Here is a 69210-nt window from a genome sequence, read left to right as displayed (position 1 = left end):
CTGTCCGGGGTAAGCGCTGGGTCTGTCTCAAGGCTTCCTGGTTTCCACAGCCAGTTACTACCTTTAGTGAGGTCAGTCCAGTGGTGTGTTTGCCATGTGTGTGTGTGTATGTGTGTGTTTGTGTGCAGTAGAATAGAAAAGTGCTCCCTGCCCTGTAAGACAACACTGGGGACAGTTCTATGAGGCTCAGGGTCCAGGGAGACAGCCTGCTTCTGAGGGTCGGAGTCTGTCTCCTTCCTGTCTCCACTTTGTCTCTGGGGCAGGTGATGTTTTGTGTCAGGCCTGCTGCTGATGGATCAGAGGTGCAGGTCGTGAGGGTCGAATGCAGAGCAGCTGAGCACTCCTTGGGGAGCAAACAGACTGTGAGAGCAGGAGAAGGAGACTCTGAGTCAGGAGCTGTGTGTCCTGCTCTCTGCTGAGTTCTAGGATAGAAAACTTGCATCTCGGGCTGTTGGTCTGGGAAAACAGAAGCCAGCAAGCACATTTACAGTGACTTGAAATCAGCTGTATTTCCACCAGGAAACATCCAGTGAAAGGTGGGGGATGGGGGATGCTATGTAGGTGCCTGGACAGGGCCGACAGCCCACATCTCATAGCAGGGAGCACCTCATAGCAGGGAACGTGGAGCACAGGGATGGAAGCATTTCGGATCACCAGATTCAGACAGAGGGCCCCCCAGATGTGTGCTGGGGCTGACAAGGTTTTGAAACTAGGAGAGCTGGTTGCACACCATGGTGAATACACTAAACACCAGTGTGCACGCTGTCAAATGGTAGGCAGACTTCCCTGCCAGTCCACAGGTCAGACCCCACACTTCTACTGCGGAGGCCTTAGGTATGATCCCTGGTCAGGGAAATAAGTCCTGTGTGTCACACAGGGCTACCGAAACTAATTAGTTTAAAAAAAGAGGGAACTTACTTCAAAAAAAAAAAAAAATAGAATAAAAAGGATAAATGAAACAGTAAAGTGTATGTTGTAAGAATTTAAACTCCATTAAAAATTGACTGAGATGCAGATAGGACACCAGAGGCAGTTTGGGGCACGGTGGCAGAGGGTTTGGGGGCCTGCTCGGGGAGCTCATTTATTGCCCCCAGACCCAGTGTCCCCACCAGCTGTGGGCACTGACCCAGTGGACACCCCTGCTCTCTGGCCTTTGTGGTCATAAATTCGATGCTGGTTTGGGAGGCCTTTGCTGAGAGATCTGGAGGTAGCCAAGCCTAGGAAAGTAGGCCAGGTGAAGACAGAGGGGGGATGGAGAGCTGTCTCTATGAGCCGAAGATCCCCACAGGGCAGGGAGAGGTGGGAGGGGCTCCCGCTGAGCCTGGGAGGGAGTGTGGCCCTGCTGACGTCTTGACTTAGGTCTCTGGCCTCCAGAACCGGGAGCAAGGATATTTCTGTTGCCTTACACCCCCAGTGTGTGGGGCTTTGTGCCAGCTGCTCCAGGAGACCCATCAGCAGTGGAGCTGGTGTGCTGGGTGGGGGGCATCTTCCCCTCACCCGACTCATCCTCTCTCATCAGCCCTCAGGGGGTTCTTCCTCTCCTGTGGGTTCCTCTGTTAAGTTGATGATTAATCTCTGTGTCTGAAACTTTATTCGTTTTGGTGTTCTGTACCTGTTCCTCCTCAGACTGAGGAGTATCAGAGAAAATAGGAGTCGGGATGGAGCAGAACCTTGGAGCACAGCCCCACACCCACCATCCAAGTACGAAAGCAAGCAGTTAACGATCAGGTGGAGTCACAGACTCAGTGCCTGGTTCACATTCCTGATTTGTTTCACTGATGCCACGTTGTTGTTGTTCAGTTGTTCAATCCTGTCCGACTCTTTGCAACCCCATGGACTGCTGTATGCCAGGCTTCCCTGCCCCTCACCATCTCCCGAAGTATGCCCAAGTTCATGTCTATTACATGAGTGATAACCATCCAACCATCTCATCTTCTGATGCCCCCTTCTCCTTCTGCCCTCATTCTTTCCCAGCATCAGAGACTTTTCCAGTGAGTCCACTGTTTGCAGCATGTGACCAAGTAGTAGAGCTTCAGCTTCAGCAGCAGTCCTTCCGATGAGTATTCAGGGTTGATTTCCCTTAAGATTGCCTGGTTTTGATCTCTTTACTGTCCAAGGAAGTCTTCTACAGTGCCACAGTTTGAAGGCATCAATTCTATGGCTCTCTGCCTTCTTTATGGTCCAGTTCTCAAAACCATGTGTGATCACTGGGAAGGCCATAACCTTGGCCTATATGGACCATTGTTGGCAGAGTAATGTCTCTGCTATTCAACACACTGTCTAGGTTTGTCATAGCTTTCCTACCAGGAAACAATCGTCTTGTGATTTCATGGCTGCCATCACTGTCCACATTTTGGAGCCCAAGAAGAGGACATCTGTCACTACTTCCACCTTTTGACCCTCTTATTTGCTATGAAATGATGGGGCCAGATGCCATGATCTTAGTTTTTTTAATATTTTGTTTGAAGCTGGCTCTTTCACTCTCCTCCTTAACCCTCATCAAGACATTCTTTAGTTCCTCTTTGCTCTCTGCCATTATAGTGGTATCATCCCCATTTCTGAGGTTGTTGATGTTTCTCCCGTCCATCTTGATTTAGCTTGTAACTCATCCAGCTTAACATTTCTCATGATGGGCTCCATCTCTTCTTGATCTCTTCAGTGTCTAAGTCTCTACTGTTTCTGTCCTTTATAATGTCCATCTTTGAGCAAAATATTCCCTTGATATTTCCAGTTCTCCTGAAGAGATTTCTAGTGTTTCCTCTCCTGTTGTTTTGCTCTATTTACATGCAGTGTTCATTGAAAAAGACCTTCCTGTTTCTCCCTGCTTTCCTTAGAGTTCTGCATTTCTCCCTTGATTTTTGCTTCTCTTCTTTCTTCAGCTATTTATAAAGCCTCTTCAGATCACCACTTTGCCTTCTTGCATTTTGTCAGGCGAGTGTAGTCTCCTCGGTTCTGTCTTGTCCCAACAAATATTTGAAGCAACGGGCATTAAAGCCCTCGGTGCGTCACAGCTCTTGGATTGACCATGTTATAGCTCTTGGGTCTCAAACAGACCGTGTTATAGCTCTTAGACAGATGAGTGTTACAGCTCCGAGTTACATCTCAGTTTTATTTAGAAAATAGCAGGAAAATACATCCTCAAGGCGTGAGGGCATGCCGACCCAAAGACGCAAAGAGAGAGAGAGAGAGACAGAGAGTGTGCACTCGGGAAAAAGAGAGAGACCTGGCCCTTTGGCTCTCTTTTTATATGTTTTTTCCTCCCACGCCCCCTCCTACCCCCTCCACCAACCCCAGGCCTGCCCTATGTAAATTGGGTAGCCAGGAGTGCTGTTTGTTCTACCTGAGGTCCTCACTCCAGTCCTTGGACTTTCCTTTGACCTTCCTTTGTTCTATTTTCATGGGCTTTTCCCTTCCTTGTCTTTTAGCCACCACCATTCTGGACTCCTGTTTCCTATTCAAACTACCTAACACGTTTCTTTTTCTCTGGGATGGTTTTGTTCGCTTCCTCCTGTACAATATTATGGACCTCTGTACATAGTTCTTCAGTCACAAGCTTTACTAGATCTAATCCCTCGAATCCATTTGTCACCTCCACTACATATTCATAGGGAGTTTGATTTAGTCATACCTGGCTGGCCTAGAGGTTTTCTCCATTTCCCCGGTATTCCCCACTCCCCACTTATTCCTGAGAGAGTAACAGGCAAGAAGCCCAGGGGTCTCCAAATGGAGGAAATAGGCTGCAAGTGTCAGACATTTTTTTCTCCTCTCTCTTAAGCAGCAGGAGGAAACAAACTAGTGATATATTTTTTCCCCTTCTCTATACAAATTTAAAAAGAGATATTTCTTAAAACACTGTTGCCATAATGACACCTGGTTCCACCTGAACTTAACTTTTCTCAAATCTTGAGCTAACCAACACATTTTTCTTATGGAAATGTTTGTCTTAAGCTATGTTAATATACTATACATTGACCCTAGACTCTATCTTCAAGTCGGTTCCCCCTCAGAGCTCAGATTTAGGCTCAGAACTGACTTGACAAACCAGTATGTTATACTCAAATATTGTTCTCCTAATCTATGTAAATGCAACTATTTATATAGTAATCTGCCTTTCTTCAAGATTCAAGTCAATCGTTTTATGGCCCGAGATGACTCGCTTGGTGCCAAGATTATCTCAAAATGCCTCTTGTGGGTGAGGGACCTGGTGCCATTCTCTGAGTTATGAGACATTCCTTTCTTTCATTAACAGACTGCTAGTAGCTATACAACATCCAGCTAAAGACTAGCAGGCAGGTACTCTTTCTGCCCCCTTCTGATGTCTATGTCAGAAGCTTTCTCTATCCCTTTTATACTTTAATAAAACTGTTACACTAAAGCTCTGAGCAATCAAGCCTCCTCTCTGGCCCCAGATTGAATTCTTCTCTTCCGGAGGCCAAGAATCCTGGCGTCTTTCGTGGTTCAGCAACAACCTTTCATTCCCCTTAGTATAAGCATGAATTTTCCTATGAGAAGCTGATGGTCTGAGCCACAGACAGTTTCAGGTCATGTTTTTATTGACTGTGTATAGGTTCTCCATCTTTGGCTACGAAGTATGTAATCAACCTGATTTCAGTATTGACCACTTGGTGATGTCCATGTGAAAGTCATCTCTTGTGCTGTTGAAAAAGGGGATTTGCTATGATCAAATACCTTCTCTTGGCAGAACTCAGTTAGCCTTTGCCCTGCCTCATTTTGTTCTCCAAGGTCAAACTTGCCTGTTACTCCAGGTATCTCTTGACTTTCCACTTTTGCATTCCAGTCCCTAAAGATGAATAAAGTATCTCTTTTAGGTGTTAGTTCTAAGAGGTCTTCTAAGTCTTCACAGACCCCATCAACTTCAGCTTCTTTGGCATTGGTGGGAGGGGCATAGACTTGGACTACTGTGATGTTGAATGGTTTGCCTTGGAAATGAACTGAGATGATTCTGTCAATGTTGGGGCTGCACTCAAGAACTGCATTTCAGACTCTTTTGTTGACTATGAGGGCTACTCTGTTTCTTTTCTATGGGATTCTTGCCCACAGTAGCAGATGTAATGGTCGTCTGAAATAAATTCACCCATTGCAGTCCATTTTAGCTCACCGATTCCTAAGATGTTGATGTTTATTCTTCCCATCTCCTGCTTGAACATGTCCGATTTACCTTGACTCGTAGTACTAACATTCCAGGTTCCTATGCAATACTGTTCTATGCAGAACCAGATTTTACTTTCATGACCAGAAAATCTGCAACTGAGTGTCATTTCTGCTGTGGCCTGGCTACTTCATTCTTTCTGGGGCTATTGATGGTCCTCCTCTGCTCTTCCCCAGTAGCTGATGGGACACCTTGATCAGTTCTATGAAGACCTAGAAGACCTCCTAGAACCAACACATAAGATAGATGTTCTATTCATCTTTGGGGATTGGAATGCAAAAGTGGAAAGTCAAGAGATACCTGGGCTAACAGGTAACTTTGGCCTTGGAGAACAAAATGAGGCATGGCAAAGACTAACTGAATGCTGCCAAGAGAATGAAATGAGACCTGGGGGACTCGTGTTTCGGTCTCATATCTGTTCATCTTTTTGTATAGTTTATGAGGTTCTCATGGCAGATTTGTTGGGGTGCTTTGTCATTCTCTCCTCCAGTGGCAACTAACCGAGCAGTCAGTGTTCAGATGGAGCCACAGACTCAGTGCCTGGTGCACATTCCTGAGTTGTTCCCAGATGCCATAACTACCCCCGCAAGGGAAAAAAAGCTAATAGTGTGAGGCCAGGCTGTAGCCATGACATCAGCTGTTCCAGCTTGGGCAGTACTGAGCTCAAGGTTAGCACAATTCCAAGAGCTGGCCTCAAGAGATGGGACTAACACTCTTGCCCATCGCAATGTATATTTCTGTGGGCATCAAAGTGAGTGTACCTTGTTGTGCCCGGACTTGTGAGCAGGCCACTCAATTGTCAGCAAAGGGTGCTACAGACCCAAGTCAACATCGTCTCTGAATATACAGCGCCATATGTCAGCATGAAGAAGTTTCACAGAAAGAGATTCCATCCCTATACAGTTCAGTTCAGATCAGTTCAGTCACTCAGTCATGTCTGACTCTTTGCAACCCCATGGTCTGTAGGACACCAGGCATCACTGTCCATCACCAACTCCCAGAGTTTGCTCAAACTCATGTCCATCGAGTCGGTGATGCCATCCAACCATCTCATCCTCTGTCATCCCCTTCTCCTCCTGCTGTCCATCTTTCCCAGTATCAGGGTCTTTTCCAGTGAGTCAGTACTTCGCATCAGGTGGCCAAAGGATTGGAGTATCAGCTTCAGCATTAGTCTTTCCGATGTATGTTCAGAACTGATATCCTTTAGGATTAACTGGTTTGATCTCCTTGCAGTCCAAGGGACTCTCAAGAGTCTTCTCCAACACCACAGTTCAAAAGCATCAATTCTTTGGTGCTATTCTTTCTTTAAGGTCTAACTCTCTCATCCATATATGACTACTAGAAAAACCATAGCTTTGACTAGGTGGACCTTTATTGGCAAGGTAATGCCTATGCTCTTTAATATGCTGTCTGAGTCGGTCACAGCTTTTCTTCCAAGAGAAGAAGATTTAATTTAATTTCATTTAATTTCATGGCTGCGATCACCATCTGCAGTGATCTTGGAGCCCAAGGAAAGAAAGTCTCTCACTGTTTCCATTGTTTCCCCATCTATTTGGCATGAAGTGATGGAACCGGATGTCATGTTCTTTGTTTTCTGAATGCTGACTTTTAAGGCAGCTTTTTCACTCTCCTCTTTGATTTTCATCAAGAGGCTCTTTAGTTCCTCTTCATTTTCTGCCATAAGGGTGGTGCCATTATCATATCTGAGGTTATTGGTATTTCTCCCAGCAATCTTGATTCCAGCTTGTGCTTCATCCACCCCAGCTTTTCTCATGATGTACTCTGCATAGAAGTTAAATCAGCAGGGTGACAATATACACCCTTGATGTAGTCCTTTCGCAATTTGGAACCAGTCTATTGTTCCATGTCTGGTTTAAGCTCTTGCTTCTTGACCTGCATACAGAGTTCCCAGGAGGCAGGTAAGGTGGTGTGGTTTTCCCATCTCTTGAGGAATTTTCCAGTTTGTTCAGTTTGAGACTTCAGTGCAGTCAATGATGCAGAAGTAGATGTTTTTCTGGAATTCTCTTGCTTTTTCGATGATCCAATGGATGTTGACAATTTGATCTCTGGTTCTTCTGCCTTTCTAAATCCAGCATGAACGTCTGGGTGTTCTCAGTTCATGTATTGCTGAAGCCTGGCTTGGAGAATTTTGAGCATTACTTTGCTAGCATGTGAGATGAGTGCATCTCTGCAGTAGTTTGATCATTCTTTCGCTTTCCTTTCTTTGGAATTAGAATGAAACCTGTCCTTTTCCAATTCTGTGGCCAATGCTGAGTTTTCCAAATTTGCTGGCATATTGAGTGCAGCACTTTCACAGCATCATCTTTTAAGATTTGAAATATATCATGGAATTCCATCACGTCCACTCGCTTTATTTGTAGTGATGCTTCCTGAGGCCCACTTGACTTCACAATCTAGGATGTCTGGCTCTAGGTGAACATGTCATTGTGGTTATCTGGGTCATTGGGATCTTTTATGTCTAGTGATTCTGTGGTATTCTTGCCACCTCTTCTTTATATCTTCTGCTTCTGTATGGTCCATACCATTTCTGTCCTTTATTGGGCCCATCTTTGCATGAAACGTTCCCTTGGTATCTCTGATTTTCTTGAAGAGATCTCTAGTCTTCCTCATTCTCTTGTTTTCCTCTATTTCTTTGCTCTGGTCACTTAGGAACACTTTCTTATCTGTCCCTGCTATTCTTTGGAACTCTGCGTTCAGATGGATATATCTTTCTTTTCTCCTTTGTCGTTCACATCTCTTCTTTTCTCAGCTATTTGTAAGGCCTCCTCAGACAACCATTTGCCTTTTTGCATTTCTTTTTCTTGGGGATGGTGTTGATCACAGCATCCTGTAAAATGTTACGAACCTCATCCCTAGTTCTTCAGGAACTTTGTCTATCAGATCTAATCCCTTGAATCTATTTGTCTCTTCTACTGTATAATTATAAGGGATTTGATTTAGGTCATACCAGAATGGTCTAGTGGTTGTCCCTCCTTTTTTCAATTAAAGTCCTAATTTTGCAATAAGGAGTTCATGATGTGTTTCACAGTCAGCTCCCAGAATTGTTTTTGCTGACTCTATAGGGATTCACATCTTTGGCTGCAAAGACGATAAGCTATCTGATTTCCACTCTGATCATGCAAGAATTATCTCGAGTCTGAGCTATCTCAGGGCGGGAGGAGGGAACAGGAATTTTAGGGAACCATTGCCTGGAACCTCCACCCTCCCCCACCACCCCCGGGGAAAAACACAATAACAAGCCCTTGCCTGAGTTGTCTCAAAATAGGTGTTCCCTGTAAGGTGTGCGTTACTGAGAGGCTGCCGCCAAAATCTAACTGGAGACTTCTGGGGGGCCAGAAGGAGGTGGGTGAGGCCAGGCTGCGCTATGTCCTGCCAACCTCCCAGAAACACTCCCGCTGGAAAGCCTCTTGCCTGAGAGATGTGTGCGCCACCAGGAAGGGCCTCAGACCACACCTGGGCACGGGAAAGATGACTGACCGAAGACGACCTGGAAAGCCAACCCCCCCCTCCAATAGCCAGCCCGGAACTGGGCTGACCACAGGGCCGAGCACTTCTCCTGGGTCCCCCTGACTCTGCCGCCCGCCTCCCAGGCGCCCCTTCCCCACCAAGACCTCGGCCTTGTCTCTCACTCCATGTGTCTGCTCAGATAATTGGTTTCCCAGTGTTCCCCAAGAGCCCAGGCCTGGACCGTAGTAGGGTGCCCCCGCCCCAGCCTGGGTAATAGTTGAACCGACTCTAAATCCTATCCCACACCCATCAGAACCAAGCCCTAGTAAGCAGCACCATCCACCTGACCCCCATGCCGTCTGAGGCCCTGGAGTCACCCCCTCCCTGCCCCTGGACCCCTCTGTGGCTCTCCCTCCTCCCACGCCAGCCCTGCCTGTGTCATCGGTCACACGTCCATGATGTGCATAGCAGCCCACAGGACAGGCCAGGACGGGTAGGGCTCTGAGGCTGGCTGGGGGATGAGGGGCTCCAGGCGGGCACAGGCAGGTCCCACTGAGGCCCAGGTGGCCCCGGCCTCTCTCCTCCAGGTGCTGAGCTGGTGGGGGCTTCTCTTCTCTCCGCCCTTGGCAACTCTCAGGTCCTGCTGGTCCCGTGTCTCCTGACCTATATGGAACCCGAAGGGTCGGTGACCCCCCTCAACCTCCCATGTGAGTGGATCCGTCTGTATCTGGCGATTCTGTCGTTGCCTCCCCCCACTCCCACCCCCATCCAGCAGGGAGCTCCCATGCCTGCCTGTGATTTAGCCACCCACAGGAAGATGCCGATGTCCTGCCCCCCGCCCCCATCCCGTGTCACAGCATGTTCCTGAATGGGACCAGGACTTCCCCTCCTTGTTCCCTGTCCGTCAACCCATGCTCCGCCCATGCATCACAGGACCATCCCTCCAAGTGTGGGAGTTTCCCATTAGCTCGCTAGTCCTGAGAGTGTCAGCAGCTCCTACAGGTCATCTGCCCAGCCTGCCGACAGCCAAGATGTTGGGGCCAAAGGTTGGTGGGTTCTCAGAGACTCAGGCTGCCACAGCCAAGACCCAGGCCATCGCTGACCAGGTAGGGCTGCTGCGGGCAGATGGGGTCCTGGGACCACGGTGGTCGGCAGTCATGACCTCTGGGACAGAGGCACTGCACCCTAGCACATCCCATTCTCTCTTGAGAAGAGAGAGGGGCAGAGGAGTTGGAGGGGGAGGCAAGGTGACATTTGGGGAAAAGCACATGGAGAGGAAAGGACACAGCAGGGGGTGAGGTCATCATGAGTGAGTCAGGGGCCCAGGCCTCCTAGACTCAGGCTGTTATTTTAGCCTCTCGTGTAGGTTTGAGATGCTCTCCAGTGACACGTTTACAGACTGAAAGTTGCTGGGCCAAGTAGGCAGAGTCTGGATCAGACCCTGGGCAGCTGTCCAGCCCCCTTTCCAGGAAAACTCTTGTGCCCGAGGGTCATGGGGGGTTGGAGTCTGTCCCTGTGACCTCATAAGGGAGAGAAGTTCAGGGCCTGGGGTGGGGTATTCGAGTTCTGTTGAGAAGAGGAAACTTGAGACAGACGGCTGGGTCCCTTATCTTTCCTGCCCACCTCTGCCCTGCTCCCCGCTCCACTGCTGCCTCCTACATCCCAGGGCATGTGCTCTGCCGAGTCAACAATCCTACCAGGGCATGCACTCTGCTGTGTCCTCGATCCTACCGCTGGGACCATCTGATATCAGTCATGGAAGGGCTGAGTCAGTCTTGGGAGACCTTAGCGACTGAAGGATCTGGGGGACAGCCAGTGAGAGCCAGGCAGAGGGGTGTTCCCTGTTCTCCCCCTCCACGGCCACTCAGCCCAGCCCTCCCCGCCTCTTCCTGGCTCTCCAGGCCTGAGAATCCCTGCTGGCCATGTGAGCCTTGCGAGAGGGTGAGTCCCTTCGGGAGACAAGGCTTTCTGTCTCCAGGGGCTGCACTTGGGGTCTATCCCATGAGAGTCACATGTCAGGGCACCATCCTCACTGCCCCTGGGAGCCAGGTGGTGACCTGTGTGCTGGGCGGGCTCTGTGAGGGGCAGGGGCACCGTCTGCGGCCTTTTGTACTGAAGCTTTCATGAACAGATAAGGGGAAGTGAGGCCAGAGATGGACCTGTACCCACCACATCCAGCCAGGCTTGCACAGAGCAGGGCTCTCCTGCTTCCACTCCTGAGACAGACAGACAGGATGATTCCATCCCAGGCCCCCAGGAGGGTCTGTGGGTGTCACTCACCCCAGGGTTGGGTAAACAGTCAGAGGGTCAGTTCCCTACAGCTCCGTGAAGAGGGAATGAACGGGTGAGTGTTGAGACAAGGGTGGGCCCTGGCCCAGGGGGACACACCCACACTGACCACCCTGAGAGCCGTGGCAGCCTCCTGGAAGAGCAGGTGGCCCACCTTCTCACCACCTGACCCTCCCTGCTCCTGTCCTTTCTCCCACCTAATCACCAGAGTGCGGCTCCCTGCAGGCCCTTGCCAGGTGACTCACTGGCATGCATAATGGTGATGCCCTTGGCTCCCCAAGCAGCAGGTGCTTGGGGTTCAAAACTCCTCCGACCCCCAGAACTGGTCTGGGGACTTCAGCGCAGTGAGCTCCTGTGGCTGCTGAGCACTCAGAAACCAGATTAGATCTTAAAGTCAAGACAAAGCAACCTGCTCTTCCTTCCTCCATAACAAGCTCACTTCCCCAAAGGCCAAGACCCTAGAAAACCTGACTGATCCAAGAGTATTATTACCATCTGACACCAAAGACCAGAAACAGCCTCTGCCGAACGGCCCTGCATCCTAGGGGGACCACCTAAGAAGGCAGCAAAGGACCACCCTGGTGACCCAGGGGAGAAGAATCTACATGCAGGGGACCTGGGATCCATCCCTGGTCCTGGAAGACACCACATAGTGCTGAGGAAGTAAGCCCAAGTGCCACAACTCCTGGGCCTGAGCTCCAGAGTCAGGGAGCCGAGACTCCTGAAGCCCCCGTGCCTACAGCCTGTGATCTCAACGGAAGCCCCCACTCTTTGAACCTGGAGAAAGCTCGCATGCAGCCTCCAAGACCCAAGACAGCCAGAAAAAAACAATAAGTAAGTAAAAGTTAACAACGGAAAACCCAGAGTTACGGCACGTTTAAAAAATGAAAACTAAAAATAAATAAAAGTTTAAAAGTAGAAAAGCATTTTTTTAACTGTAATAGTGCTTTATGTGTCGCAGAAGAAACTGGGATTCTTAAGAGAACCCTGGAAAAGGAAATGACAACCCTTTCCAGTATTCTTGCCTGGAGAATTCCATGAACACAGGAGCCAGGCAGGCTACCGTTCATGGGGTCGCAAGGAGTCAGACACCACTGAGCAACTAACATTTTCACTTTCACTTTTTTCCCCAAGAGAATTAACGCACCTCTATAAGATCAAACCAGTCAATCCTAACGGAAATCAACCCTGAATATTCACTGGAAGGACTGATGGTGAAGCTGAAGCGCCAGTCCTTTGGTCGCCTGCTGGGAAGAACTGACTCATCAGAAAAGACCCTGACTGGGAAAAATGGAGGGCTGGAGGAGAAGGCATCAGCAGCTGAGATGGTTAGATAGCATCAGCCACTCAATGGAGAAGAATGTGAGTAAACTCTGGGAGACTGGAGGACAGAGGAGCCTGGCATGCCACAGTCCATGAGGTCACAGAGTCAGACATGACAGCAGCTGAACAGTAACAACAGAAGACGGAAGACTGGATTTGTAATAAATATTTATTTATTTTGGCTGTGCCACTTAGTTACTTGAGGCATGTGGACCTTCCTTGCGGCATGTAAGATATAGTTCACTGACCAGGAATAGAACCCGGGCCCCTTGCATTGTCGTCATTGAGTCTTACAAACTAGACCACTGAGGAAGTCCCTGGAAAATTATATTTAATGTTCCATTTAGTTTAACTCTTTAAAATATTTCAATTTTCACTTTTAAAAGATTAACTAAAAAAGGGTATGTACTCTTTCAAAAGAACTAAGTAAAAAGAAAAACAGGGTGTGAACTTATACACATGGTCTTGATGCTGAAAATGTAAAATTCCCATCCTTGAAAAAGGAAAGAGAAATGATACAAAGAATATTTTTCTGTCCTTTCTCATCAGAGTCAACAGTTGAGTGTGTCTGCTCAGCTGTGAAGAACAGACGTGCTCCAGAAAGAGTGTAGAATGTGGGCACTAGAGTTCAGCTGTAACATCTAATACAGGTGAGCTCACCTGTCTCTCCCTTCTCCCCTTCCCCAGGTGAAGTCCCAGCTAGAGGAGAAGGTGCAGAAGAAGTTCCCAATGTTCAAGGCTGTGGAATTCAGGAGCCAGGTGGTCGCTGGAGTGAACTACTTGATCAAGGTGGGGTGTCAGCCTCTTGGGAGAGTCTGGCTGACGTGGGAGCTCACAGGTGCCCAGGGCAGGGGTGCTCAGCAGGGTGCTGTGGCAGCCCTCAGCTTCAGGGGTTTGGTGGCTGTCTAAAATGAGCATGTGTGTGCAAGCATGTGTGTGTGCACATATGTGCACATGTGCATGTGTGTGCATATGTGTGCACGTGTGTGCTGTGGCCTCCTTGGAGAAGAGCACCTAGCCTCTCGGGTGACTGAGGGCTCTGATGGAGTGCCTGTGGGTGAGGGGTGCTGGCTGGGCACCGAGGGCATCCCTTGCACTTGAAGGAGGAAGGTGGCAATGTCCTCAAGTCCAGTCTCTGGGGACATGAAGAGACGCAGCCTCCGGGCATCCAGGGCCTTCCTGCCCGGCCAGCCAAAGCCAGCGAATCAGGGGGCTGTGGGATGAGAGGCCCCACCTGCCCCTCACTGGACTCTCCTTTCAGGTTCAAGTGGACGAGGATGACTTCCTGCACATCCGAGTGTCTGAAAGCCTCCCGCACGAGAGCAAGCCCGTGGCCTTGACCAGCTACCAGACCAACAAAGGCAGGCACGACGAGCTGGCGGACTTCTAGGCCCGATTTTACAGAGTCCATTGCCCATGTGGGTCTCTCCTCTGCAGACCTGTCTGGGACCAGACGTGGTGCCCCTTGGGGTGGGGTGGTGTCTCTGTTCTCTGCTTTTGCTGTGTTCATTTTTTTCTCCCAATCCTCAATTTTAACTAAATTTCTTTCAAGGAGGGCTTGTGTTATCTTTAAATAAATATGTGTTTTCTGTTTTCACAAATTGTCTCTGTTGGGGTTTGTTTCTTCATCTGAAGCTCCGATCACAGTAGAGAAGTGTCAGCAGGTGAGAGGTGGCCTGGGTGGAGCCCCCACTGGGCCTCCTGCAGCCTGAGCCCCCTTCCCTGAGGAGCCGAGGAGGGGGAGAGGGTGGCCCAGGTGACGGTGGGCGGGTGGCACACCCAGGGTCCCGGGAGCCTCTGCTCTAACCACAGCTCCACACGCCGGCATGGTGACGCTGTGTCGTGGCTCCAGGTCTCAGAACCCCCCACCCCACCCAGTACAGTAAGAGGGGCTGAGAAAATCCGACCCTAGAGCATTAGTTCTGGATGGACTCAGATACATTCTAGATGGACTCAGATACATTCACGCATTTCTGCTCAGGTAGAGACGCACAGATGTGTGCAGGGGGGCGGTGACCCGCAGGGCCCGCTGAGAGTCACGTCCTGCGAGCCCAGCTCCAACTACCCACTGACTGCCCGGGGTAAGCGCTGGGTCTGTCTCAAGGCTTCCTGGTTTCCGCAGCCGGTTACTGCCTTTAGTGAGGTCAGTCCAGTGGTATGTTTGCCATGTGTGTGTGTGTATGTGTGTGTTTGTGTGCAGTAGAATAGAAAAGTGCTCCCTGCCCTGTAAGACAACACTGGGGACAGCTCTATGAGGTTCAGGGTCCAGGGAGACAGCCTGCTCCTGAGGGTCCGAGTCTGTCTCCTTCCTGTCTCCACTTTGTCTCCGGGGCAGGTGGTGGTTTGTGCCAGGCCTGTCACTGGAGGCTGGGAGGTGCAGGTTGTGAGGGTCGAATGCAGAGCAGCTGAGCACTCCTTGGGGAGCAAACAGACTGTGAGAGCAGGAGAAGGAGACTCTGAGTCAGGAGCTGTGTGTCCTGCTCTCTGCTGAGCTCTAGGATAGAAAACTTGCATCTCGGGCTGTTGGTCTGGGAAAACAGAAGCCAGCAAGCACATTTACAGTGACTTGAAATCAGCTGTATTTCCACCAGGAAACATCCAGTGGAGGGCGGGGGAGGATGGGGGATGCTATGTAGGTGCCTGGACAGGGCCGACAGCCCACATCTCATAGCAGGGAGCACCTCATAGCAGGGAACATGGAGCACAGGGATGGAAGCATTTCTGATCACCAGGTTCAGACAGAGGGTCCCCCAGATGTGTGCTGGGGCTGACAAGGTTTCCACACTGGAAGAGGTGGTTGCACACCATGCTGAATACACTAAACACCAGTGAAGTGCACACTGTCAAATGGTTGGCAGACTTCCCTGCCAGTCCACAGGTCAGACCCCAACTTCTGCTGCAGAGGCCTTAGGTTTGATCCCTGGTCAGGGAAATAAGTTCCGCGTGTCACACAGGGCTACAGAAACTAATTTCTTTTTAAAAAAGAGGGAACTTACTTCAAAAAAAAAAAAATAGAATAAAAAGGATAAATGAAACAGTAAAGTGTATGTTGTAAGAATTTAACCTCCATTAAAAATTGACTGAGATGCAGACAGGACACCAGAGGCAGTTTGGGGCACGGTGGCAGAGGGTTTGGGGGCCTGCTCGGGGAGCTCTTTCATTGCCCCCAGACCCAGTGTCCCCACCAGCTGTGGGCACTGACCCAGTGGACACCCCTGCTCTCTGGCCTTTGTGGTCATAAATTCGATGCTGGTTTGGGAGGCCTTTGCTGAGAGATCTGGAGGTAGCCAAGCCTAGGAAAGTAGGCCAGGTGAAGACAGAGGGGGGATGGAGAGCTGTCTCTATGAGCCGAAGATCCCCACAGGGCAGGGAGAGGTGGGAGGGGCTCCCGCTGAGCCTGGGAGGGAGTGTGGCCCTGCTGACGTCTTGACTTAGGTCTCTGGCCTCCAGAACCGGGAGCAAGGATATTTCTGTTGCCTTACACCCCCAGTGTGTGGGGCTTTGTGCCAGCTGCTCCAGGAGACCCATCAGCAGTGGAGCTGGTGTGCTGGGTGGGGGACATCTTCCCCCTCTCCCGACTCATCCTCTCTCATCAGCCCTCAGGGGGTTCTTCCTTTCCTGTGGGTTCCTCTGTTAAGTTGATGATGAATGTCTGTGTCTGAAACTTTATTCCTTTTCGTGTTCTGTACCTGTTCCTCCTCAGACTGAGGAGTATCAGAAAAATGGGAGTCGGGATGGAGCAGAACCTTGGAGCACAGCCCCACACCCACCATCCAAGTACGAAAGCAAGCAGTTAACGATCAGGTGGAGTCACAGACTCAGTGCCTGGTTCACATTCCTGATTTGTTTCACTGTTACCAGGTTGTTGTTCAGTTCTTCAGTCCTGTCCGACTCTGCAACCCTGTGGACTGCTGTATGCCAGGCTTCCCTGTCCCTTACCATCTCCTGAAGTTTGCCCAAGTTCATGTCTATTACATGAGTGATAACCATCCAACTATCTCATCTTCTGATGCCCCCTTCTCCTTCTGCCCTCATTCTTTCCCAGCATCAGAGACTTTTCCAGTGAGTCCACTGTTTGCAGCATGTGACCAAGTAGTAGAGCTTCAGCTTCAGCTCCAGTCCTTCCGATGATTATTCAGGGTTGATTTCCCTTAAGATTGCCTGGTTTTGATCTCTTCACTGTCCAAGGAAGTCTTCTACAGCGCCACAGTTTGAAGGCATCAATTCTATGGCTCTCTGCCTTCTTTATGGTCCAGTTCTCAAAACCATGTGTGATCACTGGGAAGGCCATAACCTTGGCCTATATGGACCATTGTTGGCAGAGTAATGTCTCTGCTATTCAACACACTGTCTAGGTTTGTCATAGCTTTCCTACCAGGAAACAATCGTCTTGTGATTTCATGGCTGCCATCACTGTCCACATTTTGGAGCCCAAGAAGAGGACATCTGTCACTACTTCCACCTTTTGACCCTCTTATTTGCTATGAAGTGATGGGGCCAGATGCCATGATCTTAGTTTTCTTAATATTTTGTTTGAAGCTGGCTCTTTCACGCTCCTCCTTAACCCTCATCAAGACATTCTTTAGTTCCTCTTTGCTCTCTGCCATTCACGTGGTATCATCCCCATTTCTGAGGCTGTTGATGCTTCTCCCGCCCATCTGGATTTAGCTTGTAACTCATCCAGCTCAACAGTTCTCATGATGGGCTCCATCTCTTCTTGATCTCTTCAGTGTCTAAGTCTCTACTGTTTCTGTCCTTTATAATGTCCATCTTTGAGCAAAATATTCCCTTGATATTTCCAGTTTTCCTGACGAGATTTCTAGTCTTTCCCCTCCTGTTGTTTTGCTCTATTTACATGCAGTGTTCATTGAAAAAGACCTTCTTGTTTCTCCCTGCTATTCTTTAGAGTTCTGCATTTCTCCCTTGATTTTTGCTTCTCTTCTTTCTTCAGCTATTTATAAAGCCTCTTCAGATCACCACTTTGCCTTCTTGCATTTTGTCAGGCGAGTGTAGTCTCCTCGGTTCTGTCTTGTCCCAACAAATATTTGAAGCAACGGATATTAAAGCCCTCGTTGCGTCACAGCTCTTGGATTGACCATGTTATAGCTCTTGGGTCTCAAACAGACCGTGTTATAGCTCTTAGACAGATGAGTGTTACAGCTCCGAGTTACATCTCAATTTTATTTAGAAAATAGCAGGGAAATACATCCTCAAGGCGTGAGGGCATGCCGACCCAAAGACGCAAAGAGAGAGAGAGAGAGACAGAGAGTGTGCACTCGGGAAAAAGAGAGAGACCTGGCCCTTTGGCTCTCTTTTTATATGTTTTTTCCTCCCACGCCCCCTCCTACCCCCTCCGCCAACCCCAGGCCTGCCCTATGTAAATTGGGTAGCCAGGAGTGTTGTTTGTTCTACCTGAGGTCCTCACTCCAGTCCTTGGACTTTCCTTTGACCTTCCTTTGTTCTATTTTCATGGGCTTTTCCCTTCCTTGTCTTTTAGCCACCACCATTCTGGACTCCTGTTTCCTATTCAAACTACCTAACACATTTCTTTTTCTCTGGGAGGGTTTTGTTCGCTTCCTCCTGTACAATATTATGGACCTCTGTACATAGTTCTTCAGTCACAAACTTTACTAGATCTAATCCCTCGAATCCATTTGTCACCTCCACTACATATTCATAGGGAGTTTGATTTAGTCATACCTGGCTGGCCTAGAGGTTTTCTCCATTTCCCCGGTATTCCCCACTCCCCACTTATTCCTGAGAGAGTAACAGGCAAGAAGCCCAGGGGTCTCCAAATGGAGGAAATAGGCTGTAAGTGTCAGACATTTTTTTCTCCTCTCTCTTAAGCAGCAGGAGGAAACAAACTAGTGATATATTTTTCCCCCTTCTCTATACAAATTTAAAAAGAGATATTTCTTAAAAGACTGTTGCCATAATGACACCTGGTTCCACCTGAACTTAACTTTTCTCAAATCTTGAGCTAACCAACACATTTTTCTTATGGAAATGTTTGTCTTAAGCTACGTTAATGTACTATACATTGACCCTAGACTCTATCTTCAAGTCGGTTCCCCCTCAGAGCTCAGATTTAGGCTCAGAACTGACTTGACAAACCAGTATGTTATACTCAAATATTGTTCTCCTAATCTATGTAAATGCAACTATTTATATAGTAATCTGCCTTTCTTCAAGATTCAAGTCAATCGTTTTATGGCCCGAGATGACTCGCTTGGTGCCAAGATTATCTCAAAATGCATCTTGTGGGTGAGGGACCTGGTGCCATTCTCTGAGTTATGAGACATTCCTTTCTTTCGTTAACAGACTGCTAGTAGCTATATAGCATCCAGCTAAAGACTAGCAGGCAGGTACTCTTTCTGCCCCCTTCTGATGTCTATGTCAGAAGCTTTCTCTATCCCTTTTATACTTTAATAAAACTGTTACACTTAAGCTCTGAGCAATCAAGCCTCCTCTCTGGCCCCAGATTGAATTCTTCTCTTCCGGAGGCCAAGAATCCTGGCGTCTTTCGTGGTTCAGCAACAACCTTTCATTCCCCTTAGTATAAGCATGAATTTTCCTATGAGAAGCTGATGGTCTGAGCCACAGACAGTTTCAGGTCTTGTTTTTATTGACTGTGTATAGGTTCTCCATCTTCGGCTACGAAGTATGTAATCAACCTGATTTCAGTATTGACCACTTGGTGATGTCCATGTGAAAGTCATCTCTTGTGCTGTTGAAAAAGGGGATTTGCTATGATCAAATACCTTCTCTTGGCAGAATTCTGTTAGCCTTTGCCCTGCCTCATTTTGTTCTCCAAGGTCAAACTTGCCTGTTTCTCCTGGTATCTCTTGACTTTCCACTTTTGCATTCCAGTCCCTAAAGATGAATAAAGTATCTCTTTTAGGTGTTAGTTCTAAGAGGTCTTCTAAGTCTTCACAGACCCCATCAACTTCAGCTTCTTTGGCATTGGTGGGAGGGGCATAGACTTGGACTACTGTGATGTTGAATGGTTTGCCTTGGAAATGAACTGAGATGATTCTGTCAATGTTGGGGCTGCACTCAAGAACTGCATTTCAGACTCTTTTGTTGACTATGAGGGCTACTCTGTTTCTTTTCTATGGGATTCTTGCCCACAGTAGCAGATGTAATGGTCGTCTGAAATAAATTCACCCATTGCAGTCCATTTTAGCTCACCGATTCCTAAGATGTTGATGTTTATTCTTCCCATCTCCTGCTTGAACATGTCCGATTTACCTTGACTCGTAGTACTAACATTCCAGGTTCCTATGCAATACTGTTCTATGCAGAACCAGATTTTACTTTCATGACCAGAAAATCTGCAACTGAGTGTCATTTCTGCTGTGGCCTGGCTACTTCATTCTTTCTGGGGCTATTGATGGTCCTCCTCTGCTCTTCCCCAGTAGCTGATGGGACACCTTGATCAGTTCTATGAAGACCTAGAAGACCTCCTAGAACCAACACATAAGATAGATGTTCTATTCATCTTTGGGGATTGGAATGCAAAAGTGGAAAGTCAAGAGATACCTGGGCTAACAGGTAACTTTGGCCTTGGAGAACAAAATGAGGCATGGCAAAGACTAACTGAATGCTGCCAAGAGAATGAAATGAGACCTGGGGGACTCGTGTTTCGGTCTCATATCTGTTCATCTTTTTGTATAGTTTATGAGGTTCTCATGGCAGATTTGTTGGGGTGCTTTGTCATTCTCTCCTCCAGTGGCAACTAACCGAGCAGTCAGTGTTCAGATGGAGCCACAGACTCAGTGCCTGGTGCACATTCCTGAGTTGTTCCCAGATGCCATAACTACCCCCGCAAGGGAAAAAAAGCTAATAGTGTGAGGCCAGGCTGTAGCCATGACATCAGCTGTTCCAGCTTGGGCAGTACTGAGCTCAAGGTTAGCACAATTCCAAGAGCTGGCCTCAAGAGATGGGACTAACACTCTTGCCCATCGCAATGTATATTTCTGTGGGCATCAAAGTGAGTGTACCTTGTTGTGCCTGGACTTGTGAGCAGGCCACTCAATTGTCAGCAAAGGGTGCTACAGACCCAAGTCAACATCGTCTCTGAATATACAGTGCCATATGTCAGCATGAAGAAGTTTCACAGAAAGAGATTCCATCCCGATACAGTTCAGTTCAGATCAGTTCAGTCACTCAGTCATGTCTGACTCTTTGCAACCCCATGGACTGTAGGACACCAGGCATCACTGTCCATCACCAACTCCCAGAGTTTGCTCAAACTCAGGTCCATCGAATCGGTGATGCCATCCAACCATCTCATCCTCTGTCATCCCCTTCTCCTCCTGCTGTCCATCTTTCCCAGTATCAGGGTCTTTTCCAGTGAGTCAGTACTTCGCATCAGGTGGCCAAAGGATTGGAGCTTCGGCTTCAGCATTAGTCTTTCCAATGTATATTCAGAACTGATATCCTTTAGGATTAACTGGTTTGATCTCCTTGCAGTCCAAGGGACTCTCAAGAGTCTTCTCCAACACCACAGTTCAAAAGCATCAATTCTTTGGTGCTATTCTTTCTTTAAGGTCCAACTCTCTCATCCATATATGACTACTAGAAAAACCATAGCTTTGACTAGGTGGACCTTTATTGGCAAGGTAATGTCTATGCTCTTTAATATGCTGTCTGGGTTGGTCACAGCTTTTCTTCCAAGAGAAGAAGATTTAATTTAATTTCATTTAATTTCATGGCTGCGATCACCATCTGCAGTGATCTTGGAGCCCAAGGAAAGAAAGTCTCTCACTGTTTCCATTGTTTCCCCATCTATTTGGCATGAAGTGATGGAACCGGATGTCATGATCTTTGTTTTCTGAATGCTGACTTTTAAGGCAGCTTTTTCACTCTCCTCTTTGATTTTCATCAAGAGGTTCTTTAGTTCCTCTTCATTTTCTGCCATAAGGGTGGTGCCATTATCATATCTGAGGTTATTGGTATTTCTCCCAGCAATCTTGATTCCAGCTTGTGCTTCATCCACCCCAGCTTTTCTCATGATGTACTCTGCATTCAAGTTAAATCAGCAGGGTGACAATATACAGCCTTGATGTAGTCCTTTCCCAATTTGGAACCAGTTTATTGTTCCATGTCTGGTTTAAGCTCTTGCTTCTTGACCTGCATACAGAGTTCCCAGGAGGCAGGTAAGGTGGTGTGGTTTTCCCATCTCTTGAGGAATTTTCCAGTTTGTTCATTTTGAGACTTCAGTGCAGTCAATGATGCAGAAGTAGATGTTTTTCTGGAATTCTCTTGCTTTTTCGATGATCCAATGGATGTTGACAATTTGATCTCTGGTTCTTCTGCCTTTCTAAATCCAGCATGAACGTCTGGAAGTTCTCAGTTCATGTATTGCTGAAGCCTGGCTTGGAGAATTTTGAGCATTACTTTGCTAGCATGTGAGATGAGTGCATCTCTGCAGTAGTTTGATCATTCTTTCGCTTTCCTTTCTTTGGAATTAGAATGAAACCTGCCAATTCTGTGGCCACTGCTGAGTTTTCCAAATTTGCTGGCATATTGAGTGCAGCACTTTCACAGCATCATCTTTTAAGATTTGAAATATATCATGGAATTCCATCACGTCCACTTGCTTTATTTGTAGTGATGCTTCCTGAGGCCCACTTGACTTCACACTCTAGGATGTCTGGCTCTAGGTGAACATGTCATTGTGGTTATCTGGGTCATTGGGATCTTTTATGTCTAGTGATTCTGTGGTATTCTTGCCACCTCTTCTTTATATCTTCTGCTTCTGTATGGTCCATACCATTTCTGTCCTTTATTGGGCCCATCTTTGCATGAAACGTTCCCTTGGTATCTCTGATTTTCTTGAAGAGATCTCTAGTCTTCCTCATTCTCTTGTTTTCCTCTATTTCTTTGCTCTGGTCACTTAGGAACACTTTCTTATCTGTCCCTGCTATTCTTTGGAACTCTGCGTTCAGATGGATATATCTTTCTTTTCTCCTTTGTCGTTCACATCTCTTCTTTTCTCAGCTATTTGTAAGGCCTCCTCAGACAACCATTTGCCTTTTTGCATTTCTTTTTCTTGGGGATGGTGTTGATCACAGCATCCTGTAAAATGTTACGAACCTCATCCCTAGTTCTTCAGGAACTTTGTCTATCAGATCTAATCCCTTGAATCTATTTGTCTCTTCTACTGTGTAATTATAAGGGATTTGATTTAGGTCATACCAGAATGGTCTAGTGGTTGTCCCTCCTTTTTTCAATTAAAGTCCTAATTTTGCAATAAGGAGTTCATGATGTGAGTCACAGTCAGCTCCCAGAATTGTTTTTGCTGACTCTATAGGGATTCACATCTTTGGCTGCAAAGACGATAAGCTATCTGATTTCCACTCTGATCATGCAAGAATTATCTCGAGTCTGAGCTATCTCAGGGCGGGAGGAGGGAACAGGAATTTTAGGGAACCATTGCCTGGAACCTCCACCCTCCCCCCACACACCCCCGGGAAAAACACAATAACAAGCCCTTGCCTGAGTTGTCTCAAAATAGGTGTTCCCTGTAAGGTGTGCGTTACTGAGAGGCTGCCGCCAAAATCTAACTGGAGACTTCTGGGGGGCCAGAAGGAGGTGGGTGAGGCCAGGCTGCGCTATGTCCTGCCAACCTCCCAGAAACACTCCCGCTGGAAAGCCTCTTGCCTGAGAGATGTGTGCGCCACCAGGAAGGGCCTCAGACCACACCTGGGCACGAGAAAGATGACTGACCGAAGACGACCTGGAAAGCCAACCCCCCCCCCCCAATATCCAGCCCGGGTCTGGGCTGACCACAGGGCCGAGCACTTCTCCTGAGTCCCCCTGACTCTGCCGCCCACCTCCCAGGTGCCACTTCCCCACCAAGACCTCGGCCTTGTCTCTTACTCCATGTGTCTGCTCAGATAATTGGTTTCCCAGTGTTCCCCAAGAGCCCAGGCCTGGACCGTAGTAGGGTGCCCCCGCCCCAGCCTGGGTAATAGTTGAACCGACTCTAAATCCTATCCCACACCCATCAGAACCAAGCCCTAGTAAGCAGCACCATCCACCTGACCCCCATGCTGTCTGAGGCCCTGGAGTCACCCCCTCCCTGCCCCTGGACCCTCTGTGGCTCTCCCTCCTCCCACGTCAGCCCTGCCTGTGTCACCGGTCACACGTCCATGATGTGCATAGCAGCCCACAGGACAGGCCAGGACGGGTAGGGCTCTGAGGCTGGCTGGGGGATGAGGGGCTCCAGGTGGGCACAGGCAGGTCCCACTGAGGCCCAGGTGGCCCCGGCCTCTCTCCTCCAGGTGCTGAGCTGGTGGGGGCTTCTCTTCTCTCCGCCCTTGGCAACTCTCAGGTCCTGCTGGTCCCGTGTCTCCTGACCTATATGGAACCCGAAGGGTCGGTGACCCCCCTCAACCTCCCATGTGAGTGGATCCGTCTGTATCTGGCGATTCTGTCGTTGCCTCCCCCCACTTCCACCCCCATCCAGCAGGGAGCTCCCATGCCTGCCTGTGACTTAGCCACCCACAGGAAGATGCCGATGTCCTGCCCCCCGCCCCCATCCCGTGTCACAGCATGTTCCTGAATGGGACCAGGACTTCCCCTCCTTGTTCCCTGTCCGTCAACCCATGCTCCGCCCATGCATCACAGGACCATCCCTCCAAGTGTGGGAGTTTCCCATTAGCTCGCTAGTCCTGAGAGTGTCAGCAGCTCCTACAGGTCATCTGCCCAGCCTGCCGACAGCCAAGATGTTGGGGCCAAAGGTTGGTGGGTTCTCAGAGACTCAGGCTGCCACAGCCAAGACCCAGGCCATCGCTGACCAGGTAGGGCTGCTGCGGGCAGATGGGGTCCTGGGACCACGGTGGTCAGCAGTCATGACCTCTGGGACAGAGGCACTGCACCCTAGCACATCCCATTCTCTCTTGAGAAGAGAGAGGGGCAGAGGAGTTGGAGGGGGAGGCAGGGTGACATTTGGGGAAAAGCACATGGAGAGGAAAGGACACAGCAGGGGGTGAGGTCATCATGAGTGAGTCAGGGGCCCAGGCCTCCTAGACTCAGGCTGTTATTTTAGCCTCTCGTGTAGGTTTGAGATGCTCTCCAGTGACACGTTTACAGACTGAAAGTTGCTGGGCCAAGTAGGCAGAGTCTGGATCAGACCCTGGGCAGCTGTCCAGCCCCTTTTCCAGGAAAACTCTTGCACCCGAGGGTCATGTGGGATTGGGGTCTGTCCCCCTGTCCTCATAAGGAAGAGAAGTTCAGGGCCTGGGGTGGGGTATTCGAGTTCTGTTGAGAAGAGGAAACTTGAGACAGACGGCTGGGTCCCTTATCTTTCCCGCCCACCCCTGCCCTGCTCCCTGCTCCACTGCTGCCTCCTACATCCCAGGGCATGTGCTCTGCCGAGTCCTCAATCCTACCAGGGCATGCGCTCGGCCAAGTCCTCAATCCTACCAGGGCATGCACTCTGCCGCGACCTAGATCCTACCACTGGGACCATCTAATATCAGTCAGGGAAGGGCTGAGTCAGTCTTGGGAGACCTTAGCGACTGAAGGATCTGGGGGACAGCCAGTGAGAGCCAGGCAGAGGGGTGTTCCCTGTTCTCCCCCTCCACGGCCACTCAGCCCAGCCCTCCCCGCCTCTTCCTGGCTCTCCAGGCCTGAGAATCCCTGCTGGCCATGTGAGCCTTGCGAGAGGGTAAGCCCCCTCGGGAGACAAGGGTTTCCGTCTCCAGGGGCTGCACTTGGGGTCTATCCCATGAGAGTCACATGTCAGGGCACCATCCTCACTGCCCCTGGGAGCCATGTGGCCACCTGTGTGCTGGGTGGGCTCTGTGAGGGGCAGGGGCACCGTCTGGAGGCCTTTTGTACTGAAGCTTTCATGAACAGATAAGGGGAAGTGAGGCCAGAGATGGACCTGTGCCCACCACATCCAGCCAGGCTTGCACAGAGCAGGGCTCTCCTGCTTCCACTCCTGAGACAGACAGAGAGGACGATTCCATCCCAGGCCCCCAGGAGGGTCTGTGGGTGTCACTCACCCCCGGGTTGGATAAATGATCACAGGGTCAGTTCCCTACAGCTCCGTGAAGAAGGGTTGCATGGGTGAGAATTGAGACAAGGGTGGGCCCTGGCCCAGGGGGACACACCCACACTGACCACCCTGAGAGCCGTGGCAGCCTCCTGGAAGAGCAGGTGGCCCACCTTCTCACCACCTGACCCTCCCTGCTCCTGTCCTTTCTCCCACCTAATCACCAGAGTGCGGCTCCCTGCAGGCCCTTGCCAGGTGACTCACTGGCATGCATAATGGTGATGCCCTTGGCTCCCCAAGCAGCAGGTGCTTGGGGTTCAAAACTCCTCCGACCCCCAGAACTGGTCTGGGGACTTCAGCGCAGTGAGCTCCTGTGGCTGCTGAGCACTCAGAAACCAGATTAGATCTTAAAGTCAAGACAAAGCAACCTGCTCTTCCTTCCTCCATAACAAGCTCACTTCCCCAAAGGCCAAGACCCTAGAAAACCTGACTGATCCAAGAGTATTATTACCATCTGACACCAAAGACCAGAAACAGCCTCTGCCGAACGGCCCTGCATCCTAGGGGGACCACCTAAGAAGGCAGCAAAGGACCACCCTGGTGACCCAGGGGAGAAGAATCCACATGCAGGGGACCTGGGATCCATCCCTGGTCCTGGAAGACACCACATAGTGCTGAGGAAGTAAGCCCAAGTGCCACAACTCCTGGGCCTGAGCTCCAGAGTCAGGGAGCCGAGACTCCTGAAGCCCCCGTGCCTACAGCCTGTGATCTCAACGGAAGCCCCCACTCTTTGAACCTGGAGAAAGCTCGCATGCAGCCTCCAAGACCCAAGACAGCCAGAAAAAAACAATAAGTAAGTAAAAGTTAACAACGGAAAACCCAGAGTTACGGCACGTTTAAAAAATGAAAACTAAAAATAAATAAAAGTTTAAAAGTAGAAAAGCATTTTTTTAACTGTAATAGTGCTTTATCTGTTGCAGAAGAAACTGGGATTCCTAAGAGAACCCTGGAAAAGGAAATGACAACCCTTTCCAGTATTCTTGCCTGGAGAATTCCAGGCAGGCTACCGTTCATGGGGTCGCAAGGAGTCAGACACCACTGAGCAACTAGCATTTTCACTTTCACTTTTTTGCCCAAGAGAATTAACGCACCTCTATAAGATCAAACCAGTCAATCCTAACGGAAATCAACCCTGAATATTCACTGGAAGGACTGATGGTGAAGCTGAAGCGCCAGTCCTTTGGTCACCTGCTGGGAAGAACTGACTCATCAGAAAAGACCCTGACTGGGAAAAATGGAGGGCTGGAGGAGAAGGCATCAGCAGCTGAGATGGTTAGATAGCATCAGCCACTCAATGGAGAAGAATGTGAGTAAACTCTGGGAGACTGGAGGACAGAGGAGCCTGGCATGCCACAGTCCATGAGGTCACAAGGAGTCAGACATGACAGCAGCTGAACAGTAACAACAGAAGACGGAAGACTGGATTTGTAATAAATATTTATTTATTTTGGCTGTGCCACTTAGTTACTTGAGGCATGTGGACCTTCCTTGCGGCATGTAGGATAGAGTTCACTGACCAGGAATAGAACCCGGGCCCCTTGCATTGTCGTCATTGAGTCTTACAAACTAGACCACTGAGGAAGTCCCTGGAAAATTATATTTAATGTTCCATTTAGTTTAACTCTTTAAAATATTTCAATTTTCACTTTTAAAAGATTAACTAAAAAAGGGTATGTACTCTTTCAAAAGAACTAAGTAAAAAGAAAAACAGGGTGTGAACTTATACACATGGTCTTGATGCTGAAAATGTAAAATTCCCATCCTTGAAAAAGGAAAGAGAAATGATACAAAGAATATTTTTCTGTCCTTTCTCATCAGAGTCAACAGTTGAGTGTGTCTGCTCAGCTGTGAAGAACAGACGTGCTCCAGAAAGAGTGTAGAATGTGGGCACTAGAGTTCAGCTGTAACATCTAATACAGGTGAGCTCACCTGTCTCTCCCTTCTCCCCTTCCCCAGGTGAAGTCCCAGCTAGAGGAGAAGGTGCAGAAGAAGTTCCCAATGTTCAAGGCTGTGGAATTCAGGAGCCAGGTGGTCGCCGGAATGAACTACTTGATCAAGGTGGGGTGTCAGCCTCTTGGGAGAGTCTGGCTGACGTGGGAGCTCACAGGTGCCCAGGGCAGGGGTGCTCAGCAGGGTTCTGTGGCAGCCCTCAGCTTCAGGGGTTTGGTGGCTGTCTAAAATGAGCATGTGTGTGCAAGCATGTGTGTGTGCACATATGTGCACATGTGCATGTGTGTGCATATGTGTGCACGTGTGTGCTGTGGCCTCCTTGGAGAAGAGCACCTAGCCTCTCGGGTGACTGAGGGCTCTGATGGAGTGCCTGTGGGTGAGGGGTGCTGGCTGGGCACCGAGGGCATCCCTTGCACTTGAAGGAGGAAGGTGGCAATGTCCTCAAGTCCAGTCTCTGGGGACATGAAGAGACGCAGCCTCCGGGCATCCAGGGCCTTCCTGCCCGGCCAGCCAAAGCCAGCAAATCAGGGGGATGTGGGATGAGAGGCCCCACCTGCCCCTCACTGGACTCTCCTTTCAGGTTCAAGTGGACGAGGATGACTTCGTGCACATCCGAGTGTTTGAAAGCCTCCCGCACGAGAGCAAGCCCGTGGCCTTGACGAGCTATCAGACCAACAAAGGCAGGCACGACGAGCTGGCGGACTTCTAGGCCCAATTTTACAGAGTCCATTGCCCATGTGGGTCTCTCCTCTGCAGGCCTGTCTGGGACCAGACGTGGTGCCCCTTGGGGTGGGGTGGTGTCTCTGTTCTCTGCTTTTGCTGTGTTCATTTTTTTCTCCCAATCCTCAATTTTAACTAAATTTCTTTCAAGGAGGGCTTGTGTTATCTTTAAATAAATATGTGTTTTCTGTTTTCACAAATTGTCTCTGTTGGGGTTTGTTTCTTCATCTGAAGCTCCGATCACAGTAGAGAAGGGTCAGCAGGTGAGAGGTGGCCTGGGTGGAGCCCCCACTGGGCCTCCTGCAGCCTGAGCCCCCTTCCCTGAGGAGCCGAGGAGGGGGAGAGGGTGGCCCAGGTGACGGTGGGCGGGTGGCACACCCAGGGTCCCGGGAGCCTCTGCTCTAACCACAGCTCCACACGCCGGCATGGTGACGCTGTGTCGTGGCTCCAGGTCTCAGAACCCCCCACCCCACCCAGTACAGTAAGAGGGGCTGAGAAAATCCGACCCTAGAGCATTAGTTCTGGATGGACTCAGATACATTCTAGATGGACTCAGATACGTTCACGCATTTCTGCTTGGGTAGAGACGCACAGATGTGTGCAGGGGGGCGGTGACCCGCAGGGCCCGCTGAGAGTCACGTCCTGCGAGCCCAGCTCCAACTACCCACTGACTGTCCGGGGTAAGCGCTGGGTCTGTCTCAAGGCTTCCTGGTTTCCGCAGCCAGTTACTACCTTTAGTGAGGTCAGTCCAGTGGTGTGTTTGCCATGTGTGTGTGTCTATGTGTGTGTTTGTGTGCAGTAGAACAGAAAAGTGCTCCCTGTCCTGTAAGACAACACTGGGGACAGCTCTATGAGGCTCAGGGTCCAGGTAGACAGCCTGTTCCTGAGGGTCCGAGTCTGTCTCCTTCCTGTCTCCACTTTGTCTCCGGGGCAGGTGGTGGTTTGTGCCAGGCCTGTCACTGGAGGCTGGGAGGTGCAGGTCGTGAGGGTCGAATGCAGAGCAGCTGAGCACTCCTTGGGGAGCAAACAGACTGTGAGAGCAGGAGAAGGAGACTCTGAGTCAGGAGCTGTGTGTGTCCTGCTCTCTGCTGAGCTCTAGGATAGAAAACTTGCATCTCGGGCTGTTGGTCTGGGAAATCAGAAGCCAGCGAGCCCTTTTGTGTCGACTTGAAGAGCAGCTGTATTTCCACCCGGAAACTTCCAGTGAAAGGCAGGGGATGGGGGATGCTATGTAGGTGCCTGGACAGGGCCGACAGCCCTCATCTCACAGCAGGGAGCATCTCATAGCTGGGAGCACGGAGCACAGGGATGGATGCAGGTGTGACCACCGGGTTCAGACAGAGGGTCCCCCAGGTGTGTCCTGGGGGTGACAAGGTTTTGACACCAGAAGAGCTGGTGGTTGCAAACCATTGTGAATGCACTAAACACTGAAGTGTACACTGTCACATGGTGAACAGACTTCCATGCCAGCCCACAGGTTCAGACCCCACACTTCTACTGCAGGGACCACAGGTTTGACCCCTGCTTGGGGAACTAAGTTCCCACATGTCACACAGGGCTGCCAAAACTAAGTCAATTAAATTATTTTAAAAGGAGGGAACCTACTTTAAAAAATAAATAAAATAAAAAGAATAAACACAGTGGTAAAGTGTATATTGTGTGAGACTAAATATAGTGGTAAGGTGTATGTTGTGTGAATCATACTTCGGTAAGAAATCGACTAAAATGCCAACAGGACACCAGAGGCAGTCTGGGGCAGGGTGGCAGAGGGTTTCAGGGACTTCTGGGGGGTGCTCTCTCATTGCCCCCAGACCCAGTGTCCCCACCAGCCATGGGTACTGACCTAGTGGACACCCCTGCTCTCTGGTCCCCAGCACCTGCTTCAGGGACCCCCAGGGGTACCTAGGCCCTACCTGCTCCAAGGCTATCCTCTCCAGCCAGTCTCTCACTCAGCCCCAGCCCTTAAAGGTCCCCCACTGGGAAGAGAATCTGCGCGGTCCCTCTCTGCACACTTGCACAGGGCACCTCAGGTCACCCACCCTGAATACCCTCTGTTTCCTGGACCAGACTGAGGTTTGTGCACTGGGGAGACACAGACACAGTGGCCCACCCCACTCCCACCAGGCCAGCACCCCAGTCCTCAAGCTCTCCAGACAGGGAGGAGCCCCTCTGGGTGGGCAGGCACCTTCCCCGTTCCCACCCCATCCTCTCTCAGCAGCCCTTGGGGGCTTCTTCCTCCCCTGTGCCCAGAATTTTGGGGCAATGCTTGGAGGTTCTGCCGCCCGGGTCCCCAGACTGCTGAGTGGCTGGCCCTGTGTGATGTGGAGGCCGTGTCCCTGCTGCGGGGCTGGGCTGAGGAGAGTGCGGGGCCCTCCAGGCTCAGATCAGAGAGAGTAGCCCGCGGGCACAAGCTCTCTGAGTGCCCTGGGAACACGGGGTCTCTGCCGACAGATGAGGTCTGGCAGGTGTGGCTGGTGAGGCTTGTGCCCTGCAGACACCTGTGGCCGTGACCATCTGTCTCATCCAGCTGGAGTGCCCAGGGGGCCCTAAGCGAGCTGCCCGAGGAGGCAGTAACTCCTGCTTCCCATCCTCTCCAGAGCCAGGGTGCAGGGGCTCCAGGGCTTCAGAGCTTCCTGCTTCTCAATCCCCTCCACAGCACAACCTGGTCAGGAGTCTTGCCTGGGCACAGCTGTGATGGACTCTGCCGAGCTGAGCGTTTGTGTGCCAGATCCCCCACTGGCAGGGGCAAGAGTGGACAGCAGGGCAGACCGGGCCTCTCTGTAAGGGAGCTTATGATGTCATGGGTGACCAAACACTGATGGCTTCCCACTCAGATCCAACCTCCCCACCTGCCCTGAGGAAAGGGGGACTGTATAATTGGGACACATGAAAACCCACACTTCCCAGACTTTGCAGCAGGTGTGGTCACACAAGCAGGTGGGACTCAGGCACAGCCTGATCAAGGGGCTGCCATAGGGCCAGAGTCTGCTGCAGCTGGCGTGCTTTCCCAGAACTCCTCTCCCAGGAAGCTCTGTGTGACCACAGGGACTGGCATGTAGGTCCACTGGGGCAGGGGGAGGTCCTGAGGGCCAGCTAGAGGACACGGCTCCTCAGGAGCCTGGTACCTGACCTGGCGTGGCGGGTGGGGAGGAGCGGAATTGCTGGGCCCCTTTGGTGGAACCTGACCACGTCTGCGCTCCTTCTCCTCACTCTTCCCCATGGGGATGCTCACCTTTGCCACCTTTAAGGATAAATCATCAAGGAGCACACACGGGAAGGGCTGCCTGGTGGCTGGCCTGCCCAGGCCCTCAGGCTGCATGTGGCCCTGAACACTCAGACTAGCAGGGAGAATTACAGCCTCACCCTGTACAAAGCTGTCTGTGGATATGGTGGCCTCCTGGCCATCGAGCAGGTATGCCTGGCAGGGTCTCTGGGATGAGGGCATGATGGGCTTTTCCCATTATGGGAAGCATGGGCTCTTCCCATCAGGGGAAGCAGACCAGGGGCTCAGACGCGACATACGCCCCCAGGAGCCCAGACCGGGCCCAGGCCAGGGCACTGCTGGGTGACCCACCAGCAGCCAGCTCAGCAGTCCTGGGCGGTGTTTGCCCCAGAAGGTCTTTGTTTGGACTGGGGGGTGAGGGGGCAGCCAGAGATGTAAGGGGGTGGAGCTTGGGGGATGAGCAGTCTGGCCACCTCCCTGGGTGGAGAGGCACAGCTTCCATCTGGACTGGAATGCTGAGGGAGGGGAGGGGGGCACTCGGCCGATTGTGCGGGTCGGGGTAGGCCTGAGACCTGCCCCACTAAAGTCCCCTGGGGATTCTGAAGGGCAGAGGGGTTGAGAGCTGGCAGGGCTAGCCCTGGGGCCCTGGAGAACGCGGTCAGGTTGGAGCCACATACCTGGCCGCGAGGCACGGAGGCTGGGCTGCAGCCCTGACTCCTTTGCTTTGGGCCAGTGGCCAATCTGTGTTCCAGGGAGCCTCTCAGCAGAGCTGGGACCTCGGCTTATAGAGATGGCTCTCCAGTCCCCAACTGTGTCTTCTCGTGGACTTCTTTTCTGAGGTCTTAGGGCCCCCAGCCCAGGGTGACCTCATTTAACTGAACTGTATCTGCAAAGACCCTATTTCCAAATAAGGCTGCACTCACAGGTTAGGATAGACACTCTGGGGACACAATTCAACCCACAACCGAAGTCACAGATGGCCCACATCAGCAGATGTTCTTCTGTTGTAGCTGACGCATGGCACCCAGCCCCGTCTCCCACCCCGAGACTCCCACCCACCTGGTGCTGCCCATGTCTGCTGGCAGCCAGGAGCTGGTCCTGTGCTCCCAGGGCATGTAGGGCCTTCCTAGCAGCCCAGGCTGTGCTTCCTTCTTCACTTGGCCGAAACCTGCCTGGTGACAGGCCTGGAGCAAAGGAGGCAGGGGAGGCCCATCTGAAAGGAACAAGCGTCAGTATGTCTCAGGGGTGTGACTGTTGCTTGGTCTCCAGATGAGGGAGCTGAGTTTCAGCAAAGGCAAGGGTGGTGGTCTGCTGCAGCATGGGGCATCTGGAAGAATTAGGGGTTGGGTTCAAGATCCTCAGGTGCGTCCTTCAAGCATCCCTATCTCAGGCTTGGGGCCCTCTCCTCCCCTATGAGGACCCTACTTTCAATGCACCGGGCTTCCCAGGTGGCCCAGTGGTAAAGAATCTGCCTGCCAATGCAGGATATGTGGGAGATGCAGATTCAGTTCCTGGCTCAGGAAGATGCCCTGGCAAAGGAAACAACAACCCACTCCAGTATTCTTGCGTGCAGAATCCTATGGACAGAGGAGCCTGGTGGGCTACAGTCGATGGGGTTGCAAAGAGTCAGACATGACTGAGCGACTTAACAACAATCAACTTTCCATGCTATCCAACAACAATCAACTTCCCATGCAATCCACAGTCTTGGTTTCCAGGGCTGCCAGACCCCAGGTGTCTGCATTACTCGTCTGTCTCCACACGTGTCTGCTTCCCTCAGCATCTCGTGAGGACACCAGGTACCAGATTGAGCCCCACCCTGCTGCAGTGTGACCACACCTTAACTAGTACATCTGCAAAGACCGTGTTTCCAAATGTCACACTCTGAGGTTCCGGCGGACCTTTTTGGAGGACACCATTGATCTGGGGGAGACATCTGTCAAAGCTAAACTTAAACATACTTTTCAAGGTTGCTACCTTCATAACAAGACCCTGAATTCTACACTCAAAGTGGGCAAACTGTGAAATGTGAATTGATCTCCATGAAACTTTAGTAAGGAAGCGGGGAGAGGGATGGATGGAGGGAGGGGAAAGTGCCTTGTCTCTTCTCCCCCCACTCCAAGGTCACACACAAGGGCCACACCCTGGGGAAAGCAAAGCAACGACGGAAGGGGCCAGGGCCAGCCTTGTGCTGGCTAAGACCCTGCTGCAGGGGCCAGCCTGAGTCTGCACCTCCTGGGGAATTTATTCAATGCTGTAATTTAGGCAGAATTTCAGACAGGATGAGACTATGTGGCTGTGATCCCAGAAGCCCTGGGAAAGCTCCCTGCAATGCACGTTCTAGTGTCTGAATCCTACGGATGTACCCTACACAGCAAAAGGGACTTTGCAGATGTGTCTTAAAATGAGGAGTTGGTCTTGGAGTAGCCAGGTGGGCCCAGCATCATCACAGGGTCTCCATGAGAGGGAGACAGGAGGGTGGGTGTGAGGGAGACTGAAGAGGTTATGCTGCTGGCTCTGAAGGTGGAGGAGGAGCCATGAGCCAAGGGGCACAGGTGCCTCTAGAAAGATGGAAAAGGCAGGTTAGAGATTCTCTCTGGATCCCCAAGAAGGAACCAGAGCCGCCCACCCAGACATCTGACCTCCAGACTGTGAAAGGATAAGTCTGCGTTGCTGTAAGCCCCTCAATTGGTGGGAATGTGTTACAGCAGCCACAAGATCGGTGTCCCAGCCTTGAGGGCTGCACTGGGCTGGCAGAAGGTGATTTGAGAAATGGAGTCAGAGGTGCTTCAGACAGGACCCTGCATCCTTGCCCGCCTTCTCCCTGCCCGTCCGATGGAGCCTGGTGCTGCCTGGAAATGACGCTTGGACTTATTTACAAAGGTGTCAGTAGATGGCAGGGAGAGCAGGTACCGGCCGCTCACAAGACCAGTGCTGTCACCAGCAAGACGTGAAGGAAGCCGGAAGGAGCGTGAGGCTTGGTCAGTGACCAAAGCTGCTCCTCAGAATCGGGCAGGAGGGGTGGGGAAAGGGACCTGCACTCTCTGATCCCCAGCCCAATCCCAGGGGAAGCCCAGGGGCCTGGAGCCCACTGCCTGGAGCATCCAAACAAGCCCCGCCCCCACTTCCTGGGCAGAAAACAGACAGGGTTAGATGGATAGGACATCTGGCCACATGGGAACGAAGCTCCTCTGGGAAAAAGAAACCACACTTCAACAGCATCACCATGAAAATATTTATTTGTGATAATCATAAGTCAGTAAGACAGAACAGACAGACACAGCCTCGACAGCGCTGCAAGGGGTTTATGTTTAAAACACATCCACAGGCGCACAGTAGGTGGGGCTGGCACGTAGAGCACAGGGCTAGTGAAACCATCGCCGGAACCGCAGGGAGCCCCTCTGGTCCCGAGGCTGTATCATTTCTCCCAGATTCTGGAAGGACAGGGTCGGCACCAACTGGCCTGAGTCAGAGCCTCAGTCCTCCTGCGGGTCCAGGTTTGTAACTGTTGCAGGAAACCCCGAGTGAAATTCTAGAAGTACGCAGCTTTGAAGCCAAAGACATTCAACACGCCACCTACACACCCTTATCCTTCAGGGGCTGCGTGGAGCGAAGTAAGAATTCACTTCTACCTCCCCAGCATCAACATTGACGCCTCCCATCGCCAAGACAATGGTCCCAGGTATTTTGCGGAAATGCACAAATTGCCTCTATCCCCTCTTCACTCTTTGGGGGCACACTGGGGGCGCTGCTGCCAGGCTCATCCATTCCCTTCGTCTGTCCCTCCTCCATCCTGGTCATGACCCACACTCACCTTCCTCGTGCCAGAAGCTGGGGGCTGGGTGAGAAAGCAACAGTGGTCCAGACCCCGCTGACCCAGCTCTGTATCCTTGGGTGCACGAGGACCAAGACCCTTGTCTGGGGGCTCCCGAGCAAAGGGCCCTAGGGTGGTGTGCCCCCTCTGTCTGCCTGATCCTGCCGGGCGGAGGGCAGCTCTCGCAGGACAGCGCTGCCCCCGGCCAGGCTGAGTGGCCCATGGCATGTCCTCCCAAGAGTGTTTCCTGCTGCAGAAAATTGGGCTGCTGAGGGGCCGGGAGCGTCCTTCCCTGCAACCCTGAAGCTTGGGGCCCCTCCCTGAGCACAGGGCTCTGCTTGGCTCTGACAGTGGAGAGCTTTAAAAACACCTGTTTGCTCTGCCAGGAGTTAAAAAGAAAATTCTTAAAAGAAGTTTCCACTCATATAAAGTTTTAAAATATTCTCTAAGCCAGACCTAAAATGGCTTGCCAAATGACCAAACGAACACACGCTGTTGGGAGCAAAGACCTCTAGTGAAAGGCAGGAATGTAGCTTGTAAGACAATGTTTCTTGATCGGTGTCTCTGCACATTAAGAACAAGAAGTCTTGCACCAAGGAGTCCAGGGGAAGATGGGAGCAAAGGACAGCTCACGGTTTTAGGAACTGAGACCCTGGGCCATGTGGCAGATACACTCAGGGCCCCTTTCCCCACGCAGTGAACAGACTACAAACCCCAATTCTGGTTACGATCGCCAGACAGGAAAGCCCCTGAAGAAACACCCCTAGAAGGGTGGCTGCTGGGTCGCACCAAGGGGAGCGGGGAGAGGACCTGTGCCCTCACTGCCCCCTGCTGGCAGAGACCGGAAGCAAGGCAGGTCTCAAACCACTGTGTTAAGTCGCGTTAGTAATGACTCTGTGTGACCCCACCGACTGTAACCCACCAGGCTCCTCTCTCCATGGGATTCTCCAGGAAAGAACACTGGAGTGGGTTGCGAAGCCCTTCTCCAGGGGATCTTCCCAACCCAGGGATCGAACCTGCATCTCTTACGTCTCCTGCACCGGCAGGCGGGCTTTTTACCAGTAGTGCCACCTGGGAAGCCCTCCGAAAACAACAGAGCTGTCTACAAAAGCGGGCTCCTGCTCAGGACGCTCACGGCTGCAGAAGCAGACACAGATCCAGGCATGCCAGCTCTGCACAAGGCTGCAAGGCCACACGTGTGCAGGCGCTCGATCCCTGCTTGGTGGGGACCAGCCTGACCGGCTCTCACGGGCAGACCTGGAGAACATTGCAGGAGGTGGGGCGGGGTCTTCTGGGGAGAACACAAGCATCCTGACCGAGCAGGCCTAAGTTCAAGGCTTCCTGGCCTCAAGCCATAGACACAGGCTCCCAGAGGGAGAAGGCCCGCTTTCCCGAGGGCCAAAGGTTCCTCTGGGTGCCCCCTGGCACATCCACCTGCCACCTCCCTCAGTAGACACGGGAGTCAGCTCTCCAGGGAGGCTACTCGGGGTGATGAGAAGTGAAGCCCCCAGCAGTTGGGCAGTGGGAGGTGGTCTGGATCCGAGATGGGTGGGCCTGGGATCTCAGAACTGAGTCTGGGAGCCACGTGGCTGCCACCCAGACTCAGAAAGCCAGGACCGCATGGCAGCGGCCCTGTGGGCACATACTTCTCTGCTCCTCAATACACTCCCCTCCTTCTGGCCCAGGCAGGTGCTGAGGGGTCCTGAGCAGACCCCTCCCCGCCCCAGAGGGAGACCTGAGACCAGGCGGGCAGCCAGGGCGGGCTATTCTGGCTTGGAGCACAGCCCAGTTCTGTGGTCACAGGCACAGTGATTCACAGACGGGGGCCCCCACCGCCCCAGGCAGGTGGTCCCGAGAGGGTGGTTGCTCAGCGCGGTCCAGGGACCTCCAGACAGAACAGTGTCCCCTCCTTTACGGTGAGAACTGAGGAGTGAGTTCAGTCCTCAACTGAGGAGTGAACAGGAGGTCTGAGCAATGAGAAGGTGAGGAGCCCCAAGACAGGCTCAGCCACTGTGAAATTAAACACACTCTAAAGACTGGGTCTGACAAATTTAAGGATAACAGAGCATCGTTTTCTACCATTGCTGACACTGCTCACAAAAATAGCGCAGGCTAGCCTGGCTACCTCTGCAGGACTTGGCACTGATTCAAGGCTGGTTGAAGAAGAAGGACCATGTTTTGTAATCTGTCTCTAAGGTCTCCAGGAGAAGGTCTGAAATCTACACCCAGGGAATAAGCAAGCAATTCAGGGCCAATATAGCTCTCATCTTAAATTACTATTTTCTATGTTACTCAACTATAGAAAGTAAAAAAAAATAAAAAGGGTAATTCTAACTTGGACCCCAACTGTATCAGAACCCACTGCTACCAGGCTCGGGTAAGTTCTGGATGGGAAATTCTGAAGAGACAGCCAGGGCCTCTGCTGTTGTCACGAAAGATGGACTAGATCCCCAGGGGAAGGCGCCTGAGATACACAGGTTCAGCAACATCACAACAGACAAAGAGCGCGCTTTGCTTGGGTGGGGAGGTTGGAGGTGGTTCTCACAGAAGATAAAGGTCTCTCTGTGGGTCCCAAGCACCCCAGACACTCCCAGGAGCCCCACTTTCCTTCTCCGAGCGCAAGGGGCTTGGGCCCTGGCCTCTCCTCACAGCTGTGGCTTCATAGTTCAAGGAGACGGAAGAGCTCACGGTTTTACCGGTGGAGCAGCTCTGATTGTTCTGTGTATGATTCTGAGAATTAAGAGTTAAATCCACAGTGGGGGCCAGGACTAAGAAAGCACACTGTTTGCCAAGTGCATTTTTCTTTAACTTCACAGTGGACACAAAACAAGCTGCTACCCCCAACACCATGTTTTCAGGGCGGGTTTTCACCATCTTGTTGAGATAATCAAGGTTCTTGCTTAAAAGTGTAAGTCATCTTACACTTGCTCTCCCTAAGGTTTGGTTTTTTTTTTAAAACAGGAAACAGGAAAAAAAAAAAGATTTCCCATGGGCTGGCGGTGTGGCCATCTCCCAGCTCTAGTTGGCAGTGACTGTCTTTTCCGCGAAGGGCTCTGTGAAGGCCAGAGCCCTGTGGGACTATGGTGGGTCCCTGGCCGCCCTACTGGGGGGCTGTCCCCCGCCAGGCCTTCCTGCGCCTCCTAGGCCAGCGGGCCCTGCAGGGACCAGGAAACAGGACAGGGACATGTGCCCTGACCCGCTGGCCACTGCAGGGAGCTGAGAACCCTGACCCTGTACAGAGGAACTAATGCCCGAGTTACAACATTCAGAACATGAGTGGAGTCGGGGAGAAAGACAAGAGTGGGTGCACAGCGTCCTGGGGAGACCAGCCTGCCGTCATCCGGGGGCATCTTCAACACAGGGAAGAAGGCGGCCCTGAGGCGGCGAGCATCCTGGAGACACAGGCCCGGCCTCAGGAGGGGACCTGCCTGTGGGGCCGGGGCTGCCTTAGGAGAGCCTGCTTCCCCAGGGATGCCCATCTGGGCCCGAACATCCTGTAGTCTCCCTGCTTCCCTCCAGGTTGTGGGTTTCTGAGAGGTGCAAACCCCACAGGCCCCAGAGTCGGGGGTGGGCTCTGAGCATGGGGACACCCCACCTGCATCCATGCTGGGGGAGGGTCCTCAAAATTCTGGGCAGAGCGGAGCCGGGGAGGTCACCCGAGCAGCGGACGACTGGACTGGTGTCAGGACTGGCGCCCCACCCACAGTGGGGGGGGCGGCGCTGCACCTTGCTTCCCGGCACCTGGCGGGCTCGGGACACAGGCAGCAGGGGAGCGGGGGCATGGGGACAAGATGACTGGGGTTGGGGTTGCACACACCAGCGGGGGGCCAGGCAGGAGCCCACCTCCGCCTTCTGGACACACCTGTCACCAGCAGTGGGTGGCAAATGCACAGCATGCGACCGACTGGCTCAACCATAAGGAGCCTGAAGATCCACAGGCGCCCTCGGCCACACTCCAGCCTCTGTCCCGTGGGGGTGCCTAGCGACGCTGAGTTACAAGGCAACCCCCCTGCCTGAAACACGAGAGACGTGCAGATTTCCGGGGTCTTGGGAAGGTCCCCGCCAAAGTGACTGTGCAGCGTTTGTGCGTCTGAGCTTCAGGAACTCATTCTTACGAAGAACAGAAGCAGAGACCCTGAAACCCACAGGGGCTGCCCTGCAGCAAAGCAGGAGGCAAAACATTCTGAACAGGGAACACAGAAGGCGAGCTGAGAGCAGGGATAAAGACAGGTACATCATTTTTCTGGACATGAACACTAACCCCTGACTCGCTGCGAGAGGCGGACACCGTGGTCTCCCTGGGCCCCGCGCTCAGGAAGGGGACGTGCCATGTGCCCCAAGCCAGCCCGGGGCCCGGAGACCAGAACACGGAGCTGGTTTTCCAGGAACCGTGGGGGAGGGGAGCTGGGGGTCCCAAATTACACATCTCTGTGATCACTTTGTTATTTTTAAAAAGCATGACTGGCACATTTTCACAATTAAGACCAGTGGATGCTGGACACTCACGAAAGAAAAAAAATACCAAGTTTCAGTCACACCTCTAAGGCAGACGTTACATTTTTCACAAGGTCGGAAACGGAGACACCTAACACTGGGAGTGACGGAGGCGGGTTCGCGAGGCTCTCACAGCACCGTGGCCTGCACGACGATCTCGGGGCTCTCGATGTCCTTCTTGCTCTGCACCATCCTCAGCTCCAGCTGGGCGGGGCTGGGTTTCACGCCTTCCCCAGACTTGGCTGCAGGACAAGCAGAGCATTGACAACAGGGCCGGGGGAGGGGGGGGGGGGGGAGTCATTCCGAATTTCTCTCTTCCTTCCCTTCGCCTTTGGGCTGAGTCCCCAACGCTCATCCCTGAGTGTCCATCTCAGCAGGGATGGACATGCTGCTCCTCCATGCTGCCCCTCCCCAGCCCTGAAGGCCCCAGCCAGGGAGACAGTGGGAGCCTCGCCCTGCATGACGCCGCCCCACACCTCTGCCCGCCCGCCTGCCTGCCAGGCCTACCTTTTGCACACTTGATGGTCCGCTGCAGAACGTGGTGCATGGCTGACACAGTCTTCTCACAGGCTACCTGCAGGGAGGGGAGGACGCTGAGCCCCGCCCACATGGGGCGCTCTGCCCCCCAACCCCCATGCTGCCCGAATGGACACTGCCCACCAACAGGGCACTGGCTCCATGATCCCCCCACCAGGAGAGCCGAGCAGAGAGGACTGTGCGCTAAACAGACCACAGGCAACTGTCAGGACTGCCTGCCACGTAGTAGGTGCTTAATAAGCCTTTTGGGAATGAATCTATTATAAAGAACGCACACAGGAAAGAGCTCCTGCCCCCAGGCTGGCCTTTCAAAGTTAAAGACAGGGCTCAGCAGTGCCGAGGAGGCAAGTGGACTCCTTCCCCGACAGTGGGATCTGGGCTGAGCTGAACTCAGGCTTGGCAGAGGGCAGCCCCACGAGGCCTCCGTCTGGGCATCAGTGGGCCATGAAGCAGGTCTGAGCTCACCCTCTGCCCTCCAGGGAGGAAGGAGGAAGAGAAACAGAAGAATGTTGGCTTGGAGTCACAGCCAACACTGCAGGTTCACCCAAGCCTTGCCGGTGACAGGAAGGGCCGTGTCCCACCCTGCATTTCACAGTACCGAGGGGGGCACCCAGCCATGCTGACCACCGGGGAGGGTGCACACATGCCCCCCAGTGAAGGAGGGCAGCGCAGAGGGACGTCAAAGGACACAGTTGTGAGGCCTCTGCCTGACCACACAGCACACAGCAAGGACGCCATTTCCCAGGTTACCAACCCAGTTTTGCAATTGCTTGCCTGGCCAGCACACAGGGGCACTGCAGACATTCATACACCAAGTGGGGGGAGGGACAGACAGGGGACATTCAGGAAGAGATGGGTCTCCAGCAGGTCTGACCGTAAGGACTGTGTTCTGGGATGCCCTGTCCCTGGATTTCCTTCCCTGGGATGCTTCTAGACCTTGAGTTGCTGAGGCCGCAGCTCCCGTGTCCCCACGAAGCCCTGAGATTTCGCTGGGCTCAGGAACCCCGTGAATTGGCCCAGCCAACTCCAGCATCTTAACGTGCTGTCCCCTTTGTGCCCCGCTGACCTTGAGGTTGTTGGGGTGCTTGTGTGTCCATGCCAAAAGCATGGCAGCGAAGAGGTCCCCGGTGCCCACGAAGACCGCATCCACCTTGTGCATGTCCATGCGGATGCGCTGCGTCACCATGGAGCCATTGGGAGCCCCTGGGGGGAAAGAGTCCAGCATCTGGGGCCCCAGATCCTTGGCCGGCAGAGGCCCCCAGTGTGGCCTGGGAACTGGCCAGCCCTCCCCTGCACAGTGTCGGGGGCTCAGCGCGCCTGGATCCCCATGCTCCCTAGTGACCGCCCATCCCAAGTGAGAAAGTGAGGGATGGAGGCCCAGAGGGCTACACAGTGAGAGTGGCCTGTGGGGGGACAGCGCGCAGCCTGAAGGTGAGGGGCCAAGACATGCTATGTGCTGCAGCAGGAGCCTCAGGGGATCTAGAGTTGTAGGGACCACGTGAACTGGCTGAGGTGGGTGTGTGTGTGAAGGCGTGTGTGCATGCGCGTCTATGAGTGTAAGTGTCCTTTTGCACAGACAGAAAGCCATGCATGTGGGACTGCTCTCTGGGCCAGTGGGGTGACCCCAGCCTTCTGTCATTTTATGCTATGGCAGCCGCATAATTAAAATACTGACACGGCAGAGCGCGCAATGAACTCCCAGTGATGTCAACACCAGGATCAGCTCTGGGGTCAAGTGGGGTGGGGGTGGGGAGACGCCTGGTTCCCCAGCAGCGGGGCTCCAGCTGGCTGGTCCCCATGACCCTGGAGTCTGTAAGAGGGGACACTATCTGATACTGAGCTACCAGCTCAGCAAAGGACACGGAGCACTGCGTGATGACCCTGGGGGAGTGGTCAGCACCCCATGCTCACTGGATCCCAATTCACGGAAACCTCTCCTGATTCTGTTTCCAATCTGGTCTTGGGAGGAGAAAGCTGGCCACTGCCGAGTCAGGCAGGATTTTCCTTCCACTGAACCCAAACCTCGGAAGCCTCAAGGGACCCGCAGCAGGAGGGAGCGCAGCGCTGGGGGGGTGGGGACCTACGAGTCCTCTGGCTCCCCAGCGCCATCAGGTAGTCACTGCCCCTCGGGGACAGCAGGTCTGAACTGGTGATGACCACCGTGTCCGGGCCCATGGAGTGCAGCATGTCCATCACCTGTGGGACACAGGGAGCGTGTTAGCCACGCCTCAGCCACTGCCAGGGAGCTGCCCCCCGCGGCCATACCCTTCAGACTCTTACAGAGTCTGGATGGGAGAGAGACAGAGGCTGAGAATGTGCGAGCCGCACCCTGGCCTCGCCCGATGCCCCCCACCGTCCCGCCGCCCAGCTTGGCCAGGTTACAGCCGCGTCCCAGTTCCCCACCCCCACCCCAAGCTTCAAGTCCAAGGGTGCACGCCTGTTGGCCCCCACCCTGCACCCCACCTGTGCCCAAACCTTGGAGGAGGGAGCCAACCTGCCAGGCCATGGTCCTCCTTCTTCCCTCACCTGGGCTCTGGGGCAGCAGGAGCCATGCCCAGCAACCCCCAGGCAAAGATAGATTCCACCCCATCCGTCCTGGGAAGCTTTGAACTCATCTTTTATTCATTCAACAGACACATACCCTCTCTCTCCCCAGCAACACACGCGCTGGGGGGCACTGTGCGGCAAAGTACTGCTAAGCCAGAGTAGATGGAGGGGAGCGGGCAGGGCTCGTGCCAGGTGGGAGGAGGTGACTCCACTACCGACCCAGAGCCTGTGGCAGGGGAGGCCGCCAGCCAGAGGGTCGTGTCCTGATGAGGAATGGACATCCTGTCTTCCCCATGCCAATGCCTCAGAGCAGCACAGATGATTCCGCGGGTGGGGGCCCAGCCGAGCACAGACGCTGGGAGGTGAGTCCTCTGCCACACTCACACATGTGTGCACCCAGAGCACACCCATGCACATCCATTTGCATGCATCCACACACTATACACACACACAACACATGCACATACCCGAAATGTATGCATACCCTCCCCACACACTAGACATACACACCCTGAAGGCACGCACAGTATCACAGCACCACAAGGGGGCATGCCGTCAACACAGCACCCCTGCGCCAGCTACCAGAAACACCCTCCAGTTCCCAAGGGGGGCCAGTGCATTAGAGATGGGGTCATCCTGACACCCCTGGCCACTCAGAGCAAGACCCTCAAAGCTGTGAAGGGACTCCTCCCACCCCACTCTCCTGCCCCAGGGAGCCCTCTGCCTATCGGGGAAACAGACACACAGCCCCACGGGTCCAGGTGTGACGACGACTGGCCGCCACCAGCTCTGACCCAGGGCCCTGGCTCCTCAGAGCATGTTTCCTGGGCTGTGAAGTGAGCACAGCCTCTGAAGAGGCCCAGACATGGAAGGTGTGAGGCCCTGGAGGCCCTGGTGCTCTGCGCACTCAGCCCAGGGGTGGTAAGCCCCAACTAAGGCGGAATCCTGGCAGGAGACCTATGGACCCTGAGCAAGTCCCGAGGGAAGGTTGAAAAGAACTCTGAAGAAATCTCACTCAGGGCTGCAGGGAGGCCCAGTCCACCCTTCCTGTCTGGACTCCCCCACTGTGGACTCCAGAAACACCAGCCAGCACCCGAGGGACAAGTCCATTCTGTGCAAGCAATCTTCACTCTCACTGTGTGCATACACCCACACGCACTCTCACACGTGCACACGGATGGGACACACACTGTAGACACACGCAGAGACTGGGGTGATGCCCACAAGCCTGGGAACCCCGAGGGCTGCCAGTCACCTCCAGAGGGTGGGGGACAGGCGGGAAGGGGTTCTCCTACAGAACAGACAGAACACGGCCAGCCCACCATCCTGGCCTCAGGGACCCAGAGAACAAACTTCTGTTGTTCTAAGGCACCCCGTCTGCAGCACTTTGGGATGGCTGCCCTGGACCCTCCGACGGGGACAGCTGTGATGAGCAGTGGGTGCACCCAGACCCAGCAGGCACTAGGCTGCCCATGACCAACCAAGTGGCTGAAACAGCATTTACAACGTGTCTCTGGCTGGCTGATGGGAAGCCGGATGCTGGCCACGAGGGCACCATCTCCCATGCCTGAGAGCACGTGGCTGTCCACCCCACCATGAGCAGGGCTATCTGTCCCACGCCAGGTTCAGGAAGGTCTCCTTACCTCTAAGGCGTCTTCCTGGCTGTGGATCTTTCTCCCAGTCAGCAACCTGGAAGACAGGCAGGCACAGGTGAGCTATCGCTTCCCTGGAGCCCACCTGTAAGAGTCCGGGGCTCTGGCGCACTGGTGACGCCTCCTGCCCACTGGGAACTGACTTGGCACTTGCCAGCCATCATGGACCAGGTGGATACCATGTCTGGTGTTTGGCTCATATTACTAAGTCAGCTTTAAAAGGGACTCACAAGTCACAGGGGTTGGTGAAGTCCCAGATTATGGTTGATGTTTGCATGTTAACAATGAGGAAGGGCGGCCAGGCATGGTCACAGCATAGTGCCCGTGAGGGCGGCCAGCGTCCACACAAACAGCTGTAACCATGGTTTGCCACATTCGCATGAGCCACCAACCACCAGGGATATCTGGGCAAGCTGCCATCCCTCAGGATCAACTGGTCCAAGTCAGGGAAGCCTAGTCCCCAAGAATCCAGGAGCCCCATTCCTACTTTAAGGGATGGTCTTGGAGCCCGAGGGGCTGTGGCTGATGGTCCAACAGCGCCGGACGCTATGGGAACCCACTCACTGCAGTGCTTAGACAGGCCCCACGGCCCAGGAGCCCACTTGTCACTCCCTGGGCACCTGGCTCCCCCAGACATTAGGTGGTGGCCGGGCTGGGCATCCAAGGAAGGCCTCTGGACACTGGGCAGAGGGGCCGGCACAGTCCTTTCAACCTCGTGGAGATTCAGGATATGGGTTTCAAAGCTCCAGGGGGCAGCCTGCATCAGCTGCTGAGGGCTCTCCACTCCGTGGGCTGCTGTCAGCCAGGTGTGCCCTCGGCTCCGCAGGGCACCTCTGTCCCTTCCTGTCCCCAAGAGGCTCCTGCTGTTCGGGAACACGGCTGGGGGTCAGCATGACCTTAGGGAGGCGGGGTGAGAAGGCGAACCACTGCTGCTGATGACCGGCACCCGCCCTGGTACTCAGGTGGGCCGGCGGCTCCCTGACACGGGAGGACCTGCCCCGCACACTGGGGGCCACTCCGGCTCATCCCTGTCACTCTCCCCAAGGGGTAGGGGCCTGATGGCCCCGGGCTGGTTCAGGTGACTTACTCAGCCTCGAACTGGTTGGGGGTGATGATGTCTGCGACGGGTACCACCTTCTCTCTGTAAACGGGGAGGAGGTCATCGGGGACATACTGTGGGGAGAAGATGGAGCAGGCTGACCCACGGGGGCGGGGGCAGGATGACCTAGGGGGGCTCGTGCTGCAGGGACCCCAAAGCAGGGCTGGGAGAGCCCTTCCATCCTGATGATCCAGGTCAGGTCCCCACCAGCAGCTCTCCACCCCCTCCCCATGATGCCAACACCCACTCTACCCCTGGTCAGGGGCCGGAGCCCCAGGCCCATGGCCAGTTGGTGTGTCACTGGTGGGCTAAGTGACTTCTATGGTTGCAGGGGGTAGAGGCGAGTCAAAAGGAAACCAGTATTTTGTGACTAAAGGCAAAAGAAAGGGGCAGCAGAGGGTGAGATGATTAGACAGCGTTACTGACTCAATGGACATGAGTTTGCGCAAACTCCGGGAGATGGTGACGGACAGGGAAGCCTGGCATGCTGCAGTCCATGGGGTCGCAGAGTCGGACACAACTTTGCGACTGAACAACAACATTTTGTGACACATGAAAACTAGAGCAAATTTAAGCTCAAGTGTCCACTGATTAGAAAACAGCCACGTTCATCCTTTTGCAAATTATCTGCAGCTGCTTGAGCTACAACAAGGACCCCTGCTCTCTGAAACCCCTGCTCTCGGGCCTCCACAGAAGCCCCTCTGCCAGCCCCGCTGCTCCTTCCTGACAGGGAAGCCTTCAGGTCTGTGAGCAGCATCTCGCCCAGGTAGACCCTTAGAGGGCACTGGTGCCCAGCCCCGCTGACCTCCCCTGAACAGGAAGGGAAGCACTAACCATGGCGCCTTCTCCGTTGCGCTGGTCTCCCATCACGGGGTCGCACACTGTGGACACAAAGTTCCCCTTATGAGCAAACCTGCAGCTGTCCAGAGGAGCCCCCAGGCTTGTTTGGTTAAGTCTCATGCACGCAGCTAAAACAGGAAAAGTGCACTTCCCCGGAGGTGCAGTGGTTAAGAGTCTGCCTGCCAGTGCAGGAGACATGGGTTCAATCCCTGGTGCAAGAAGATCCCACATGCTGTTGAGCAACCAAGCCTCTGCACCACAACTCCAGAGCCTGTGCTCTAGAGCCCGGGAGCCCACGTGGCTCAGCTACTGAAGCCCGAGTGCCTTACAGCCCATGCTCCACGACAACACAGGCCATGGCAATGAGAAGCCTGAGCACCGCAAACCAACAGCAGCCCCCATTTGCTGCAATTAGAGACAGCCTGGGCGCAATGACGACCTAGCCCTGCCAAAAATACATACATATTTAAAAAAATAAAACGGGAAAAACATAGCACCCCCATCCTCATTTTCCTCCTTACCTGGCATTTTACATTTTCTGTCGGGACCCCACCTGGGAGTCTCTCATCCCAACCCTCCAAGGACCGGGTGGTCTCTCTCTCTCTCTCCCTCTCTCACACACACATACACACACCCAACCTGATGCTGATCACAGCCTCTCTCATGTGCCCCAGACCGACACCAGATTCACGGTGAAGACGCCTTTCAGGCTCTCATCCCTGGAGGCCCAGCTGCTACAAAGCCCAAGTGCTGGGAGGGGCAGAACGTGGAGTGGGAGCACCCAGAAGGAAGAGGACCCCAGCACCTACCGTACACGAGCCTGGGGTTCTGCTGCTTCAGCTCCTGCACGATGTCCACCACCATGGCCAGGAAGGACTTGTCTCGTGTGTAGCCTTAGGGAGGGACAGAGACTCTTGTCACCCGACCACGGCAGAGGAAGACACAGCGCCATCACACCTACCTGCCTGGAGAGTGGCGGGCAGAGCCCAGATCTGCAGCCGAGACAAGCGTCCCAACTGCAGGCACCCAGGGGACATGGGCCATTTCCTGGGAGAAACGCAAACTTTTACAGGAGAGGAAGCAGCCATGGGTGAACGAGCAGCATTTTCCTTCCTCCCCTCCACTTTCCAGGATAAGCACGTTCACGTCTCACCACGTGTATAAATAAACGCAACCACGTGGGATTACACACCAGACACCAGCCATGTCGCTCACAGGAGTGTTTTCATCCACGTTGCTCACAGGAGTGTTTTCATCCCTGACCCCTTCCCAACACTGTACCTGTCCCCGGCCACGGGCATGGGGACCCCGGTGTGGAGAGGTGGCACAGCCAGGACCCCCAAGGTCACTACCCGGACGTGGCGGTCACGAGGGCCCCACTGAGCTCCTCCTGGAGGCACGACCGTCCCTCCTCATGGGTGGCAGGAGAGGGAGCAGCCGGGTTGGGGTACTCTGGGTCTCCCCACCAGCCCACCTGGGCGGGAGGCAGGCCTGGTTCCCCGTCCACGCCCCTGGGCTCACCTGTGAGCACGTAGTCATACTGATTCACGCTGTTCAGTTTCAGCCCGTCGTATAGCTCCTGGAGCTCGCCTGAGTTCAGCACTTGGCCCTTCCAGTGTGAGTAGCCTGGTGGGGTGGGGTGGGGGGCAGAGCAGATCACATGAGGCCCCGATGCTGCGTGAGGTCACCCGGGCACAGAGACTCGGCGGGGCCCCCCCAAAGCACGTCCTGGGGTTGTTATCACTGAGTCGGGGGCCCACCTCCCCTCCCAGTGCAGTGAGGCCCACTTAGCAGCCCCGAAGGACACCTGTGCTGCCCGCGTTGCACTGACAGATGGGACGAAGGGCCGCGTGATTTCTCCCCGTCCTCCAGTCGGGCACCTGAGGGCGGCTCCACACGTCTTAGTCCCCAGCTTTGCCAGACTTTGCTGCGTGCGTCCCCTCTCCAGGCCAAGTGGCTTGAACAGTCACCTGGGCACCCTGGCAGGTAGGAGCTTCTCGCATCCCTGCTCCCATCCAAGGTGAGCTCCAACCTCCAAGTCTCAGGCCACATCCTGACCGAGAGCCAGACATGAACTGGAAAGAGGCTGCAGCCTGGCTTCTTGGCCTGACAGGCACCCAGGTGAAGCCCCTACCCAGGCAGGCCCTCACCTGGTCACCCACCAAGGACACCCCAAAGTCCACCCATGGCAAGTTTGTCCCTGGCGGCCCTAATGCCAAGAGGTACCCCTTGAATGGATGGGTTTCTAAAGATATAAGGTAGAGCCTCAGGAGGCCTGATTTCTGCAACAACAGAGTTGAGTACTGACCACAAGAACAGGACCAGCTGTGGGCCTGGCGAAGGGCCTGCCGGGCCCACCACGTGCACGTGGGGTGAGGGCTTGGCCGCCGCAGAGTGGCCTCTGATAAAGCACATGGGGCCAAAGCCCGATGACCTATCAGCTGTTCTCCAGGAAAGCATGGCCTCTGGTGGACCCCCGTTCACGTGTCATGAGAGGCAGGAGCAGGGAGGGTCCCAAGGCAAGGTGACCCATCCCTCACCAGGCTGTCCCTACAGGTTCTGGTGTCTGCTAAGAGCTGGCAGCCCTGGCTGGATCCCCACAGGTGTTGCTGCCACAAAATTCCATGGCCCAGGTGGGAGGAACCACAGTCACTCCTGACCCGTGGCTTTCCGAACATCCTTCCAGACAGGGCGGGTTGTTTGTTGTGGTTCTTGTTGTGCAGCGCTTGTGGGATTTCAGTTCCCAAACCAGGGACTGAACCCGGACACTTGGCAGTGAAAGCACCAAATCCTAACCAATGCACCACCAGGGAATTCCTGACATTGTGGGGCTTGACTCCATCACACGTGTACTGCGTTCTTGTCCGAGGACTGCTGTGATCGAGAACCACAGGCCCCTGCGGTCCTCGAGGCCAGAGTCCAGGATGGAAGTGTCGCAAGGCTGGCTCCTCTGCACGCTCCACGGCCGGCTCCTCCTGCGTCCTCACGTGGTCATCCGTGTGTGTCTGTGTCCTGATCTTCTCTAAGGACACCAGTCAGATGGGAGCAGGGCCACCCCAGTGATCCCACTTACTTTTAACTACCTCTTTAAAGGCCTCATCTAAACAGTCACATTTGAGGTTCCAGGAGTCAGGACCTGGACAGGTGAGTCGAGGGGACACAGTGCAGTCCGTGACACGCAAGCCAGCCCCTGCGGGGTCTCAAACACCCCCCACTCCCACCCGGGAGGCCAGCTTCCTAACAAGATGAGAAGGTTCAGGCTCACAACATTCAGAGCGCATCCCAGCTCCCCCCACAGCCCCCATCCCTCCTCTCCTAACTCAGGAGACCCTTCTGAAAGACGGGCACTGGGGTCCTCCATCCATCCCACTCATCTTACAATTTACAAATGAAAGAAACTGCAGAGGCTGACCCCGAGGGACCCAGTTCCTCCCTGAGTACCTGATCCTGCCCCAGGGGGGTCACCACTAGGCCAGCAGCAGATCACAATCACACTGAACTCTACGTGCTGGACCGCCGGGCCTGCCTCACCCACCAACATCCAGCCCCATCCAGTTTCTTCCAGCCGCTGCCCAAGGGCTAGCATAGCGTGTAACAGGAAACCCCAGCTAAAGGAGCAACCAGAGAATGCTGGCCGCAGGCAGGGGCTGCCTGGAGGGGAGGCTTAAAGTCTAAGCCAAACTGGCTCTTTTACTTTAAAAACAAACAAAAAGAAAAAAGCAAAAAAGAGGGCGGAAAACCTACAAGCTCTGGGGAGGTTCACTGGACTGACAACTTCTGGGGACGCGTCCAAATGTCACTGTGCCCAGTACAATGGGGGAAGCAATGGCAGGAAAGGCTTTTTACTGAGCGCGGTATGTTCTCCATCTGAACCCGGTGTAGTTCCTCCTCCATTGGTGTCTGTTACCCCCTCCCGCCAAGAACCAGGCACCTTTCCGCATATCTGATGCTGGGCCACCTGCCAGAGCTTCTGGGACATTCAGTGCTCCGAGATTCCATCTGGGTTCATAGTAACTTCAAAGAAAGGACGTGGAGACATTTCCAAGAACTGAGAGGCTTTGTCCCCCTGCCGCCATTAGCTCAGGGCACGGCAGCTCCGAGGGTACAGGGCCCTCGCCTGATGTCTCAGGGGCTTTCCAAGGGCCGAGACCTCACGAACCCAAGCCAGCAATCCCACAGGCTGGTCCTTGGGTCCCTGTACACAACAACCTTCACTCAGCCTCCATGACTTTCCGAGTTCCAGTGGGCAGATTCAAGCAGTTGTTCACATTAGGGAAGGGAGGGGATGTGAGACCAGGCAGAAACAAACAGTCAAGAGCAGCCTTGGGCAAGGTCCTGTTTCTCCATCACCGAGTACACACAACAATGTCTCTGAGCTGTTTTGCAGATACCAAAAGCCACTCCAGGTGGGAAAAGTTAACGATTAACCGTGGTATGCTGCCCACAAGCATGCAGACCCCAGACTGGTTGGACCTGAAGGTTGATGATGTTGACTCCTACTTACCTCACCAACCACCCCTCAGAAGAATGTCGAGCTGATTACTCCCTCTTTTACTATAAAACTTGTCGCTGTCTTCCCCAAGTTGGGACACTTGCTTTTGAGGGCATGAGCCCACTGTGTCCCCCTTTGCCTGGCAAAGCAATAAAGCTCTCCTTTTCTACTTCACTCAGAACCATCTCTGAGATTTGATTTGGCACCAATGTTCAGAGAAGCTGAGCTTGCGGCAGTCTCCAGCCCACGGTGTCACCCGGGGAGTTGGGGGGCGCCCTGAGTCGGTGCCTGGATCACCAGCCTCAGCTCAAGGAGGAAACAGGGGACCAGACGACACGTCACCCGCCTGAGTCATCCAACCACCGAAGCAGCTGAGCTGATTTAAACATGTAGCTGGCAAACTCACCCCAACATATTCTATTTCCTGTAAGATGAGGGGGGGCCCCCCGAATCTAAGGGACCACTTCCCATGCCCACACCTGGCTCTGCCAGGATGACTCAGACCAACACCTTACCTGTGTGGTTTGAAAACTGCACAGAGTTGACCGCATCGACCTCAAACCCCAAAACCTGCAAGATGGACAGAGAAGGAGGTGGCGTAAGAGAGCATGGTGGGCATGCACTGGCACAAAGCAGGTGCCTGACATGGCCTGGGGCAGGCAGGAGGGTCTCCGACCTGAAGAACAGGAGGAGGGTCTCCCCAGGGCAGCTTCAGCACCCACAACTGCAGGGATGAGCAGGGAGGTGACAGGGAGCGTGGGGAGCAGCCAGCCCGAAAGGCCGAGGCTCAGAGGCCATGGCCCACCTGCTGCAACTGCCACCAAATCAAAGTGCTCAGAGACCAGCATGGGATCCATCTGTTTAGACACAAAGAGGGCAGTCAGGCCCCCACCTGGATGGGAGGACAAGGCTGAGGGCTCCCACTCCCTCCCCAGGAGCCTGGCTTGGAGCCCCTGCATTCTCGCAGGTCAGCTGGGGAGAAAGGCGCCCAGCTGGGGCCCAAGATCCAGAGACAACTGCAGCCACAGACCCACTCCTAGACAACAGGGACCCCACCCCACTGGGCCAGCCTCACTGGCCCCAGCTCAGGTCATCCGGCCACTGCTGGGACTTGGATGCCCATCTGCATTGCCAGTCTCTCCAGAGCTCTGGGGGCACAGCGGGTAAGGGAGGGGAGGGTGGGCTCTGGTGCCTGGCACCTGCCTGCATGAGGCCACAGGGGCCGCCTGTCTGCCCGGAAGGTCCCTTCTCCTCTCCCGGACTCGCCTGACCCGCCCCGCCCCCCCCCCCCCCACCATGCTCCTCACCTTCTACAGGAGGTCGAGATCCCGTGCTTCTTCCTCCTCTCTCAGACTTGCCTGACCCCCCTCTATGCCCCCCCCACACAGGAGGTCTTGTGCAACCTCCTCATCTCCTGGACTTGCCTGACCCCCCTCTATGCTCCCCACCTTCTATAGAAGGTCGAGATCCCAAGCTCCCTCCTCCTCTCCTGGACTCGCCTGACCCCCCTCTATGCTCCCCACCTTCTATAAGAGGTTGAGATCCTGTGCTTCCTCCTCCTCTCTCAGACTTGCCTGGCCCCCCCTCTATACCCACCCCACACACAGGAGGTCAAGACCTTGTGCAACCTCCTCCTTTCCTGGACTCGCCTGACCCACCTCTGTGCCCCATCTCTCCCTACCCCCCTTCAGGCGGTCGAGACCCTGTGCTCTGGGGCTGGCAGCACAGAGCAGGGTCTGAAGAGGGGGTCACTTGTTCACCACACACACCACTCATGACACTCCCACAAGCCCCTCACTCTGCACCCCAGCCCCGGTCCCCAGTCCCCTCCCTATGCCCAAACAGGTCTCAGCTGGTAGGTTCACTTCCACCAGCAACCCCAGCAAAGAAGCCACGCCAGGGGGAGCGAGAAGACAGCGCCCTGCGGGGTGGGCAGTGTGGCGGACAGTGTGAGGGGCCCCAGGAGTCAGGGGCTCGTCCCTAATCCCCACTGCTGATGGGGGAGGAGGTGCCACCGCCGACCAGGGGGGCGGGAAGATGAGGCTAGGGTCGAGGGAGTGAGCCTCAGGGACCCACTGCCGGGACCCCCGTTAGACGTGGCCCCTGACCTTCGGGCACGCTCCCTCCGCTGAAGATGAGAACAAAGGCCCTTTGCCATAACTGGTCCAGTGGACAGACAGTCCCTGGCTGTCCCCACCTTCCTGTCCACCAGGAACTGACCAAACCCTCCCCCCTTGCCTTCACCTGAACACCAACAACTTCCGGGGGTCACCTCAATGTCCCCAAACAAGCAAAGCTCTCTGGCCACAGGAGGGTCTGTCTGCTGCAGGTGTCGAGGCAGGACTGGGGGTCCCTAGGTGCAGATGTGGGCCACACCCCAGCTCTTCATGGGGGCTGTGGTTACCAGGCATGCTCCTTTTGTGAATTCATTGAGCTATACACTTATGAAGTCTTTCTAAAAAGCCAGTATTATGAGGACTTAAATCAAGGAAAAATTCCAGTCTTCTTAATCTAGAAAGTTAAAACTGGCCAGATTTCAGGGCCTCCTAGACTGACAGAGCTCACGGTATTTCAGATCCCTAAATTCTAATCAACTCCAAAGAAACAGATTTGAAGCAACGATGACACAAATCCTGAAAATCCTGCCAGAATACCCCGCTCCATTGCTTCTGGAAGCGTAGATAATTAGTCCTTCAGAGCCAGCACACGCGAAGGAGCTATTTTCTGTTTTTAAATGATTGCGCTAAGCGCTGGGCTGACATCTCCATTTCACAAACCAGCAGCTTATTTGTCGGCATGGTAGGGGCCCTGTCAAAGCCTCGTGCAGGGTCGGGCAGGTGCAGCCAAAAGCCAAGACACAGGGCCCAGCTTCCTGATGGGAAACGGGGGGCCCCAGAGAAAGGAGGTGCCTATTGTTAATACCTTGTCTTCCGCTCAAACCTCTGCTTCTGGGCTCAGCTCTGCGATCTGGGGCTGGGACCCTGGATGGCACATCTGTGCTCAGCTAGGAGCTTCTGACTGGACACGGGGCGGGGCGGTGCGGGGGGGGGGAGCGGCAGGGTGGGGAGAGACCAGAGATGGAGTCCAGCCCCTGCTGTTCACCTTCCCCAGCACCGTCTTTCTTTATCCACACAGGCGGAGCCCCCGGAAGCAACTGAACCCACTCTGATCTCTCCACTGCTCCCAGCACCCCCATCACACAGCCCTAAACATCCCGTCTCCCTCAGCTTTAAGTCCCGACTGTAAGCAGACAGGGAGGCAGCCCCTGGAGAAAGAACCAGGCATGGATAGCCTAAATGTTTGTTTAACCCATGTGTGAGCCAAGCCTGGTCACAGTGCTTGCCCTTGAATAGCTCTCGGTAATTATTGATCTGGTAATTATTGATCTTCAGAGAACAAAAGAATGCAGGACAAACAGTTATTGAGCAAGAAGACTAACAACAGCAAAGGAAACCAGTCAGATGTCAAGACCCCCAGCTCCATCTGCCCTCGCTCAAACCTCCCCCCTTGCTTGCCCTGACACAACCCCATTGAGTGTGGATGGGGCCACCAGGAGTCTGGTCTATTCACACGCACCCTTAGGAGCAGAGTTCTCTTTCCCTAAGAGAAATAAAAACAAAAATAAACAAATGGGACCTAATTGAACTTGAATGCTTCTGCACAGCAAAGGAAACCATAAACAAACCAAAAAGAACCTACAGGCTGGGAGAAAATACATGCAAACAATGTGACCAACGAGTGGAAGACTTGGTGTTCAGTCGCTGAGTCCTGTCTGACCCTTTGTGACCCCACGGACTGCAGCACGCCAGGCTTCCCTGTCCATCACCATCTCCCAGAGTTTGCTCAAATTCATGGTCATAGAGTTGGTGACACCAACGAAATAGTACTCAGCCAGAAACAGGGAATGAAATAATGCTATTTGCAGCACATGGATGGATGTAGAGATTATATACTAAGTGAAGTCAGACAAAGAAAGACAAATATTATATCATCACCTATATATGGATACTAAAAAGTAATACAAAGCCAGAAACAGACTCACAGACACAGAAAACAAACTTATGGGGAAAGGAAGCAAGGCAAGAGACCAGTTAGGAATATCGGGACATGTCACTACACCTAGAAGATAAACAGGATTTACTCTATAACATAGAGAATTTTATTCAGTGTCTTATAGTAAACTATCATGGAAAAGAACACACTTGTATTAACTGGGTCAGCATGCTACACCCCTGAAACTAGCACAGCATCATAAATCAACTACATTTCCACTTGAAAACAAGCCAAGCCAACTTCTCTGACTGGGGCGGAAGAGGATGTCTGTGTGTTCTGAAGGAGAAGACTCAGCGCCCCGCTGGCCCTGCGCACGCAGGCTGCGTGGGCAGCAAGGCCGCCGTGCGGCCACGAAGCTTGCCCAGCTCCAATGACCTGTACACCAGTGAGTCTGGTACCTGCCCCAGCTCCCACCCCGATCAGCTGCGGCCACATCCTAGGCTCCGGCGGCCACTCAGCCTGTCTTCCAACCCAGACTGGCAGCTGGTGGTCAGCTGGCGGAATTACACCAGGGAAACCGGCCCTGCCCCACCCCCGCCAGTTTTTCACCATTTACCAGCAACAAGACTCATTTTGAGAAAAAAGAGGAACTGGCTAGTTCAGCATGGGAAAGGGAGGGGAGGGGGGAGGGGAGGGGAGGGGAGGCGAGGGGAGGGGAGGCCTTCCGAGATCAGGGAGAACACCATCTCGGGCCTAACCACCCCCCCTCCCCCTCCCCCAATGTCCCCAGCCCAGGGCCAGCCAGGGGCAGGTGCTGCTGGAATTCTCAAGTGGGCCTGTTTCAAGTCCTTGCTCCCATCCGGGAAAACTCTGTGCTATCCTTCCCCTGCTCCCCCAAAGCACCCCGCTGACACCAACCTTCGAGGGCCACCCGTGGGATGAGGCCCAGACCCCAGGCTGTGCGTCCCACCGACTGTGAATTCCACACCACTCTCTGAACCCCCAAAGCCCTTCTGCCTCTGGGCCTTTGTGAGTAGCCCCCAAGTCAGAAACAGTGACTCTTGGCTCCAAAACCCTGTTGGAAACCATGTCTTCTCAGCCTCCACTAGAGCACCCAGGTTTGGTGGGGGGGGGGTTAGGAGTTTGGACTCCCTGCCACTGTGACCCCCAGGGATGAGTCCATCGCCCTGTGGGCCTCTGAATGCAGGCTGGGGGCCAAAGCCAGGCTTCGGGCTCCGCTTCAGAGAGAACTAGAGTCTCAGCCAAGAGGCTCCACGTCCAGCTGGTCTGCTGCCCACAGAGGTCGTGCCAGTTCAAGCTCACTCAGCTGCTGAGGAAACCTGGCTCCACGAGACCACGTCTAATGCTGGGGACACAGTCTCAGGCCCGGGACGGCCAACGAGATGCACAGGCAAATGGAGGCCCTTCGGGCATCAGACAGGACCTGCTCCTCAACCCCATGCTCCAGCTTCCCACCTCTCCCCCAGGGCAGGGGAGACCCCAACGGCTGGCGGGCACGCCCACCCAGAAGAGCACATTCAGAAGTTCCAGGGGTGTCCGCCACAAAGGACAGTGACATCAAAGACAATGTCCACGCAGGCCCCTGCATCCCGGCAACGTGGACCTCAGTCCACCCTTTAGGCACAGCATCCCTCCTGAGGGCAGCTACACGTGCTGGGGACCTAAAGCCACATCTGAGCCCCCCATCCGTGCTCCTGCCTGGATGCTGCATCATCAGCCACCGCTGACAGCCAGGCACACACAGCGGGAGCACGCAGAGCAGACAGCAGGGAAGCCCAGGCCACCCAGCTTCCTCCACGGGAGGGTCAGGGCTAGGCAGCGAGAGGGCTCACTTCACCATCTTCAAAACCTTCACCGAGGCTTGTTTTGCAAAATCTTTTTAGTCACTCTCCTAGGAAATCAGAATTAGCAAAGAGGGGACACAGGAAAGCCATGTGCCTGTGATCCGACTGATCAGCCTTGGGTACTCCAGGGTCCCTTTCTCCACCTGTCCCTGGTGAGTCCGACCACTCAGCCTAACTTGCAACCACCCACCCCGTGTCTCCCACGGGAGCTCTGACGGGGAACAGCCCTGTGTCCCCGGAGAAGTGCTGCCCCCCCCGCCCCCGCCTGGCTCGCCTTAAGTCCCAAGGCCACCTTCGCCCCACGTGCACCCTCGTCTCCTGGGCGGCCGGCCCCGGACCCCCTCACCCTGGCTCCAGCCCTGCTCCCAGCGCAGTGCACCCACCCCAGCTGCCAGGCCCCACACACTCGCTGGTCAGGTTCAGCTGGGCATTGCCCTAAAAGAGGCAGTCTTGGCCCAAGTGCCCAGCAGCACCAGCTACAGACGGGGGACAGGGTGACAGCTCTGGTCAGGGGACGGGAGGGGCTGCCCCTCTTTAGCCGACCCGACGACTCTGTCCCAAGGCCATGGCCCCACACATTCCTCTCTCCTGGACAAACTCCATCCACTCTACCCTTGGCGGCACTCTCCCGGAGCACTCTGAGCAGAGCTGGCTGCTCTTATTTCAAAAGCTCCATGGGGGTGAGCCCCAGGGACATCCAGGCCCATGAGCCACACCGCCGGGGGGCCCTCTCTGCGTAGTCACAGCAGCACCTGCTCGCGGACACCTGCTCAGGTCTCCAGGCCAGCGGCCTCCCAGCACAGACCCTTCCAGAGAGGTCCCTGTGAGGGGTGGTCTCGCCAGCATGAGGCAGGGTGCCACACCACACAACTGCACACGCACTCCCACATGTGCACACCCACAGCCGAGCGCACACACACAACACACTCGCACACATGCGTATACCCCCACACACTGCAGACCATTAAGTTCTTGCTCTCAGCCCCAAACTAAGAAAGGGTTACAAAATCAAGATATTGAGCAATTCTGGACCTTCTTGGGAAAATCCAAAAGGCAGGAGAAATGCGGAAGCAACACCTAAGTTCCAGGGTGGGGACACACTGGAGGAGACAGGGACTTCCAGGGTGAAGCAAGCAGCAAACAGGCGTCCCAGGTCACCTGGTTCCAGCCCTGGCGCACTCCCCTGGGAAGTGACAGGGGGCCCGAGGTGGGGCAGGAAGAAGCTGTGCTTTGGGGCACTGACTCCCTGGCACTGTCTGCCAACACATGTGCCACCGTGAAAACCTCTAAGGCAAACACTACATCTTTTAAAGGGCAGGTGACATCCTTCCAGCATCTTTCAAGCACAGTCCTGCTAGAAAAGGTCCTTTTCATCCAAGGAATTCTAAGGAAAAAGCGTAAAGATTTTCCAAGGACCAGGTGTTTTAAGACAAATCAAGAGAGCCTCTGAACAGGGCCACTTTACAGCTCAGGCGGTTCTTAAAGGGGAGAGGTGGAAAATAAGCTGCTTATGGCCGGAAGCGTCCTCATCATCACCAGTCACAAGCCTCTAGGAGAGGCCGGGGTGAGCCGGCCACACTTGCTTGCTGGGCAGCTCTGCGGCCTCTGCTCAGGTCCTGTGGCCCCATCACTAGGCAGGGAGGGTCTGAACCTAGGTTTCCAGTCCAGGGGCCTCTCTGCACAGTCTGTTGCCTCCCAGCCTACCCCTTCCTGCCGGGTGTCCAAGCCAGTCCACTGGCAAACAGGCCTGGCTTTGAGGTCCCTGCACGAGAAACCGTCTCCAGCCCTGCCGGATGTCTCGGCTCTGCTTCTGCACCAAGGGGCCTGGAGAGTCAGAGAACGAGGTGGGTTTCTATAGGCTCCCAAATGAGACAACCCCTGACCCACCTTCCAGGGCTGCCTGTAGTCTCGGCAACACAGTACTGAAATGGGTTTTGAGCTAAGGTCCCAAATCAGATTCTCAAGGTCACAGAATTATCTATGTGCCCTCTACCCCCAGCATGGCCCTTCGAGGCGGCATCCTGGGCCTCAAGTGACCCCAGCAGAGGTCCCGGGTGCCCAAGGCCGCCGTGCCAAACCAGACACAGCCTCAGAGGGAAGCAGACACCACACATCCGGCACGAGGCCAGCTACCACCTGCCTGGCCACCCTCAGAAAGACTCATCTGCTCAGCAGAGTGGCTGTTGGCATCGCAAGTGCTGGCCGCCCTGGCAGGAGAAGTGCCTGGCAGCTGGAGGGAGACACGGGAGTCATGGCTGAGGCAGCAGCTCGACTCCCACCTGCGCTGTTCTTCCCAGAAAGGACAGCTTTTGGATGCTGGAGCTTTAATTAAACACCCAATTTGTGCCACTTTTAAATCTCTCTGAACAGGCTCCTTTTAACTCACAGTGAATTGAACAGCAGCCCCTAAAATACATACTGGCTGAGGATTCATGCACATACTGAACTGGAAATTGGGTCTGGCAAGATACAATCAAGTTAAGCATCTCAAGCTAAGATGGCCCTGGATTATGTCAGTAGACCCCACACCCAATGACAAAGGTGCTTATTTGAGACACACAGAAGCAGGCCATGCAACAAGAGGCACGGACTGGAGTGATGTGGCCACAAGCCAAGGATGCCTGGAGCCCCCTAGAAGCTGCAAGAGGCAGGAAAGACCCTCCCCTCCAGCCTCTGGGGCAGGGATCAAGGCCCTGTCAACACCCTGACTTCAGATTCTTGGCCTCTAAATTGTGGAAGAATAAATGAATAAATCCATGATTTTAAGCTCCTCTTTGTGGTACTCTGTTATGGCCACCCCCCAGAAACTCATACAGAGCCTAAGCCTCGTGTATCTGCTATATTTTTACTTCTCTTTTTCTTTTTTTTGACTGTACCACGTGGCATGCAGGATCTTACTTCCCAGACCAGGGATCAAACCCAGGCCCCCTACATTGGGAGCCCAGAGTCTTAACCACTAGACAACCAGGGAAGACCCCTGCTGTGTTTTCACCAAAAAAAACGGAAAGCAATAGGGCAGGAGTGGGGTTGTGGGGCTGCTGGACAATGGGAGTAAAGTGGAAGTGTTAGTCACTTATTTGCCATCTCTTTGCGACCCCATGGACTGTAGCCTGCCAGGCTCCTCTGTCCTTGGAATTATCGAGGCAAGAATACGGGAGAGGGTAGCCATTCCCTTCTCCACAGGATCTTCAGATTCTTTACTGTTTGAGCCACCAAGAGGATGGGTGGGACCTATAAAAACACAGGAGGAGCTGCTGGATCAATAGGCCTGTCTTCCCTTACACAGCGGGGGCTCAGAAGAAGTATACTTCCAGCCAGGAAGAACGTGATGTTTCCTACTTCCAAGAGGAAAGCAGCCCGCAGAGTCCAGGGTGGGAGGAGTCCACACTGGGTCCATCCACCCCTTCCCTTTTCTCTCCCTAGAAGCAAGGTCAGAACAGTGAGAGGTCCCAGGGTCTGCCCAGGGAAGGGGCCCCGAAAGCATCACAGACATGAGGCCCTTGACCTGTAGCCCCCACCTCCAGAGACAGGACAGGAAGGCACGAGCCCACCCTCTCGCTTCCCTCGCTCACTGCCGACGTGGGATCAGCCTGCCCATGGCTCTACCTGCTGTTGCTGGTCACAGCAGCACGTGCCCCTCAGCCACTAAAACGGACTATGAACTCGAGCCGCAAAACAAATCCAAAACCAGGGTCAAGGTTCTGTGTTAACATTTTTCTCTGCCCAGGGAAGGCAGCTGCCTGCAGGCTACCCACCTGAGATCACCACTACTGTGCTGTGGTATTAAGTGTTAATTGCTAAGTTGTGTCTGACACTTTTTGACCCTTTGGACTGTAGCCTGTGAGTGATAGTCGCTCAACCGTGTACAACTCTTTGTGACCCCATGGACTATAGCCTGCTAGGTTCCTCTGTTCATGGGATTCTCCAGGCAAGAATACTGGAGGGGGTTGCCATTTCCTTCTTCAGGAGATCACTCCCACCCAGGGATCAAATCCGGGTCTCCTGCATTTCAGGCAGACTCTATACCATCTGGGCCACCAGGGAAGCCTGTGGGGACCTGGCAAAAAGCAGTTTGAGAACCAGAGCCCTGAAGCCCAGATATCTAGCTTGCAGACATCTAGCCAGGACAACCCTGGGAGTGGTGGAAGGTCCCTGGGCAGGGATCCACACTGCACCCCACCACAAGCAGAACCTGGGAGCTTGGCACCACGTGATCACTAACAGGCCTGTTCTCACTGTGCAGATGAGGCTGAGAATGTCTGGGGGGCACGGCCAGCCCCTGAGCCGTTTCTCCAAGACCCGGGCACCGGGTCAGCACCCCTCCACCGGCAGCCTCTCCACCCCGCACAAGTGCATATTCTGTCTCCCCAAGTGCGTGTGGCCCAGCCAGACCCCACCTTCTCCTGCCATTTCCAAGCTCTCTTCCCACAGTCAGCTGTGTGGGTAACCCCACCTGTGGCGTCTCCAGCTGTACAACATCCATCAAAATTCAGAACATTTTCCCCACTCGGCACAGCTCTGTAGTCAGGGGACACCTGCTGGAATCGTGCAAGGCACGGCCACTTCCAGGCTCTGCTCACCCCCAGCCCATCCTGCCCCATGCCCTGCCCCTCTGTGATCCAGCAGTGCTCACACGTTGGGTGGGGAGCAAAATGCCTGCAGGAGACCCCACGGAGCCTCCTGTAGCCGACAAGAGCTCGGCAGCCTAGCCAAAGCAAGCATGCACAGACTTATAGACTCTGGACAAGAAAGCACTAAATGGCCAAGGGGAGAAAGTGTACAGTGAGCTAAGGAAAACCTCTGGAAATTGTTCTCATATGGGCTGAACGTGTGTCCCAAGTGGGACCTTACACAAGGACCGTGTGAGTGCTTGCGCGGCTGAAACAAATTTATTATTCTGAGAGTCAATTCCCAGGCAGGTTGATAAGAAGTCTGAGGGTCCCCAAGGAGAGAGGGGTCTGGAATTCTCAAGGAAGAGGAAAGGACAAACTTTTTTCCCCTCTACATTCCTTAGGATTATATAACAATAATGTATCCTGCTTCAGGACAGTTTCTGGAAAAAAACTGTTCTGTAAAAAAAAATTAGTTCTAAAAAAAAAAAGTTAGTTCTGGCTAATCCTGTTATCTTAAAATGTAAATTATGGGAGTGAGTCTAGTAAGGTCTTTACAACCTCCAGACATTCTTTTGATTCACCGTAATAACTAATTAGAAGTATATGACTCCATTGCTAATGCTAGTGAGGGGGCACTCTTTCTGCCCCCTTCTATGTCTATGTCAGAAGCTTTCTCTATCTCTTTTATACTTTAATAAAACTTTATTACACAAAAGCTCTGAGTGATCAAGCCTTGTCTCTGGCCCCGGGTTGAATTCTCCTCCAGAGGACAAGAATCCCGGCATCTTTCGTGGTTCAGCAACAATCTTTCAATTCTCTCACAGCTCTGGAGGTTGAAGTACACCATCAAGGTGGGCTTGGTTTGGTGGAGCATGTTTTGAGAGCCACCCTCTCTGCTTTCTCCCCCTCCTCAGCTTTTTCCACCCGCCCAGGACTACGTTAGGAGGAGGAAATGATTAGGGCAAAGGACACAGGTAAGGAAGTGATCCAGGCCTGATGCAGGCCCTGGCCTCCCTTAGATGCCCCAGGCACACTCGGCTGCCCACTGGTCCTACCACCTCCCTGTCTGGTCTTTCTGCAGAGAGGACTAAGAAAAGCACCCTAGGCATTGGGGCTGCCTCACTCAGCAGCCAGCACCTCCGAGGCACCTCCCAGGGATGGTCACCCTTATTGGGTCCTTGGAGTCAGGCACTCTGCCCACTCCACAGATGAGGCAACTGAGCACTAGAGAGCTCAAGGTGGAAGGTAGCCTCTTCAAGTCCCCAGCTTAAGAATGAGCCTCCAGGGGAGTGTGAATAAAGAGTAACAAAAGAGCCTGGCTTACTTCCAGTTCTACAGGGTTAAGTCTAAGCCACAGCAGTGGCCCATCTGAGGAATTCAGGATAAAAAAAACAGGGGCAGGTACTCAGTGCTTTGGGTAAACAGATGTTAGATGCAAATCTCAGAAAGAATTTCATGTTTCGAGAGAACAGCATCGAATCATGTATATTATCTATAGTGAAACAGATCACCAGCCCAGGTTGGATGCATGAGACAAGTGCTCGGGCCTGGTGCACTGGGAAGACCCAGAGGGACTGGGTAGAGAGGAGGTGGGAGGGGGGATCCGGATGGGGAATACATGTAAATCCATGGCTGATTCATGTCAATGTATGACAAAACCCACTACAATATTGTAAAGTAATTAGCCTCCAACTAATAAAAATAAATGAAAAAAAAAAAAAAAGAATTTCAATGACTCCAAATTCCTGCATCTTTTCATACTTAGAATAACACTAAAATCAATAATTTAAGATATCTCTTCTTATCTGATTAGCAGCAATCTTTTATCCAGAAGTAAGCTTGAATGCAAGTATTTCCCAGCTCCCCCAAAACCTCACGTACAAACTGGCCTCTCCCTGACCTCTCTGGAGCAGTGTCCTGAGAGGCTGTCTCCTGGGCTACAGTCCTCAGTAAGTCCATGACTAAAACTCACAACTCCCTTGCTGTGTGTTTTTCTTTAAGTAGGCAAGAGGAAGTGCAGGAATGGATTAAGTCAGAGACAGGTGTTACCCCCACCCGGGGGATACAGAAGGGGGATGGCACCCCCAACGTCTGTCCCTCAAGACCACAGGTAAGGATGCTGGATAGAGAGGAGACCTCAGGTAAGAACCAAGGTTCAGTCCTTCAGAGGCCCTTCCCAAGGCGGGTGGTCTGGAGGAGCATCCCATCAAGTAATTGGCAAAGGACATGTTGGTCTGCAAGTTTAGGTCAGTACCTAGAAATCAAGGAACAGATGATCAGAGGAACAACTTGCCCAGGGAAAGAGAAAGAAGGAGCGGCCGCAGGGAGAGACAGAGGCCCAGGGAAGCAGCCGAGTCTACACACCTCTGCACACTTCTGCCAAGGGCGGCTCCCTCCAGGCAGGGTGCAGGCGGACCACTATCTGGTAGGGAACTGCCTGGTTCCACCTTCTGGGGCGGCCCTTCAGGGATCCTGTACTTTCACCCCAGCACTGTCCCACCATAGAGGCCCTGCCCAAGCAATCAGTGACCAAGAGTTGGGGCCCCGGGACCAGTCCCGGAGTGCACCCTGGTTGCCCCCACGGTTTGCACCCCCGCTGGTGGGAACAGGAGGGCCAAGGGCCTCACATTATCTTCATGGGTGCTCACAGATCACAGGCACCCGGCCAGACAGGTCAGTTGGACTTGAACCCTTGTACCATTCCACCTTCAAGCCTTTGTTACACTGCCTCCTCCTCGGGAGACGGGCAGGCCAGCCTCAGGTCGGCCCTCAAGCTCTACTGAAGGATTCCAACCCTTCCCACGTCCCCTCCAGCCAGCTGGCACCTACAGGCCATTGTGACTGGGTGGCCCTTTATGATCTTGAGGGTCCAGCACAGGGCCCTCATGTACAGCCTGCACAGCAAGGGCCAGACACTAGCTCCAGGTTCGAGGATCGGACCCAGGGACAATGGGCCAAAGATGCATGGTCCAAGAGAGCCACCAGCCCGGACGCACAGCCTCTTGCTCAGCCCACAGGGCAAGGAAGTGATGGTGAGCCCAAGGCTGACACCCCATTGCACCCAGGCCTCATCCTGACCCTCCAAGGGGCCACCCAACCACAACCTCGGGGCTGAGACAGGAAGCAGCGAGTATCACTGATGAACCACAGAGAGACCGTGAGCCCCTCCTGGAGCACAGGTGGGGGAAGCGGGAAGCCCGTGGGCACCCCAGTAGGGAAAGGCTGACACATGTAGGAAGCGGCTTCTAGAGTCAGACCCTGCACTGCCTGAACTGCCCTCTGGGCTTTACTTCGGAGCCAACACCGGCAGGTAGGCCCCCTCCGTCCCATCCCCTCCTGGCGACTGCCCACCAACGGGCAGTCGCAGGGTGGAGCCTCCGGACCCGCAGGGGGCGGGGACCGGATGGGGACCGGTCGCCCACCAGGTAAGCAGTGCAGAGACCTGCTTGCTCAGCGCCCACTTTCGCTGGGTCTCCGGCTGCTGCTCCGCATTTTCCCTTCCCCAGGGTCGGGCCGGTGGTAAAGGGCGGGGGCTGGCGTGTGCTCACAGCACGCTCCCGGGGGCTTCATTCTAACCGAGCGTCCCCACCCCCGCCCCATTCCACCCGCCGGGGTCCAAGTGCGGCCCCGCCCCCGCCCCTGCAAAGTGCCCGCCTCCCCCGCCCGCGTCTGGAACCCCGCGCTCCAGATCATCCGGGCTGCCGGGCCAAGGTCACGCGGCCCGGCGGCAGCCACCCCTTCGCCGGCCCGCACGGCCGGGCGCGGGGACACCGCCGGGTTACGTAAGCGTACCTGCAGCGGGAACGTGGCCGCCCGGTTGCCCACGTAGCCGCGGACGACGTGGCTTTGAATGGAGAGCACCCGGCACTCCTCCTCCATGCCGGGCCTTCCGCGGCGGCGCGGGGCCGGGGGGTCAGCGTCTCCGCCGCGCGCTCCGCTTGGCTTCTGCCACGCTCGGGCTCCGCTCCGCCGCGGCCCGGATCAGCGCAGGCGCTCGGATCGGACAACAGACCGCCTCCCTCTGACCTCAGCGCGGCTGGGAACCCGCGGGTCCCGCGCTGCGCCGGGGCGGGCCGGGGGCGGGGCATTCGCCTGTCCCCGCCCACTCCCGCCCCTCCGGGGCAAATTGTCTACCGCAACCCAGGCCCGGGTAACCCACCACATCTCTGCGCTACCGGCACGTGGGCGGCCACCCTCCAAAACGCCGGCTTGCACTTTCAGTTTTACCCGGTGGGGCGCTGCAGGCTGCGCCGGCCTTCCTTCATTCATCGGTTCCTCCAGTCCTTCATTCACTCCACACGGGTCCGCCCCCTGGCCTGCACCACGCCTCTAACCCCGGGGCCGCACACTGCCTGCGAGGCAGGACCACGAGCCCGACCGACAAGGGCCCGGGCGGAGGAAGCGCACGGGCGAGGGGCCCCGGAAGTGGGTGCGGACAGGGATGTCTGCAAGTGGGCTGCTGGGCGTGGAGTTACCGGGACTACCTTCCCCAGGTCCCGGTGGAGCGCGGTGCCTGGCCCCAACTCCAGGCCCTGCAAGGCCCGGAAGTCGCATGCGGCCCACCGCCCCTGCGGCCACCACGCGGACTGGCGCTAGAACGCACGGGCCCTGCGACCCTCCGGCAGGACCAAGGATCCAGGCCCGCCTTGCTACCCGGGCGCCCCTACCTAGGGCATGCACTCCTGATCCACGGCCAAGTTACCCTGCAGAGGCGTGGGGGGTGGACGCCTCCACCACCGTGAGAACTTTCGGGACCCAAGGACTCAGTTCCCCCACCTTGGACACATGACTTGGCCTCCTCAGGGTGTGCTGGACTGAGCCACGTGGCCAGTGCCCACCCCACCCACCCTGGGCAATTTCCCCCATCAGAACGTATTGGCAGGGGCAAACCCGTGTGGTGGGGGGGTCCTAGTCTGTTACCCAAGGCAAGTAAGATCATGTGTGCCACACACAGGGAGGTCAAACAAACCTACCCTAGTTTGGAGCAGAGGAAGTTTTACTGCTGGGCGGAGTCAGGAGAACACGGTGGTGGGTGGTGGTTTAATCGCTAAGTCCTGTGTGACTCTTGCCACCCCAGGGACTGCAGCCCGCCAGGCTCCTCTGTTCATGGAGTTCTCCAGGCAAGAATACTGCAGAGGGTTGCCATTTCTGGTACCCAAAACCCTCAACTCCTTCATGGTTTTGTCGACTAAAAAAGATGCACAACTTGAGAGTTGTGAGTGAAGTTTTATTCTGGACAAAATGAGGACTGCAGCCCAGGAGGCAGCACCTCAGATAGCTCTGAGAGACTGTTCCAAAGAGGCAGTGGGAGAAGGTCAGTGTGTAAGATTTGGGTGAAGGAGTTCAATACAATTAAGTGCTTACTTTACAAGAGTTTTCCACTAATCAGGAGGAGCTGCTGTCACCATGAAGGGATTCAGTTCTTTCTAGATATGAGGAGATGCAAGGTATGGGATCACAAAATCTGTTCCTGAAAATATACAACTATCTGAAGACCTGTCCTACCGGGTTCTCTGGAGCAGAGAGTGCCTCTCTCCACCCTGGTCTCCCTCAGCGGGTGTTGAAGGTCGGACAGCAGCACAGGGTTCAGTCTCCACAGAATTCAGCGCAGTCATTCAGTCGGGGCCGACTCTTTGTGACCCCAAGGGTTGCAGCACAAATATTGTCACCCTGCTTATTTAACTTATATGAAGAGCACATCATGTGAAATGACAAGCTGGAATCAAGATTGCCAGGAGAGGGTGGGATATTTCAAAAGAACAGCATGTATACTATCTATGGTGAAACAGATCCCCAGCCCAGGTGGGATACATGAGACAAGTGCTCGGGCCTGGTGCACTGGGAAGACCCAGAGGAATCGGGTGGAGAGGGAGGTGGGAGGGGGGATCGGGATGGGGAATACGTGTAAATATATGGCTGATTCATATCAATGTATGAAAAAAAAAAAAATAAGTTTTAGTGCCTGGAGGTGCAAAAGCAAGAAAAACAGGACAATGTAGAGAACTGTTAATAAATTCATTCAATTTTGAATTTAAAAAAAAAAAAAAAAGATTGCCAGGAGAAATACCAATAACCTCAGATATGCAGATGACACCACCCTTATGGCAGAGAACGAAGAGGAACTAAAGAGCCTCTTGATGAAAATAAAAGAAGAGAGTGAAAAAGCTGGCCTAAAACTCAACATTCAGAAAACTAAGATCACGGCATCCGGTCCCATCACTTCATGGCAAATAGATGGGGAAACAATGGAAACAGTGACAGACTTTACTTTTTTGGGCTCCAAAATCACTGCAGATGGTGACTGCAGCCATGAAATTAAAAGATGTTTGCTTCTTGGAAGAAAAGCTATGGCCAACTTAGCATATTAAAAAGCAGAGACATTATTTTGCCAATAAAGGTCCATCTAATCAAAGCTATGGTTTTTCCAGTAGTCATGTATGGATGTGAGCGTTGTTGTGTAAAGAAAGCTGAGCACCGAAGAACTGATGCTTTTGAACTGTGGTGTTGGAGAAGATTCTTGAGAGTTTCTTGGGCTGCAAGGAGATCAAACCAGTCAATCCTAAAGGAAAACAGTCCTTAATATTCATTGGAAGGATTGATGCTGAAGCTGAAACTCCAATGCTTTGGCCACCTGATGCAAAGAACTGACTCATTGGAAAAGACCCTGATGCTGGGAAAGATTGAAGGCGGGAGGAAAGGGGGACAACAGAGATGGTTGGATGGCATCACTGACTCGATGGACATGAGTTTGAGCAAGCTCTGGGAGCTGGTGATGGACAGGGAAGCCTGATTTGCTGCAGTCCATGGAGTCGAAAAGAGTCAGACATGACTAAATGACTAAACTGAAATGAACTGAAGAACTAACCACCCATATTTCATGGCTTCCCACCTTCTGAGATGGCTCACACTCTGTGGAGTATGTTTCTCCCAAGGTCTTTCTTGCTTTCTGAGAGGGGCTATGTATGGAATATGTATCTAACTAAATCCACTTGTTACCTCTCAGTTTGTCTCTCCCTGAATTCTTTCTGGGACGTGACATAAGAACCTGAACTTTATTAACTAACACCAGATGCATCCAATCCCAGGACAGTGGGTTCAAGCCCCAATCTGGATTGTGTAGTTTCAGAACCACGCAGTCTGGATCGGATTCCAGCTTCTCTGATGGCCGCAATATTTCTCAGTGCAAATCAGATCAACCCTTGGTCTCAGTGTCCCCATTTCCTCAGACAGAGTTGTAATCATAGTATCAACATTCAAACAATGTTTAACGGCATTCAACGAATTGACCTGAGTCACCAGCTGAAGACTTCCGCTGGCATGAGTGAGTGTTCAGTATGAGTTTCTTCTTCTCTGACACTAATCCCAGTTCCCCTGCCCTGCTGAAACAGAAGTTGGTGGAAAATTTCTCTTTTCTCATGACTGCTGGACTCCAGGTGCCATTTTTATGAATGAAGAATCTAGTTTGGAATCCTTCCATGTTTAAGAAGTTGCTCCGTTGTTGAGGAACAGGCTTGGGATGTTTCCAGTTCCAGAATGTCTTTCTTAAGAGACAACAACCAAACCTGAAACCTGGATTACCAGTTTTGTTTTTTTAAATTAAGTAGGTTATTTATTTTTGCTTTATCTTGGAAATGTGTGTATGCTCAGGCACTCAGTCGTGTCCCAGTCTTTGCAACCCCCCGGGCTGTAGCCCACCAGTCTCCTCTGTCCATGGGATTTCCCAGGCAAGAATACTGGAGTGGGTTGCCACTTCCTCCTCCAGAGGATCTTGCTGACCTGGGAATTGACTCTGAGTCTCCTGTGTCTCCTGCATTGGCAGGCGGATTCTTTACCAGCGCACCACCTGGGAAGCCCTAATCTTGGGAATAGTCAAGATTTTTTGAACCTTAAAAATACTTTGGGGTCTTCCCTGGTGGTCCAGTGGTAGACAGTTTGTGTTGCAATGAAGAAAACGTGGGTTTGATCCCTGCTCTGGGCTTCCCTGGTAGCTCAGACGGTAAAGCGTCTGCCTACAATGTGGGAGACCCGGGTTCGATCCCTGGGTTGGGAAGA

General features: G+C 53.6%; 3 protein-coding genes across 3 annotated transcripts; 2 read left to right on the top strand and 1 right to left on the bottom strand.

Annotated features, from left to right (window-relative positions):
* The first annotated feature begins 9568 nt into the window (after positions 1–9568).
* On the top strand, positions 9569–13851 carry LOC122445106 (stefin-C-like). Its single transcript, XM_043474092.1, has 3 exons — positions 9569–9744; positions 12938–13039; positions 13512–13851. The coding sequence occupies exons 1-3, from the start codon at positions 9670–9672 to the stop codon at positions 13638–13640; spliced, it is 306 nt and encodes a 101-aa protein (XP_043330027.1). The 5' UTR covers positions 9569–9669; the 3' UTR covers positions 13641–13851.
* Positions 13852–23904: 10053 nt separating this feature from the next.
* Positions 23905–28189, top strand: LOC122445179 (stefin-C-like). Its single transcript, XM_043474138.1, has 3 exons — positions 23905–24060; positions 27276–27377; positions 27850–28189. The coding sequence occupies exons 1-3, from the start codon at positions 23986–23988 to the stop codon at positions 27976–27978; spliced, it is 306 nt and encodes a 101-aa protein (XP_043330073.1). The 5' UTR covers positions 23905–23985; the 3' UTR covers positions 27979–28189.
* Positions 28190–34433: 6244 nt separating this feature from the next.
* On the bottom strand, positions 34434–65208 carry PDXK (pyridoxal kinase). Its single transcript, XM_043474521.1, has 11 exons — positions 64951–65208; positions 51203–51257; positions 47717–47821; positions 47005–47088; positions 46190–46236; positions 45344–45429; positions 44248–44293; positions 42142–42253; positions 41124–41260; positions 40028–40094; positions 34434–39762 (listed from the first exon to the last, which is right to left on the bottom strand). Exons 1-11 carry the CDS (start codon positions 65035–65037, stop codon positions 39650–39652), a joined length of 939 nt encoding a protein of 312 aa, XP_043330456.1. The 5' UTR covers positions 65038–65208; the 3' UTR covers positions 34434–39649.
* Positions 65209–69210: the final 4002 nt, after the last annotated feature.

Source organism: Cervus canadensis, chromosome 7 (genome assembly GCF_019320065.1).
Source record: "Cervus canadensis isolate Bull #8, Minnesota chromosome 7, ASM1932006v1, whole genome shotgun sequence".
Classification (NCBI taxonomy): Eukaryota; Metazoa; Chordata; class Mammalia; order Artiodactyla; family Cervidae; genus Cervus; species Cervus canadensis.
This window is presented reverse-complemented; position numbering and strand designations above follow the sequence as displayed.

Coding starts and splice junctions, on each gene's coding strand:
- PDXK (XM_043474521.1), bottom strand. CDS start 65,037: ATGGAGGAGGAGTGCCGGGTGCTCTCCATTCAAAGCCACGTCGTCCGC. Junction 47,089..47,716: donor GTATGACTACGTGCTCACAG/GTGAGCCCAGGG, acceptor TCCCTCCCTAAG/GCTACACACGAGACAAGTCC. Junction 45,430..46,189: donor GCAACGGAGAAGGCGCCATG/GTTAGTGCTTCC, acceptor TTCTCCCCACAG/TATGTCCCCGATGACCTCCT.
- LOC122445106 (XM_043474092.1), top strand. CDS start 9,670: ATGTTGGGGCCAAAGGTTGGTGGGTTCTCAGAGACTCAGGCTGCCACA. Junction 9,745..12,937: donor CCCAGGCCATCGCTGACCAG/GTAGGGCTGCTG, acceptor CCCCTTCCCCAG/GTGAAGTCCCAGCTAGAGGA. Junction 13,040..13,511: donor GAGTGAACTACTTGATCAAG/GTGGGGTGTCAG, acceptor CTCTCCTTTCAG/GTTCAAGTGGACGAGGATGA.
- LOC122445179 (XM_043474138.1), top strand. CDS start 23,986: ATGTTGGGGCCAAAGGTTGGTGGGTTCTCAGAGACTCAGGCTGCCACA. Junction 24,061..27,275: donor CCCAGGCCATCGCTGACCAG/GTAGGGCTGCTG, acceptor CCCCTTCCCCAG/GTGAAGTCCCAGCTAGAGGA. Junction 27,378..27,849: donor GAATGAACTACTTGATCAAG/GTGGGGTGTCAG, acceptor CTCTCCTTTCAG/GTTCAAGTGGACGAGGATGA.